Here is a 72,089-nt window from a genome sequence, read left to right on the forward strand (position 1 = left end):
GTACCTCGTCACTTTATCGCCACATAAGCGCTTCTAACTTCCAATGAAACTGTGACTATCGTCCTCCGAGGCTCCATCAATATCCTGAGACACCACCTCTATAGCTACAGTTGTGAAATGACGCACCGATTATACTGTTTATTTTAAATTTAGAGTTTTCTTCAATTAATAGAACTTTACAGAAAATTTGATATGTTTTAACTTGTGCTTAGTGGCAGCCGGTAAATATAGGGGGTTGTTCCTAAATAAATGGAAATGCTTATGATCTGTACAGATAACTTATTTTCACCAGAGAAATTTACTGTTTTATTATCTCATTTAATGTCTTTGGATTACAGTCTTCAAATATATCGGCTTCATCTGAATAATACAGTTACCTACGTAAATGTATTTCTGAAGATGTTACTGCAAAGAAGCAATAGCCTAAGGATGTTTCTAATGAAGGTAGGTGCGGTGATACAAAAGTGCTAATATGAAAAACACAATTCTTTGATTATAATAGCTGTTGATTAGTTACATTTTCTGATATTCTTATACCGAATTCGGCATCGAAGCTAAAAGATAAACAGTTTTTAAAACATTCTCCAATTGGCGAGGTGAAGATTAACGAAGAAACCGTTTCCTATCTGTCGTAATTGTACTCGAGGACTTAGTATCTCTAGTTGTCAGGAAGTGCACTCATCTGCTCCTGTCCACTGAGACAGGCTTCTTCTGCTCGCTGTATATGACTGCAATAAAGGTAAATTCGTGTCCTCATCCCGAGGTGGTGCAGCTCTTTTCAGGCATGTATCGGTTCAACCACATACCAGCCCTCCTGCCTTTCGTAAATTTCTGGCAGTACCGGCAACCGAACCCGGACCCCAGAGGACGGCAGCTAATAACACTAACCGTTACGCTACAGAGGCGGACACTGCGATAAATATTCCTCACAATGAAAATGCACTGTTGATATAATCTCTCTTTCTTAGCTATTCGCATCTCAAGAGCACTACGGTGCATAAATACACTGCGTAGTTTCACAAAAGAAACAAAAGCTCTCGAGAACTACTGATGAATATTGTATTATCCAGGTACGTTAAAGAACAAATATAGGTGAAAACACGTTACCACTAAAATATTAATCCCTGTCGGTGGGGGTGACAGAACACCCACAGTACCCCCGCCTATCGTAAGAGATGACTACAAGGGGCTCTCAACCTGGGAGCATGGTATGGCGACCACGGGGTCCTTATCTGAGTCCTGATATTGCTTCCACTCACTTGTGCCAGGTTCCTCACTTTCATCTATCATATCCGACTTCCCTTCACTTCAACTCTTGTTCTTTCCCGACCTCGAAGATAATATTAGGTTTTTCAAATCCTAGGGAGTCTTTCATTTTCATGCCCTTTGTAGCCCTTGTCTTTCTTTCACCGATACCTTCATTTTTCGTGGTGTTGGTCTCCTTCCATTTCGTTTTTTCTGATTAGTGTTATATGGAGGATGGTTGCCTAGCTATACAGTACTTCCTCTTAAAACAATAATCACCAACACCGTCACTAAAATATAATCCACTTTTCCTAGTAGCTCAAATCTGTGGTGTAGTTGTTATTGCGTTCATCTATTATCCCCGAATGCCCGAGTTCGATTCCCGGCTCTACCACGAAATTTGAAAAGTGGTACGAGGGCTACAACGGGGTCCACTAAGGTTCGGGAGGTCAAGTGACTAGAGGAGGGTTCGATTCCCACCTCAGCCATCCTCGAAATGGTTTTCCACTTCTCCTCCAGGCAAATAACGGCATGGTACCCAATTTAAGGTCACAACCGCTTCCTTCCTTCTTCCTTGCTCATCCTTTCCAATATTGTCATCAGCCCCACAAGGGCGCTGTTCAGCATAGAAGGTGAGGCACTGGTTCTTCTCCCCAGTTGTATCGCCCGATCCTAAGTCTGATGCTCCACGATTCTGTCCTTGAGGTGGTAGAGATGGGATCTCTCGTTGAGTGCTAGAGAATACCCATCCCTGGAGGGTAAACGAATTAAGAAAGAATATGTGTTGTCCATACAATCGATCAATCAATTGATGGAGAAAACCGAATCATCAGTGAAAATTGCCAAGGCGTTAATTCATATTTAAGGTCCACATGGTCTATAGTAAAGCCATTATTAAATCACTGAACTGGTTTCGAGCATTAATTACATTAGTTTAAAACGAGGCTAAACCTCACTTGGCTTCTTTTTCGCTTCACTGCGGCTACCTTTCTTTACCACGAGGACTCCAACAACATTCGGCTTAAGCTGTGCTCTTAGGGAAATTTATTCCACGTTACTTATTATTCTGGTTCAAGGTGCATTTTTTAAGTGGAGAGACTTAAAGAAGGTAATAACTGCTTTCAAGAAAAGTGGACCGTATACTGTAGTTTAACGTTTTCAATCTTTTCTTAGTGACTATTATTTGTACCCTGCTTGAAAGTTAATTTTCTGTTTCTTTGCGAACAACAACACATCAAACTGTAAAGTATCTACAGTAACGCGAAGAAGCAATTTTTGCGGAAGTCCAGCAAACTGTATGATTTAAATATTCGGAGTTCTAATTCCAACATCAACACTTGTAACTTTATAATACTTACTTTAATATTCGATCTAGGAAAATGTGAGTAAAATACTTCATTTTGAACTCCAGAGACGCCTAAACGGATTCCAGTAACAGATAATTATTACCATGCATTCTTCCACAACCACTACAGTAACATTCGTTATTAATACCTCAGCTGGTATAAACACAAGCACACTGTGCTGATGATCAATTAAAACATGATATACAATCAATAATAATAATAATAATAATAATAATAATAATAATAATAATAATAATAATAATAATATAACATGGTAAAACTTTGAGGATGGACCATTACTCAAAATACACTCTACAAAATTGATTGTCTTCATTAATTTATACACTTACAGCACAATAGCTAGGTTGAGTAGCCCAGAACGTATTGTAGAGCTCTGACGTTTTGAGCCCAAGTTGGTGGGTTCGAATTCAGCACAGTCCAGTGCTATCTGAAGATATTCAAATAGGCCAGTCTCGTGTCGGTAGTCACCGGTACTTAAGGGAACCCTCGAAGTTCAAAAATTTGTTACCTGAACGTCAGTAAAAGCCATGTTAATAGTTATGGGAGCGTAAAATCAATGATTCTACTATTACCTGTAATAATGTGTGTGATAAATATATCACAACGGTAATAATTGTTATTTTGTGTGGCTATTGCTAGCAGGCCCTCCGATAGGGGTGGTTGGCAGCTATCGTGTATGGAAAACTGCGTGTTAGTGTTGTGTGTAGTGAATATGTTGTAGAGATGTAAGGAACAGTGCAAATACTCAGTCCCCGAGACAAGGGAATTAACCGTTTAACATTAAAATTAATGCACCCGAGTAGGAATCGAACAAGAGCCCCGAGAACTGAAGGCCAAGATACTCACCACTCAGCCATATAACGTGACATCAGCAGCAGAGACGAGGTAAGGCGACTTATGAGTAACCATGTATATTTACAAATCAAAATCCACAGCCTGTTTAGAGTCATTCGACCGGCTCGGCGATGGAATGAATGAAGCCCCATATAGCGGTGAGGGTAGGAATTGTGCCGGCTGCTGAAGCCTGTCGCACTCCTCTGGGCCAATGATTAATGACTGACAGATGAAATGAAATTATACTGGAGTGTGTTGCCGGAAAGAAAGATGACGGGGAAAACCGGAGTACCCGAAGAGAAACCTGTCCCGCCTCCTTTGTCCAGCACAAATCTCACATGGAGTGACCGGTATTTGAACCATGAAACCCAGTGGTGAGAGGCTGGCGCGCTGCCTGGGCCACACAGGCTTGCATATTTACAAATGAATCAACCATTAAATCTTAAATTTCAAATGTATTCATTAATTATTCTGTTTTATCAGCGTGATGGAAATATAGGTCATTCTTGAATTCAAGACCATCCAATACGCATAAGATCCAAGTAACATTGTCACTTATAATTAAGGTGACCAAAGTTCGAAACTCAGCCGGAGCACTTGAGATTTTTGGAATGAAAATTCAAATCCATGTGATTCAAAATCCACCTAAAACTCGAGGTTCACCGAGCGAGTTTGCCGTGCGGTTAGGAGCGCGCAGCTGTGAGGTCGTATCCGGGAGATAGTGGGTTCGAACCCCACTGTCGGCAGCCCTGATGATGGTTTTCCGTGGTTTCCCATTTTCACACCAGGTAAATGCTGGGGTTATACCTTAATTAAGGCCACGGCCGATTCCTTCCAATTCCTTAGCCTTTCCTATCTCATGGTCGCCATAAGACCTATCTGTGTCGGTGCGACTTTAAGCAAAATAGCGAGCAACTCGAGGTCCTGCTGCTATGATTCCGATATTTAGCGTCTGATGGAACTTCAACTTTGTTTGCTTGCAACTAGCTTGCTTTCGTCACTATTTAGATGGAAACGTTTTCAACTTGTTAAAGGTGTTCGCAATTCCCATATAAAGAATGACAGCGAAGTCACAGATTTTTCTCTTCTAATTCCACCTCTTGCTTATTATAACTAACCTACCATGATGCATGTGCTGCTATAATTGCAAATAATATATAATTATATTTGAAAATAGGGGTTCAAAAAACCTGTAGGCCTAAGGCAATCACAGCATGTTAATAGGACGCTGTCATTACCCTCCACATTAACAACTCTGGCCATAATTTGATTAATGCAAGATTTCTTCCTACCGTACAGAAGGCAATACTTTCTTCAAATAACATTACCAGCCTACTACGTGGGAAATGGATTGAATGTTTTATAATTTAGGTATGTAAAATGACGACTTTCGACCAGTGATCATAACAGGTGTACCGAGCGAGTTGACGGTGCGATTAGGGCGCGCAGTTATGAGCTTGCATTCGGGAGATAGTGAGTTCGAACCTCACTGTTGGCAGCCCTGAAGATTGTTTTCCGTGGTTTCCTATTTTCACATCAGGCAAATGCTGGGGCAGTACCTTATTAAGGCCACGGACTCTTCCTTCCCACTCCTAGCCCTTTGTATCCCATCGTCGCCAGAAGACTTATCTGTGTCGGTGCGAAGTAAAGACAATTGTACAAAAAAGTAATCAAATGATCATAAATACGTCTCCCGGTCATGGCCATCGATCAACGGCCGATAATTTCAGTTGACTAAGACACTGCCTGCACTGTTGCTAGGTAACAACACCTTACATCACTCCCTGCACGGTTTCTAGGTAACAACACCTTACATCACTGCCTGCATGATTGCTAGGTAACAACACTTTACATCACTGCCTGCACGGTTGCTAGGTATATAATATATAATTTCGTGTGGCTATTTCTAGCTGAGTGCAGCCCTTGTAAGGCAGACCCTCCGATGAGGGTGGGCGGCATCTGCCATTCGTAGGTAACTGCGTGTTATTGTGGTGGAGGATAGTGTTATGTGTGGTGTGTGAGTTGCAGGGATGTTGGGGACAGCACAAACACCCAGCCCCCTGGCCACTGGAATTAACCAATTAAGGTTAAAATCCCCAACCCGGCCGGGAATCGAACCCGGGACCCTCTGAACCGAAGGCCAGTACGCTGACCATTCAGCCAACGAGTCGGACGGTTGCTAGGTAACAACACCTTACATCACTGCCTGCACGGTTGCTAGTTAACAATACCTTACAACACTGCCTGCACGGTTGCTAGGTAACAACACCTTACATCACTGCCTGCACGGTTGTTAGGTAACAACACCTTACAACACAGCCCGCATGGTTGCTATGGTTACAATTCGGCCACACATTTTGTCACGTCGCGTTACACGAATTTTCAGACGACCCCCAGCCATAGGACATTTAATTTATATCAATAGAAATAATTAGCTTATAGAGGAATAAACTAGCCTACTGAGCCCAGAGTGTGAATCTATGCACAGATTGTAAGTGGTGCGGTACACCAGCGAATATGGGCTTCTTCCTTTCACTCACTGCTGTAGTATCTTGAGATATTCTTTGAGGTAGGTTGCGAACTTTTGCAAACATACTGAATGTACACACAGGTAATATTATACTCTTCACATACATACGGTACGTGGTACTTGTTTTACTGACCACAAAGTGTCGATTTCCTCCCATGATGTAAGTGCAAATACAGTATCAATAACTTCCTAAATAACATTTAAGATGTTTAGAACTGTGAGTGTTTCTGTGGACTGGTTAGTGAAAATCTATTAAGGAATATAATAATAATAATAATAATAATAATAATAATAATAATAATAATAATAATAGCCAGATTTGTGTTTAGTACAGTAGGAGTCCAAGTGGTGGTGGGGTTCGATCCGCGAGAAAATTCACTGCGTTAAATACTGTATTAATTACGCAAGGCCAAAATGTATCTTACTTGTTAAAAACGACCGCAAATGAAGCAGCTTTCCATTTGACAGACTTTAGTCACTATGCGCTCTATACAATTACTTATATATGTCTTCACTAATTTTTTGACACTTACTTGTACCCTAGTGACATTTAACTGGGTTGAGTAGCGTACTGTAGATCGCTGGCTGTATTTGCTCAAGCGGATGGGTTCGATTCCATCTCAGCCCAGCGGTATTCTAAGATACTCAAATACAAAAATCTCGTGTCGATAGAGTTACCGGCACGTAAAAGAACCATTAAGGAACAAGATTCCAGCTCCTATGCATTTTCGAATGCCGTAAAAGTAATTAACGGGACTTGAAAACAATCACATAATCATAATGAATACGTATATTGTGTAAACGTGACGCACAGATGGTCGTATCCATTATTAATAATAATAGTTGTAATGTCCCATTAATTATTGATGTTAAGAGACATCGGGCAAATATTTTTTTAACAGAACCGAACGCCATGTAGTTACGCATTTACTGTAACCACCCTCAATATTGCTGGCCTCATGAACATTATCACGACAAGTATCACTGTCTTCGGACAACGACTAATGGACTGCATTTTTAATAATTATTATATTTTCGAGGCTAAGATTAGTGTTACACTTGTGGAACGAACGCAGTTTTGCAGCCAGATGCCCTTCCTATATCTCTCTATAGAGAAATGTATTCTACTATTAAAGTAGCCTATTCTGCGGTTGTTGACAGCGTCGTGTACATTTCTGTAAAAGAAGGAATAAACCAAACGTGGCTAAACTCCCTAAATAGCTAGGAACCTGGGACCCTGTGGACCTAAGAGCACGACTCTGATCACTCAGTTAAGAAGGTAAGTATTAATAATAATAATAATAATAATAATAATAATAATAATAATAATAATAATAATAATAATAATAATAATAATAATAAAATGTATTCAACGTCCCTTCAGCTACTGTTGGTGTTTAAGGGACTCTAGGACACTGGATGTTGTACTCCACATTCTCGAAGATCAATAGACACATGTATCGTGCATCTAAGTATCCCTAAACATCAACTGATTGCTCCAGGATTCAAATTCTCTATCCTGAATACAGGAGGCGAGTGACTAATCGCCTACGACACTCAGCCAGGCTTCCTGCATAGAGATAAGTTCCCTCTTCTATACAGTGTCAAGTCTCACTAACCGGAAATCTCGTTTTCAAATTTACCTCAATCGATACGCTTTGAAGTTCCTGAATCTTCTAGTTCGGAATCTTTGACATCGAGAACTCTAATTATCATGCTCGATTATGAATTACATCGACAATGTTTGATTCTATTTTTGTTTTACTTTTCTGGATGATCTATCTGTTTCATTGTTTCAGGTACTACGAGGCATATAATGTAACATCTAATGATTAGATATGCTGATTAGTATGTGTGCCAGTGTTCATTAAATAAGCAGAGGAATGCTATGGAAGGCCATAAGGGCGACAAAATATCAAATGTAGTGGAAATCATCAGAAAGAAATTTAGAATATTTTTATAACATGCATTTTATATTATACTACCTATTTCTATTTTCAGTATAGAGTCTGAGAACACGTTCAAGAGGATAGGGGGAAATTTTTTTTTCACACGATGATTTACGCCGCACCGACACAGATAGGTCTAATGGTGACGATGGGACAGAAAAGGGCTACGAGTGGGAAGGAAGCAGCCGTGGCGTTAATTAAGGTACAGCCCCAGCATTTGCCTGGTGTGAAAATGGGGAACCACGGAAAACCATTTTCAGGGCTGCCGACAGTGGGATTCGAACCGACTATCTCCCGAGTACTGGACACTTCCTGCACTTCAGCGACTGCAGCTATTGAGACCTGTATGGAGAAAATTTTACTCTACAAACACCGATATTCTGTAGATTATTTGTCATTCTGATATTTTTATTTCAAATTAGATGAACCCACATCAGTGAGACTTTTATTAGCAACCTTCCTACCTGATTCCCGGCTGAAAATCTCCCTATGATAAGAAAACCACGATCAGGTAACGCACTTTCACAGATTAATACTTTACTTTCCGACAACGAAGAAGGGCCGCTTGTCACTCATAGGCCGGGGACTGCTGAGATTTGACGATATTAGAATTATTGACACACAAACTAATTCTCAATAGAAGCATGCCGGCATTCTGACTCTTTTGAAGGCAATTACCACTTTAATCGGCACTAGTACGTTGTCATTTTTCTAGATTTACAGAATATCTGTGTTACTGTATGTGCATGATTTTCCAGACTAAAATTGTATTCAATCACAAATAATCACACTGGTATTACACTCCTCATAGTAGCGTGTACTTTTTAACAAAAATTAACTATTTAATTGATGGGGTAGAAACCAATTTGGACATTCTTGTAAACCCCTATGAGTGTTTATATATTAATTGTAAGGATAGGAGGGCTGATTTCCAAATGTATTTTAAGTGTCCTATTGAATAATGTGCAACTACAAGTAGTCCAGTTGTAATTTCCGGAATTTGAAGTTATGTGTTAGTTACCGATGAAATTTCACAAATGGGCTTCTTTTACCAGTAATGTTACTATGCGTATTTTTATTTAACCACTGTCTAAATATAGGTAATTATTACGGCTGAATAAATGGTTCTACATTGGAAGGGAAACTGCCTCAGTAGAACTAGAATAACACAAGTGTTTGAAGAAATAGAAAATGCGTGGTCATTAGTGTAGTAGCATCTAGTGTGTTTGCACATCACAAATTCGCTCGCGTCATGTCATTTCGTACCTTGCCTGAGGCGTCCAGCTGACTTACCTCATGGTTGTGCTGTTATGTTGGTATCCGTGTCGGCAGGTACTCCTGGTAAGCGCTGATGTGCACGCGGACGAGCTTCGGGGTCGAATGACGAGTAGCACACGTAGGGAGAGCCGTTTTATTTTGGGCTTCAGCATACAGTATTCAGTTCCGCCGGAGTGGGGACACTGGCTACGGGGGAGGGGAAACTAGAGCACAGCTTTCTGTAATTACTGAAAGTCAAGGTAAATTGATAACCTCTCCTCATGTTCTGTCTAGTACAGAACTTTCTTAAGGTTGGGTGACTTCAATGCTGGAGTAAGCTACCAGGTCAAAAATAGGCAACCTAAAATTTACGTACTTCGTCTCTATAACCCATAAGCTCTCGTTGCCGGCGTTCAGGTAAGTGGACCGGTGACTTTCTCTGATTGGTGAGGTCACGGATTGATCCCAGATGTTTATAGAAATACAAAATGCAGTTCTTCGATATAACGGAGATAGGAAAGTAACGACGGCACAGCAAATCCGGGTAGACTGTATTTTACCTATGGGCACCACACAACCAAATGATCAGATGAAGATACAGATACTATTGTTATTTAATTTGCACACTGTCGTGGCAATGATATTCAAGCAACTGTACCGATTTTAGGAAATCAAGGCAAAAGTACCTTAATTTACACTTCATTTTTACGCAGAATTTGAACTCATAAATTTCCGAACAATTCCAGTCGTTGCAATGACCACCGCCTTCTGCATGGTCTTGCAGTTGACATCCAACTTCTTCAGTCCTTCCACCAGTGTTTTATTTATAGCAGTTGTACTCGAAAGGATGTTTGGTACAATTATCACCTCTTCACAGCGCCATAGTCTTTGAATATCCTCCACCAGTGGTGTATACTTTATTATTATTATTATTATTATTATTATTATTATTATTATTATTATTATTATTATTATTATTATTATTATTATTATTATCGGCTTAATATTATCAGTTAAGGAGCGCGATTGAACATAAAGGTCTTTTTCCAATTATTCATGACTTATATCGAGGAGGCGTCATAAAATACATTTTTAGTAACTCTTTCACTCTCCATTCTCTGAATATGGCCATAAAATTTCAATCGTCTTTTTCCAGTAATGTCTGATATTTTCTCAGAATGCTGGTAAATTAGGAGAACTTTTCGTCCACACTCCTTCTATACATATTACCAAGCGAGTTTTGCTGTGCACTTCCGGACGCGCACCGGTGAGCTTGCATTCGAGAGATAGTGGCTTCGAACCCCACTGTCTCAGTCAGCTCTGAAGATGGTTTTCCATGATTTCCCATTTTCACAACAAGCAAATGTTGGGGCTCTACCTTAGTTAAGGCCATGGCCACTTTCTTTCCACTCCTAGGCCTTTCCTCTCCCATCGTCGCCATAAGATCTATCTGTGTCGGTGCGACGTGAAGCCACTTGTAAAAAATTATCTAAAATTATCTATGCATACTGGGCCTAAGATTTTGCCTAAGGATTTTCCTTTCTTTTTTTAAGTTTTAGTTAGCGATCTCCCTCCATTGATCGAGGTTTATTATTATTATTATTATTATTATTATTATTATTATTATTATTATTATTATTATTATTATTATTATTATTATTATTATTATTATTATTATTATTAGGCTTTTCCCCAATTTCTAGAGCCGGCACTATGGCCGGATGTCTTTCCTGACGACAATTTTATGTTGAGGGACGTATTCGCTGTGGTGGCTGGTAGTGTGGTTGGTTCCGTGTACACGAAGAGATGTATATTGTGACAAAACATCAAGTCGCTGAGTGAAAGAAATGAAACTGATGCAATTAACACCTACCCGGACGGGATTCGTACCAGGGACCCTTCGAATAAAAGGCCAATACGCTGATCATTCGGTCAAAGGGACAGCGTATTATTATTATTATTATTATTATTATTATTATTATTATTATTATTATTATTATTATTATTATTATTATATTTACAATCAAGAAAATGCACACACACACACACACACACACATACACACATACACACACACACACACGCGCGCGCATACAGTGTATATTATGGAAAGTCATATTTTTGTGGTGTTGAGCTTAGCCGATTTAGTAAGGCACCTTAATAATAATAATAATAATAATAATAATAATAATAATAATAATAGTAATAATAATAATAATAACAATAATAGTGTTACGTTCCAATAACTACTTTTACGGTTTTCGGAGATACTGAGGTGCCAGAATTTTGTCCCATAGGAGTTCCTTAACGGTAAGTTTGCCGGACGAGAATTACATATATTTCAGCAGCTTCAAATAGCACCCCACTTTGCTGGAATCAAATCCACCAAACTGGGATCAGAAAGCCAGCTTCTGATTTACTTGAATACCTCCTAGCAAATATTACGCACCTCATCCTTCTTTATGGCAAGCGTATAGTGTATTCATTTCAGGACACCATTGTTGTAAATGTATTAAGATAAGCACATACATGAACGCTAATTTAAAATCCATGGCGGTATATCCCTGATGAGCCTTGGCCTACCAAGCGACCACTGCTCAGTGCTAAAGCCTGCAGATTATAAGGTGAAGCACGAAAAATCCTCTCGGCTGTTATTCTTGGTTGTTTTAGACCGGGGCCGCTATCTCTCTGTCAGATAGCTCCTCAGATATAATCACGTAGGCTGAGTGGACCGCGAACCAGCCCTCAAATCCAGGTAAAGATCCCTGCCCTGACCGGAAATTGCACCCGAGTCCTCCGAGTTACAGCCAGGCACGCTACCCCTACAGCGTGGTGCCGGCACTTTAATAATAATAATAATAATAATAATAATAATAATAATAATAATAATAATAATAATAATAATAATAATAATAATAATTGTATATGATGCATTCAAGGCTACAATTTCTCTATTAAGAGGACTTACTTGCAGCGCCGTATATCTAGAAATTGAAACTGATTATCGAATGACGCTTCTAATATATCACTCGCAATAGTGCTAAGAATTCCGGACCACTAAGGGATTCGAACCCGATATGTTTATATTTACAGGCGTGAATGTTTACTAACTACTCGAAAGAATTTACGTTTAGAGCCGCAGATGTTAATACGAGCATAGTAGCTTCAAGGTGAGCAGGTGGAGTGGGGCATGTGTGAATCAATGTGCGCCTGGCCACGTCGATATAACAATGAACTTGACCCTAGTGTTCTATCTGAAATCATCAGACATTGGTTATGAGTCAAACATTTACAAAGAGTGAATGAAAGGAATATTAACTCAAGGCTAATCTGACTGTCTTTCGAATGGTCATCCCTTAAGGAATAGCCAGGGGCTGCCTGGCCGAGGCAGTAAAGGCGTGCTCGGTTCGCCCGGAAGGACGAGGTTTCGAATCCCCGTCAGGAAGACGTAAAATTTAAGAAACGAGATTTCCACTTCCGGAGGTGCACATGGCCCTAAGGTTCACTCAGCCTACACCAAAAATGAGTACAAGGTTAATTCCTGGGGGCAAAGGCGCCTGGGCGTAGAGCTAACCACTCTACCCCATCAAGTGCCGAGGTTACGGATAGTGGAAGCCTTTACCTCCCACCCCTCCAAGGGCCTTCATGGCCTGTACGGAGATGACTTTGCTTTTTTAAAGGAATATTCGGTGTTCCTTTTAGTTTTTTAAATAAAAAGTGCTATTTATTCGGGACGTTGACCTATGAAGATCTTTTGTCCCTACTTTGCACCATATGTTGTGAACCTGCGTGTATTTGGAAATGGCGGGAGTGTAAAATGTTGAATGTGAGGAAAGAAACATTAAGGACGACACAAACACGTAGACCCCATGGCAGGGATATTAATCATTTACAATTAAAAACCCCTGACCCGCCGGGAATCCAACCCGCGGCCACCGGGTGACAGGCGGACGCGTTGTCCCCTACACCACGGGGCCGGACTTCGTTTTACTTAGAATGTATTGTATTTTAATACCCTTCCATTATTACCAGTTACTGATATGTAATTTTGTAAACCTTAATTAGAAACACAACTAGACAACCATCCCCTATTAACACTAAGTAAGCTCACAGGACAACATATTTATCAGCCCTTGAGAAATCATTACAAGCATCGTTTAACACCGTGTAACTCCGCCTCTGGACTTGATAACCACCTGGAAGTGAGTCCACAAGGCTGTGCAGGTACGTCGCATCCAAGTTGAGACACTCGCCAATTCCGCCAAATTGCAGAGATGCTGATGTTGGCGTTTTACCCGCTGTTCCAAAATCTCCCGCAGATTTTCAATGGGACTCAAGTCAGGTGAAGACTCAGGCCAGTCGAGATGTAATAGGGTGGACGAGTGTTCATAAAACCAGTCACATATGCCTCCAGCCCGATGATCTTTGCTGTTGTCGCGTTGAAAAGTCAGGGTATATCATCATGCAGATGTTGACTGAAAGGGATCACCTGATCATCCAGAATGTGCAAATAAACATGGTGGTTCATATTACTGGTCACCTCAGTGAGTGTGCCTAATCCACGATGCAAAAACACCCCCACAACATCCAGGATGGAATGCTTCATTTGGCCTTTGGTGTACTCGACGACGTGCGTCATTTTAATACAGGCAAGAACGAGGTTCGTCAGACCACATTACGTTCCGCTGTCCACGTTCGATGATTTCTAGGCCATTGAAGACGCGTGTGCTTGTGTGAGCAATGCCTCTGGCGTGATGAGCGATTACAAATGTTCATTGCATGCAGTTCCTGTCACAATGTTCTCTCGCTAACAGAATGGGATGGACCTTCATTCACTGACTGCAGCAATTCCTGTCGGGCTTGGAAACGATTTTGATTCACAAGCCGTGAAACATGCCTCTGGTCCCTCTCAAGTCAGGATCTTTTTCTGACCACAATTCTGACGTCGTGTTTCATGGCCACGTGTAGTACACCAATGCTTGTAGATACATTGAGCACTCCGCTGAAAAACACCAGCAAATTCACGTTCCGTATGGCCATGGGCATGACCAAACATGATTGCTTGCTCCCTTTTGCCACATTGTCACATGTTGGCGTACAGTGTCTGCTTGAAACATCAATATCTCACTGATCGCTAGTGCCTTATGCAGATGCAGAGGCAGTGCGCGTGAGGTTCAGCACTGGACAAGTTCACTGCACCATGTATACTGGCTTAACGATCCGTCTGTGCGTGCGCACCAGGGTGACACACTTTTATTACAAGTAATGGCTATTGTTTGGTGCTGAGAACTTACATCTTGATTAAAGACTGTTATGATGACTTTCAGCGTTCAGCAACAATACTTTTCGTCGCCATAAGACCTATCTGTGTCGGTGCGTCGTAAATGAATTAGCAAAAGCAACAATGTTTCCATATCGAACGGCTCTGCTCAGCAATATCACAGGAAAATAATAATAATAATAATAATAATAATAATAATAATAATAATAATAATAATAATAATAATAATAATAATAATAATAATAATAATAATAATAATAATAATAATAATAATAATAATAATCGTATGGCCTCAGCTACCGCGTGCAGACATTTCAATTTGACGCCAGCTGGCTGTCTGCTCGTCAATTTCGACGTTCCGTTTTACTGTAGGTCCCCACTAGATGGCAGACCGAGTAAACCGAATCTCTCTTGGGCGTCCATGGCTGAGATTTAATGAATTTTGTCGGGTAAACACCAAATGTGTCACCAGAGATCTTTTACATGCCGACATCGTACGACATGTAGTGTCGAATGGACTTTTTTCCGCCCTTCAAAAATCCGACTACCTCTGCCGGGTTTGAACCCGCTATCTTCGGATCCGGAGGCCGAAACTCTACCGCTGATCAACAGAGCAAGCTAGGAAAATGATGACACGTATATTGATGAAACTAAGTGTTTAATTTCACAAAAAAAAGGGAGAACAAACTTGGCTTTCACAGCAATACAAAATACGTGGCAAAAATGAAATGAGTTTAAGAAATAAGAGCTAAATAACAAAACCAAGCATATTTAAAAATCATAGTGATTTTCTGTTTCAGTAAAAGTCATGCTGTGATGTATCACTGCAGTAGTATAATGGGACACTTCTGCCGCCTCCTCCTCCGCCCGCGGCGCGGGAAATTTCAATTTTGGCGGGAAATTTGAATTCTTACGGGAAATTTGAATTTTTGGCGGGAGATTTGAATTTGTAAACAAAGCCACGTGCTTTTTGACAGCTGTCATCGACAACAACGCATCGCTAACCTCACTGCTGCCATCTTGACGGGCCTAAACCTCAGTGGTACCAACTTAACCTAACTAGCGTGAGGTAAACAAAGCCACGTGTTTTTTGACAGCCACGTGCTTTTTGACAGACAACAACGCATCGCTAACCTCAGTACTGCCATCTTGACGGGCCTAAACCTCAGTAGTGCCAACTTAACCTAACTAGCGCGAGATAAACAAATCCACGTGCTTTTTGACAGCCACGTGCTTTTTGACAGATTTGTAAACAAAGCCACGTGCTTTTTGACAGACAACAACGCATCGCTAACCTCAGTACTGCCATCTTGACGGGCCTAAACCTCAGTAGTGCCAACTTAACCTAACTAGTGCGAGGTAAACAAAGCCACGTGTTTTTTTGACAGCCACGTGCTTTTTCGACAGCTGTCATCCGCCATCTTTAAACCACAAAGCACTGTGCTGCCCTCTTTAGATGCAAAATTCGTCACCTGTCATCGGCAGTGCTGCCATCTTGACGGGTCTAAACCTTAGTGCTACCAACTTAACCTAACTAGCGCGAGGTAAACAAAGCCACGTGTTTTTTGACAGCTGTCATCCGCCATCTTTAATCTATAGAGCAGAGTGCTGCCCTCTTTAGCTACTTACCTTTGAAATGTGGTGGCGGATAATTTGAAAAATGCTTTTTGACAGCAGCCACCTTTGTGCACCATGCTGCCCTCTTTAGCTAGATACCTGTGGTGGCAGGCAATTCCACATGACAGCAGCCATCTTTAATCAAGAGAGCACTGTGCTGCCATCTTTAGCTAGATACCTTTGAAATGTGGTGGCGGCAAATTGAAAAATTTCACGTGCTCTTGTTTGGAAACAAACTCACATGCTTTTTTGACAGCTACCATCCGCCATCTTTAATCAACAGAGCATAGTGCTGCCCTCTTTAGTTTGAAATGTGGTGGCGGCAAATTCCACGTGCTCTTGTTTGGAAACAAAGCCATGTGCTATTTTGACAGCTGTCATCCGCCATCTTTAATCAACAGAACACCGTGCTGCTATCATGCGGGCAATTTCGTCAGCTGTCATCCGCCATCTTTAATCCACAGAACACCGTGCTGCCCTTTTTATGGCTACTACCTTAAGCACGTAGTAGCGGGCAATTTGAAAAGTTCTGTTAGCTATCATCCGCCATCTTTAATCAAGAGAGCACCGTGCTGCCATCTTTAGCTAGATACCTTTGAAATGTGGTGGCGGCAAATTGAAAAATTTCACGTGCTCTTGTTTGGAAACAAACTCACGTGCTTTTTTGACAGCTACCATCCGCCATCTTTAATCAACAGAGCATAGTGCTGCCCTCTTTATTTTGAAATGTGGTGGCGGCAAATTCCACGTGCTCTTGTTTGGAAACAAAGCCACGTGCAGCTGTCATCCGCCATCTTTAATCCAGAGAGCACCGCGCTACCCTCTTTAGATGTAAATTCGTCACCTGTGATCCGCAGTGCTGCCATCTTTAGCTAGATACCTTTGAAATGTGGTGGTGGATAATTTAAAAAGAGAAATTCTACAGCAGCCCTCTCTCAACGCTAATTGCATAAGATGGCGGCTATACATGACTCCTTAAGGGTGCTTACGCAAGATGGCTGCTATACACAGGTTCTTATGAGACTCCCTTGGGATGCTTGCGCAAGATGGTAGTTATACATGGCTCCTTATGAGATGCCCTAGGGATGCTTGCTCAAGATAGCGACTGCTCTTATGGGACGGCTTAAGTGTCCTTGCACAACATGGCTTGAGACGCCCTAAGGATGCTTGCGCAAGATGGCGGACACAAGATGGCGGCTATACACAACTCCTTATGAGACGCTTTAAGGGTGCTTGCGCAAGATGGTTGCTACTCTTATGAAGAAAGCTAGCTTAGAGGCTAACGTGTCGTGCTAGTTCGATTTATTAAATTTAGGGCTTAAATGCAAAATGTTAAATATATCGAAAACGGTCTACCGTAGAGCAAAACGGACAAAATTTTTCTGCCTAATACCTAGGTTCGCAGTATGAGGAACAAGAAAACCATAGTCTAATGATGGGATCAACGGTTCGGTTCCTACTTAGGCCCTTTGACATTTGCTCTGTTTTAGCTTGTATTGAAGCGAGTCTTCGTAACATGATCAGGTCTAACTATGGTAGAGAGTATAACGTACCGTGCTGGTTCGATTCATCAAATTTGGAGGCTTAAATGCAAAATGTTAAATATCTCGAAAACGGTGCATCGTAGAGCAAAACGGACAAAATTTTTCCGCCTAATACGTAGGTTCGTAGTATCAGGAACAAGAAAAAACATAGTCTAATGATGAGATCAACGGTTCGATTCTTACTTAAGCCCTTTGGCATTGGCAGCTATCTATTTCTACAAGATGGTGGCTGCTCTTATGAGACACAAGATGGCTTGAGACGTCCTAGGGATGCTTACGCAAGATGGCGGACACAAAATGGTGACTATACATAGCTCCTTATGAGACAGCCTAGGGGTGCTCGCACAAGATGGCAGCTACTCTTATGAAGAAAGCTAGCTTAGAGGCTACTGCGCAAGATAACAGCTGCTGTTATGCATGTGGTGGAGGGCAATTTGAAATTCTATGTGCTTAATCAACAGAGCACCCTGCTACCCTCTTTAGCTGAAATGTGGTGGTGGATAATTTGAAAAATTCTTTTGACAGCTATCATCTTTAAACAATGGCGACTATACATAGGCTGTTAAGGCCTTATCATTCTCCTCCTCCTCCTTCTCTACCTCCTCCTCCGCCTCTTATGTCAAGGCATAGCTTTATATCGAACAAGTTTAAACCTGCATCGCGAAGGCAAGCGTGTGCAGCGATAACATTATTATGCATGTTTAGACTTTCGAAACATAAGAAGAGTAGAATCAAACGCTGTACTCGATACGACATGTGATCAGAACATTGATTGATGCGTTCAGAAAACAAAATAAGTATCAAGACTAGAATCGAACACTGTACTCAATACATCATGTGTTTAGAATATGTCAGGGGATACCCTTGTTCTAAGAAGATAAGATTGAAACATAACAAGACTAGAATAGAACACTGTAATCGATGTTGCTAACTTCAACATGTGATCAGAACATTGATTGATGTGTTCAGAACACAAAATAAGTGATCATGACTAGAATCGAACACTGTACTCGATACAACATGTGATCAGAACATTGATCGATGTGTTCAGAACACAAAATAAGTGATCAAGACTAGAATCGAACACTGTACTCAATACAACATGTGTTTAGAACATGTTAGGTGGTACCCTTGTTCTAAGAAGATCAGAATGAAACATAACAAGACTAGAATCGAACACTGTAATCGATGTTGTTAACCTCAACATATGATCAGAACATTGTTTGATGTGTTCAGAGCAAAAGTACAATTTTGATGATTTGCTTAGTGTAAAATCAAAAACTATGGAAACACACTGTGCACATATCGCATAGCTAACTCGCTCAGTAAGCAATATTGCAAAACTACAACTTCAATGATTTGCCTAGTGTAAAAATCAAAAAACACACTGTACTCATACTGCGCAGCTAACTCGCTCGGTAAACGATATAGCCAAAGTATAACTTCAAATTATTTACCTTCCTTCATTCGTCTTGTGTGAAAATCAGTCGAACAAGTTATCGCATAAACATGTAACATGAAATATCAGTCAATCTGTTGGCATGGGTTACAAGCATGTAGCTTATGCGGGAAGTAAAATTAAACAGAACGCTAGTGCTGTAAGAAATACTCTGCTTACATTTAAGTCCCTAGCTGTTGAACAAGTTATTACATAAATATGTAACATGAAATATCGGTTCGGAAACATATTGTTTCAAGGATGAAAGGACTCTTCCTCCTCCTTACCGCACATTCCTTGTAGGGCTAAGGGGCTAATGGGCTAAAGGGCTAATGGGCAAAAGGGCTAAAGGGCTAATGGGCTAAAGGGCTAAAGGGCTGAAGGAGCAACAACCTCATCGATCGCTATCAGCAAGAACGCTTGTACTTTGTTAAGTGTAGAAAATTAATCTTTATTTGTAAATGGTTTCATGTTCAGAACAAGGAATGGAACCTAGGGGTTACGTCTTACCTAATAAAATCCCCGAGGTGCGATGAGTTACGTTTTTCGAACTAGTGTTTGGAACACTGAACTTTTCAAGATGATAGCAGAGAGTTTAGCAATGTTCTGTTGTTGGATTATAAATTCCGCGCTACAACATGCATAAGGTGGCAGCCTTGAGGTTTACTGCCGTAAAGATGACAAGAGTGAGGTTAACAATGTTCCGTTGTTGGATTTTAAATTCCGCGCTATAACATGCATAAGGTGGCAGCCTTGAGGTTTACCGCCGTAAAGATGGCAGCAGTGAGGTTAGCGACGCTCTATTGTCCTTCAAAGTGAGGTTAGGGTTCGTCAAGAAGACAGCTGTCAAAAAAGCACGTGGCTATGTTTACCAAACAAGAGCACGTGGTCGTGACGTCACGGTCACGTAGTATGCTGCCTCAGCATGCAAAGTTCAATGTCTACACCTACGTAGTAAACATTCTGCTGTGTTCACAAGATTTTTTACACATAACTGTTCTTTATGCTTTACGTTCATGCACATAGGCTATGCTAAGATAGCAACACAAACACATGCGAACTTTGTACATTCTAATGGAATATGTTTAGTACAGCGTGCATCATAGATTCATGATGTGTACACGCATTTAAACATGGCTATACTTAACGCTGCTGCTTTGTTTACAAGATTTTTATACATTGCTATTCTTTATGCTTTAAGTTCGTGCTCACACAAGCGATAGTCGTACGCTCTGGCAGGAGAAGTTTAGTACGATATTCGATACATTATCGGTGGGTGATGTGTACACGCTTTAGAACATAGCTCTTCTTTGTGCTTTAAGTTCGTGCACATGGGTTAGGGATACACAAAAGCGATTGCTACATGCTCTAGCGGAGGAAGTCTAGTACGATAGTCGATGCATGTAAAATCGATAGGTTTTGCTAAGGTAGCAGCACACTTACACGATTTTAGCACAATCTAGTGCAAAAAGTTTAGTATGATAGTCGTTTCGTGCAAAATCATTAGGTAATGTGTACACGCTTTGAAACAAGGCTATTCTTTGTACTTTAAGTTCATGCGTACAGGTTATGCTAAGATAGCAGCACAACCTAGCGGAAGAAGTTTAGTACGATATTTGATGCATGCAAAATCAATAAGTAATGTGTACACGCTTTAAAACATGGTTATTCCTCGTACTTTAAGTTCATGCATATAGGTTAGGCTAAGATAGCAGCACAGTCTAGCGTAAGAAATTTAGTACGAGAGTCGATGAATGCAAAATCGATAGGTGATGTGTACACGCTTTGAAACATAGCTACTCTTTGTACTTTAAGTTCATGCGTCTTAGTTATGCTAAGATAGCAGCACAATCTACCTGAAGAAGTTTTGTACGAGAGTCGATACATGAAAAATCGATTGTTGATGGTACATGCTTTGAAAGATGACTATTCATTGTACTTTAAGTTCATGGTATAGGTTGTGCTAAGATAGCAGCACAATCTAGCGGAAGAAATTTAGTACGATATTTGATGCATGCAAAATCAATAAGTAATGTGTACACACTTTGAAACATGGCTATTCTTCGTACTTTAAGTTCATGTGTATAAGTTATGCTAAGATAGCAGCACAACCTAGCGGAAGAAGTATAGTACGATATTTATTGCATGCAAAGTCGATAGGTAATGTGTACACGCTTTGAGACATGGCTATTCATTGTAATTTAAGGTCACGCGTATAGGTTATGCTAAGTTAGCAGCACAATCTAGCGGAAGAAGTTTAGTACGAGATTCGATGCATGCAAAATCGATAGGTAATGTGTACACGCTTTGAAACATGGCTATTCATTGTACTTTAATTTCATGTGTATAGGTTATGCTAAGATAGCAGCACGATCTAGCGGAAGAAGTTTAGTTCGATGGTCGATGCATGAAAAATCGATAGGCGATGTGTACACGCTTTGAAACATGGCAATTCATACTGCTGCTCTGTCCCCAAGACTTTTAAGCATAGCTAATCCTCATGCTGCTCTTAACGACGTTGAGCTAAGGATTGATTACGTGACCGTGACGTTACGACCACGTGCTCTTGTTTGGTAAACATAGCCACGTGCTTTTTTGACAGCTGTCTTCTTGACGAACCCTAACCTCACTTTGAAGGACAATAGAGCGTCGCTAACCTCACTGCTGCCATCTTTACGGCGGTAAACCTCAAGGCTGCCACCTTATGCATGTTATAGCGCGGAATTTAAAATCCAACAACGGAACATTGTTAACCTCACTCTTGTCATCTTTACGGCAGTAAACCTCAAGGCTGCCACCTTATGCATGTTGTAGCGCGGAATTTATAATCCAACAACAGAACATTGCTAAACTCTCTGCTATCATCTTGAAAAGTTCAGTGTTCCAAACACTAGTTCGAAAAACGTAACTCATCGCACCTCGGGGATTTTATTAGGTAAGACGTAACCCCTAGGTTCCATTCCTTGTTCTGAACATGAAACCATTTACAAATAAAGATTAATTTTCTACACTTAACAAAGTACAAGCGTTCTTGCTGATAGCGATCGATGAGGTTGTTGCTCCTTCAGCCCTTTAGCCCTTTAGCCCATTAGCCCTTTAGCCCTTTTGCCCATTAGCCCTTTAGCCCATTAGCCCCTTAGCCCTACAAGGAATGTGCGGTAAGGAGGAGGAAGAGTCCTTTCATCCTTGAAACAATATGTTTCCGAACCGATATTTCATGTTACATATTTATGTAATAACTTGTTCAACAGCTAGGGACTTAAATGTAAGCAGAGTATTTCTTATAGCACTAGCGTTCTGTTTAATTTTACTTCCCGCATAAGCTACATGCTTGTAACCCATGCCAACAGATTGACTGATATTTCATGTTACATGTTTATGCGATAACTTGTTCGACTGATTTTCACACAAGACGAATGATGGAAGGTAAATAATTTGAAGTTATACTTTGGCTATATCGTTTACCGAGCGAGTTAGCTGCGCAGTATGGGTACAGTGTGTTTTTTGATTTTTACACTAGGCAAATCATTGAAGTTGTAGTTTTGCAATATTGCTTACTGAGCGAGTTAGCTATGCGATATGTGCACAGTGTGTTTCCATAGTTTTTGATTTTACACTAAGCAAATCATCAAAATTGTACTTTTGCTCTGAACACATCAAACAATGTTCTGATCATATGTTGAGGTTAACAACATCGATTACACTGTTCGATTCTAGTCTTGTTATGTTTCATTCTGATCTTCTTAGAACAAGGGTACCCCCTAACATGTTCTAAACACATGTTGTATTGAGTACAGTGTTCGATTCTAGTCTTGATCACTTATTTTGTGTTCTGAACACATCGATCAATGTTCTGATCACATGTTGTATCGAGTACAGTGTTCGATTCTAGTCATGATCACTTATTTTGTGTTCTGAACACATCAATCAATGTTCTGATCACATGTTGAAGTTAGCAACATCGATTACAGTGTTCTATTCTAGTCTTGTTATGTTTCAATCTTATCTTCTTAGAACAAGGGTATCCCCTGACATATTCTAAACACATGATGTATTGAGTACAGTGTTCGATTCTAGTCTTGATACTTATTTTGTTTTCTGAACGCATCAATCAATGTTCTGATCACATGTCGTATCGAGTACAGCGTTTGATTCTACTCTTCTTATGTTTCGAAAGTCTAAACATGCATAATAATGTTATCGCTGCACACGCTTGCCTTCGCGATGCAGGTTTAAACTTGTTCGATATAAAGCTATGCCTTGACATAAGAGGCGGAGGAGGAGGTAGAGAAGGAGGAGGAGGAGAATGATAAGGCCTTAACAGCCTATGTATAGTCGCCATTGTTTAAAGATGATAGCTGTCAAAAGAATTTTTCAAATTATCCACCACCACATTTCAGCTAAAGAGGGTAGCAGGGTGCTCTGTTGATTAAGCACATAGAATTTCAAATTGCCCTCCACCACATGCATAACAGCAGCTGTTATCTTGCGCAGTAGCCTCTAAGCTAGCTTTCTTCATAAGAGTAGCTGCCATCTTGTGCGAGCACCCCTAGGCTGTCTCATAAGGAGCTATGTATAGTCACCTTTTTGTGTCCGCCATCTTGCGTAAGCATCCCTAGGACGTCTCAAGCCATCTTGTGTCTCATAAGAGCAGCCACCATCTTGTAGAAATAGATAGCTGCCAATGCCAAAGGGCTTAAGTAAGAATCGAACCGTTGATCTCATCATTAGACTATGTTTTTTCTTGTTCCTGATACTACGAACCTACGTATTAGGCGGAAAAATTTTGTCCGTTTTGCTCTACGATGCACCGTTTTCGAGATATTTAACATTTTGCATTTAAGTTTCCAAATTTAATGAATCGAACCAGCACGGTACGTTATACTCTCTACCATAGTTAGACCTGATCATGTTACGAAGACTCGCTTCAATACAAGCTAAAACAGAGCAAATGTCAAAGGGCCTAAGTAGGAACCGAACCGTTGATCCCATCATTAGACTATGGTTTTCTTGTTCCTCATACTGCGAACCTAGGTATTAGGCAGAAAAATTTTGTCCGTTTTGCTCTACGGTGCACCGTTTTCGATATATTTAACATTTTGCATTTAAGCCCTAAATTTAATGAATCGAACTAGCACGACACGTTAGCCTCTAAGCTAGCTTTCTTCATAAGAGTAGCAACCATCTTGCGCAAGCACCCTTAAAGCGTCTCATAAGGAGTTGTGTATAGCCGCCATCTTGTGTCCGCCATCTTGCGCAAGCATCCTTAGGGCGTCTCAAGCCATGTTGTGCAAGGACACTTAAGCCGTCCCATAAGAGCAGTCGCTATCTTGAGCAAGCATCCCTAGGGCATCTCATAAGGAGCCATGTATAACTACCATCTTGCGCAAGCATCCCAAGGGAGTCTCATAAGAACCTGTGTATAGCAGCCATCTTGCGTAAGCACCCTTAAGGAGTCATGTATAGCCGCCATCTTATGCAATTAGCGTTGAGAGAGGGCTGCTGTAGAATTTCTCTTTTTAAATTATCCACCACCACATTTCAAAGGTATCTAGCTAAAGATGGCAGCACTGCGGATCACAGGTGACGAATTTACATCTAAAGAGGGTAGCGCGGTGCTCTCTGGATTAAAGATGGCGGATGACAGCTGCACGTAGCTTTGTTTCCAAACAAGAGCACGTGGAATTTGCCGCCACCACATTTCAAACTAAAGAGGGCAGCACTATGCTCTGTTGATTAAAGATGGCGGATGGTAGCTGTCAAAAAGCACGTGAGTTTGTTTCCAAACAAGAGCACGTGAAATTTTTCAATTTGCCGCCACCACATTTCAAAGGTATCTAGCTAAAGATGGCAGCACGGTGCTCTCTTGATTAAAGATGGCGGATGATAGCTAACAGAACTTTTCAAATTGCCCGCTACTACGTGCTTAAGGTAGTAGCCATAAAGAGGGCAGCACGGTGTTCTGTGGATTAAAGATGGCGGATGACAGCTGACGAAATTGCCCGCATGATAGCAGCACGGTGCTCTGTTGATTAAAGATGGCGGATGACAGCTGTCAAAATAGCACATGGCTTTGTTTCCAAACAAGAGCACGTGGAATTTGCCGCCACCACATTTCAAACTAAAGAGGGCAGCACTATGCTCTGTTGATTAAAGATGGCGGATGGTAGCTGTCAAAAAAGCATGTGAGTTTGTTTCCAAACAAGAGCACGTGAAATTTTTCAATTTGCCGCCACCACATTTCAAAGGTATCTAGCTAAAGATGGCAGCACAGTGCTCTCTTGATTAAAGATGGCTGCTGTCATGTGGAATTGCCTGCCACCACAGGTATCTAGCTAAAGAGGGCAGCATGGTGCACAAAGATGGCTGCTGTCAAAAAGCATTTTTCAAATTATCCGCCACCACATTTCAAAGGTAAGTAGCTAAAGAGGGCAGCACTCTGCTCTATAGATTAAAGATGGCGGATGACAGCTGTCAAAAAACACGTGGCTTTGTTTACCTCGCGCTAGTTAGGTTAAGTTGGTAGCACTAAGGTTTAGACCCGTCAAGATGGCAGCACTGCCGATGACAGGTGACGAATTTTGCATCTAAAGAGGGCAGCACAGTGCTTTGTGGTTTAAAGATGGCGGGTGACAGCTGTCGAAAAAGCACGTGGCTGTCAAAAAAACACGTGGCTTTGTTTACCTCGCACTAGTTAGGTTAAGTTGGCACTACTGAGGTTTAGGCCCGTCAAGATGGCAGTACTGAGGTTAACGATGCGTTGTTGTCTGTCAAAAAGCACGTGGCTTTGTTTACAAATCTGTCAAAAAGCACGTGGCTGTCAAAAAGCACGTGGATTTGTTTATCTCGCGCTAGTTAGGTTAAGTTGGCACTACTGAGGTTTAGGCCCGTCAAGATGGCAGTACTGAGGTTAGCGATGCGTTGTTGTCTGTCAAAAAGCACGTGGCTGTCAAAAAACACGTGGCTTTGTTTACCTCACGCTAGTTAGGTTAAGTTGGTACCACTGAGGTTTAGGCCCGTCAAGATGGCAGTAGTGAGGTTAGCGATGCGTTGTTGTCGATGACAGCTGTCAAAAAGCACGTGGCTTTGTTTACAAATTCAAATCTCTCGCCAAAAATTCAAATTTCCCGTCAGAATTCAAATTTCCCGCCAAAATTGAAATTTCCCGCGCCGCGGGCGGAGGAGGAGGCGGCAGAACTGTCCCATTATACTACTCACTGCACACTACAACATCAAAATATTTAGTAACAACTGATGTAGAGTACGAGAATATTAGAACACACGCACAAATAAATATATGCCTTCTCTTCAACAGTGGTAATCTGCCGGCGGTGGGTAGAGACATGCGCGCCAAACTCTGTAACGTAACTACGTCGCCAACGGGGCAATGTTACGCACCGCGGTTGCGAGGTAAATTTTCTACCCCGCGCCGCAGGCCGTAGCGCGTAATCTACCAGCGTCCCGCCAGTTGAGACAGTGCAGCCTTAAAAGATGGACATAGCTGTAGCAGCATATATTCAAACATTGCAATATAGTACCGTACACACTGTTTAAAGCGGAGAGCTTAAGAATGCGCCGTCGCATTTAAAATCTGACGCCATATTTTATAATTAATATTACATAGTTTTATTTATACACACCTGACCCTGTTCCCATGCTCTTCCTTCTTTTGCCTTTCTCCCTTCGGAGTGAAGAAAGCAAGGACGTCATTTTCTTCCGGCATTCCTAGGTCGATGTGTTCAGTTCCGTCGCCAGCTCCTCCCATGCAACATTCCTTAAAATTTTGTTGAAATGCTTGGAATGGCTAGCTGTTGTATGTTGGGTATTGAGCCCAAAGACTGGTTTGATCCTCTACAGCTCCACCAACAGCTGTTATAGATAGTCTAGATGTCACTGAAGAGGCATACTAGGGAAATGAGGATTGATGTCGTTTCCCGTTGCTTTCCTCACCGAGTCAGAAGTTGCTATTACATATCAGTCTGCCAAGCCCACTGAAATGCATGCAGCAACCGATCCTATGAGCGATATTTTCACACCATTCATAACAGGGACTGGCTGCATAAGGAATGGTATTACTAGTATCGCTCATACCTCGGTCACTTTCATATTGCCAAAGCCAAGGGTGAGACTGAGACAGGTCAATGAAAGTAACAAATTTATTCTAGCCCATGCCACAAGACATAGTGCACTGTAAACACTACATCCTGCCAGCAAAGGCTAGCTAGCCACAAAATTTCCTTAGCTCTGTACATTTCAATAAAATGCAGTGTCCAGCTCCATGGCTAAATGGTTAGCGTGTTGGCCTTTGGTCATATGGGTCCCGCGTTCGATTCTCGACAGGGTGGTGAATTTTAACCATCATTGGTTAATTTCGCTGGCACGGGGGCTGGGCGTATGTGTCGTCTTCATCATCTTTTGAACCTCATCGTGACGCGAAGGTCGCCTATGCGTGTCAAATCAAAAGACCTGCACCTGGCGAGCCGAATTTGTCCTCGGACACTCCCGGCACTAAAAGCCATACGCCATTTCTTTTTTTTTTTTCTCAATAGAATGCAGTGTTTTCTGCTCGATCCACTCCATGTTTACTGATCAAGCAGACAGAGGCGAATGCGTGTTACGCGCCGAGGTCCTGTGTACGTTCAAGCTTGCTGTTAACTTCCGCGCGCGCAGCTCTTTGATGTGACCTGGGAAAACCGTCAAACAGTGGAACGCAGCGAACCTCGTTCCGTATCGTTCATGTTCCGGGCTAAGGTCCCGCGACGAAGTTACGCAGTACCGTCCAGACAGGAGCGCGACGCGGTTGCGTTACGATGTTCTGTTGTAAGTCTGGACGCGCCTAACGGATTACGCGTTACAATTACCAGAGCAGCTTAGAAGGGAAATGAAGGAGGACAACAAAGCGATGGCTGCTTCTGCCATTGTGCTTCCTCCTTACACATGTATTTATGGAATAGATTATATTAAGTAGTAATTTTGATAACACACGAGAAAAGAATGCCTTGTCCATTTTCTTCCTTTGATAATATAGTATAAAGTAAAAGCAGAGCAAACTCATCGGTAAGGGCTCCCACTACTCGCAACCTCGGCACTTGATGAAGTAGAGTGGTTAGCTCTACGCCCGGCCGCCTCTGCCCCCGGTAATTAATCTGGTACTTATTTTTTATTTAGCTGAGTGAACCACAGGACCATATGCACCTCCGGAAGAGGAAATCACATTTCTTAAAATTTTCGACTTCCTGAAGGGGAATCGAATCCACGTCCTTCCGGGTGAATCGAGCACACCTTTACCGCTTCGGGCAGGCAGCCGCTACAATATCAAGTAGATTCTAATATTCCTTAACCGCGAAGAATTCTGAGTGTCTAAGAGACGGGGTGTGTAGCTCCAGAAGAGCAATACTGGTTATCTTATTATTTTACAGTGTCGTGACAGTCTTGACACTGCCTTCGTGATCTCCAGGCCGTACTGTGGCTCTGATGACGTCACGCTTTGGGTGGGACTTGGAGGCGATACGCATCCGCTCCGCTTCAATTACACACTCGTTTAAATTATTTAAGAAACTATTAATAACACCTCATAAAACCAAAAACTATTCTTAAATATTTGTTAGTTCTGACATACAATGCATATCCTTCCCCGTAACGTTCTATTTCTTGCTTATATCCGTTCGTTTCCGTAAGTATTATCCGCACACTTTATCTTGGTGCATTTACACCCTAGTGCTGAATCGGTCGACCTCGGCGATCTTCGAGATTCGTACTGGCAACCTTTGAAACACAAACTATGAATCGCTTAAGCATCGTTGTGCGACATCTGGCGTACACTTTACGTACTAGTACTGTTGTTGTTTACACAACAAAGCCAAAGTGTAGAATTCATGCTAGGAACAAGATTCGTATCGAGAAATGTTTTATAATGTTATATAATGTGTATGTGACATAGTTGTTGGCTTAAGATGATAACGGTTTAGAAATTTCATAACGATCGATCATATTCTCGATTCAATTCAGATTTAATTTTCATTCAGTTGGCAGCACCAGGCAGCACTATCGATACCGGGACAGCTCCCTCCTTACTCCTCACCCCCGTACACAAATACACCAAGATAAAGTGTGCGGATAATACAGGCTAACACACTGGGACATATTCTTGCGTTTCTACCCATTTTCTAGTCAACTGGAACATTTACATCATACAGACTGATAGAAAACAAGCAACCAATTGCCAATATAATATGCTACAAATGTAAATTATTTCTGTACCACAAATTCAGTGCCTACAAGAAAGATTACGAATAAGCTAACCTCCAACAATAACAAAACGTTTACTGCCACTGTCATGAAATTCAGTTACTGTTTCAAAAAAGTAGTATTTTAAACAGCAAATAATGCCTATGCAATTATTTTCATATTCAATTTTTATGCAATAACCCTGTTCCATTGCCTATGATATGAAATTTGATAGGAAAAATCTCAGCAGAGTTATTTCACAATACATTTCTACTAAAAATGGTAAAGTGCATAAATTGTACTTAAATATACAGATACGCCGATTTCAAATAAGCCGTAAGTCTGATTACATAAAAATATATCTAACGTTACCCATGTTCTGGATATAATGAGAAATTTTAACTCACCATCTGGATGAGACACTATAATTTCCCTCAGGATTTAGTCTTCAGAAAATTGGTTGATGCACACAACTGTTTGGTGATTCACTATTAAGTTTTCCCTAAGAATAGCCTTCTTCCCTAACCTAACTCTTTCTTCATCAGAAGAAAACACAAATACTGGAGTGTACTCTCCTCGTTTATAATTTGGTTTGCAGCCAGGCACACATTAACTTTAAGCATGGTGATTTCTCTCACTGATAACCTTAATTCAATTACAGTATATACACATCGAGGTTGATAATAAAACCCTGAATGCACTAACTCAATTCATTTTACACTAGCGTTATAACATTACACAAATAAAGTACAAAATTAAAGCACGGCAGAGCGATATTCTTAACCTATAGCCTCACATGATTACACGCTCACACTAAGTTTTCTTCACTAATAGAGGACTTCTCACTTAATAATGCAGTCAACAACGCCTCAGTCTGATTTATATTGGAGTAAACATGCGGCCAACGTTAAAAATTTCAATAAAACAGCGAAGAATTCACATGTAATTCAACTAACTCACGTGCTAAACTTCCCCCCTAACGATCAGCTGATTGCTTTCCCGCGCTTGCTACAGTATGGCCTGTACTTCACGAAGGCAGTGGTCTTGATGTCAAAACAAAATGGCGGATGCTCCCACCTCTCATCATGACTTCATCGATTACTGAAACTAATTTCAAAGAATATTGTTCATCCTTCACCTTCCTAACCGTATATTAAACATTTAGATATCCCATAGTTGCAAACTTTTCAAGCTGAACTATGCATTCCTTAGTGACGCACAAAATTCTGCGCAGGATACGGTGTAGGACATTCGAATATTGCTTGAAATTCTTTCCTTAAACACGCACATCCCGCTCCATGCTCCTTAGTTCAAGTCAAGTAGGCCATGCAATCGTACAGGCGAGAAATTGAACAGTATGGCCCCGTTTTCCCTGTCATACCTGGTCACTGGACAGTGCAAAGGCGGGACAGGTTTTTCTCCGAGTACTCCGGTTTTTCATGTCATCTTTTATTTCAGCAACATTCTCCAATATTATTTCATTTGTCAGCCATTAGTCGTTGCCCCAGAGGAGTGCGACAGGCTTCGGCAGCCGCCATAATTCCTATCTTCGCCGCTAGATGGGGACTTCATTCATTCCATTCCTGACCCTGTTCACGGACTGGAAGCACGCTGTGGATTTTTCCCATGTCATCACAATCAGACATACTGTACATATACACATCTTCATTATACACTGTTATGCCTTTCAGCGTTCAGTCTGCAAGCTGCAATCGTGTATTTGTAGCTAACTTTGTGGCCTCGTTTAATTCTATACCTCTGAACTCTAAATCATTAGAAACTGAGTCTAACAACTATCGTCGTCTTACTTCTCTTACCATCCATTATCGAGGACATTATTTTCCAAGGTAACCTATCCTCCTCCACTCGATTCATATGACCCCTTCAACGCAGCCGGTCTATACGTTCAAAGTCATCATTCGAGTTCATTCTTAACCTACCATTTATCTCATCCTTCCGAATACCCTCCTGCCATTGTTGCCACCTGTTAGTACCAGCGATCATTCTCGCTGCTTTCATGTATATTACTTTTAACTTATGAAGAAGATATCCTGAATCCACCCAGCTTTCACTCCCGTAAATCAGAATTCGTCTGAAAACAGAACTATGTAAGGGTGATTGACTTCCTTCTTACAGAATACTGTTGATCACAACTTTAGTGCAATTTCCAATTTCTTTGAAATCATTTAGGAAAACGCTAGTAAAACAACAGATAGTCCCACCTGCGCGAATGCCCTAAATGCAGATAAGTATTGATTGATTGATTGATTGATTGATTGATTGATTGATTGATTGATTGATTGATTGATTGATTGATTGATTGATTGATTGATTGTACTTACACTCAACCACTGATCACATCCTACCTTCCAAGATGCCAGTGAACAGTGCCAGATGTACACAATTTCCTTAGTGCCGGTTATCCTGAATGTATAATTATTGCTATTTATTTCCAATATTCTTGCTTTACTTTAATTGTTTTAGCTTAAGGAATGCAATAACAGGAGCAGTTTCAACACCATCAAGTGAGATGTCACGAACTAAAATCAAACACCAGTTCCATTTCCCAGGCGCTGGCTGCTCTTATGGAGCGTTACTTTTCATTTCATGACGCGTTATGAATGATAAGTAAACAATACGTGTTTCCTTAGCGCTTCACTACGCATCACGCAGTTCGTATTCAGCTGTGGCTCCACGGCCTGGGCTTTGACCCACGCCCTTTCAGCTCGTTTCTACTTTACAGCGGTCGTAGGCGTCTTCCTGCAATCCCAACGACCTGCTCTATTCTCCCTTCGTCATTTTTGAAAGTTTCTGAAGCATTTCAGTGTTGAAAATAATTATTAACAGACAAGGTAGTGGTCCCCGTACTTCGAAAAACATAAAGAAAGCAATTTCTTCAATTGTGCCGAAAGTCGAAGGGCTGAAGTGGCCGGACAGTTGAGTCTTGGCTAGCTCTATCAAACTAAAAAAACAATTTTCGAAAATAACGTCTGGCCTATACGCAGTCCAGGATAAATAGCCTAAAATCGCTTGTTTCTTTACTGATTTTCTTTTTTTGTTCAAATCTTAGCCAAATTAACTTTCTTTTTGTAATGTTATCCTTGGTTCAATAACCTCAGACTTTTTTGATTTTTTGATAAATGTCCACTCCGAATGTTGTTATAAGGACTTAAGTGAAACTGTAGATTGATTTACATTAGGACTCTTAGTAGTAGAAAAAGACAAACTGCTAACATATTCGACACGATAACGATGAATAAGTAAGGTATTGTACTGTTTAGGAATAAATAAAGAATATATTCTCATACTTCATTATATTTTGTTTACCTAAAATTCCTAACTCATATTCCTAGGGTGTTTTTAACATTGTGTTGCTTTCCTGTGGATTTTAAAAATGTAGTTTGAGGTTGATATTAAATGTTTTGCATTTTATTTTGGCGAACTCTGATTTAGCAGTTGCGATATTTCGTGAATCTGGCTTTCTGTGATATTGGTATAAGTTTTAGTCGACGAGAAAAAGCAGTTTCCTATCGAAATGAGAGCCGAAGCTGTACTAATTTAGCATGCGCGGCGCACGGCAATTTTGATATGCTTATCTATTCTGATAAAAGCAACGATGCGCGTGGTGTTTTCGTTGCATAATGACGAATTCACTCGGTTTTTAAGATTTTTCACGAAATCGTAACACTGTTTGAGGGACCACCGAGAGAGGCGTATTCTACGCCAAAAAGTAATTTCAGGACTCGGAAACAGAGAAAGAAGGTCTTCTGGAATTGGTGAGAGGAAGAACTGGCGAAAAGTGGTCTGAAGAGCGAAAAACATCATTCTCTGCCAAGATGGAGTACTGGAAATACAGGAAGGCTGACAAGTGTTTAAAGTGCTAACCGTAGCCGTAAGTGGTCAAAACGATATGTAAAATACTACTACTATTACCCTGCTGCACAACAACATTCATTATGAATAGGTTAAATAAAATTTCTTGATAAGAAATTGCTTCATGCGTTGCCAGGGAACTTTTTAAATGTTTACTCCTAGAACTTGTATTACCTATTAATTATATGTCAAGCGAATTTTTGTATATTGTGACGGTGATTAATATTTTACGAACTTTTTTTTAGTTTTGGAGTTATTTGTAACTGTTTAATTTAAATGTTTAATTTTTTGTTTCGTGTGGAAGTTTGTGCTTGTTGCAGCTCATATTATCCGGGAAGTATTTGATCTCCTCATATACATACTAACAATAAGTCATAATTGTACTGTATGTATGATGTACACAAGTTAGCTGTCACTGCAAATGTCATCAGTCAGCCTAGAGAGCCCGAAAACTGTGGATTCAGTACTAATCTCGGTCATTTTGGACATTTCAACCCTTCTGAACACCGTACCGATGGAGGCTAAATTTGAACTTAAACGGTGACCCTGAAAAGTATGGATTCGACACTAATATTGCTCACTTTCGATGATTTTCACACGTCACTTCTTCACAATCCCGAACCGTAGCGGTTTCTAACCCCCTCAGTATTTTTCTCTAGATAGTAAGTTATATGTTTACCATATTTGGTTGAAAGGTATGCTGGAACATGCACATGTATATCTGTAATCTCCCTCATCTTGGACACTTTCATTTTTCACTCCATTTCACCCCCATGCCGGTGGAGACTTAAACGGCATCCGTGGTGTCACTATTCATCTCAGCCACCCCGAGAAGTATGGATTTGACACTAATATTGGTCGTTCTCGATTATGTATTCATATAACTCCCTCCAAAGCCCCTACCGCATGGTGCTAGGGGTGTCTTATCCCTACAATATTCTCTTGTGTACAAAGTTTGATTGAGAGCTATGCTGGAACGTACACACATACCTACATACAAACATAATCTCGGTATTTTGGACATTTTCTTTTTCACCCTTTCTCAACCCCTCCTTCCCCGCATGGTGATGGTGGCTGAACTTGGATTTAAATGGAAAATTCTAAATTCCCATCGAGGAAATCAGATATTTTTCACCAATAGAGTATGTCAAAAACATATCAGATGTAAAGCTTTTCAGGCGTTTGCTCTATTAACCAGCGTTTCGTCTTAGGTCTGATACTAGACTTGTCAAATTGGGATGTGTCAGACCCTACCCACTGACGTTGGGTGTATGCAGACCTAAGACGAAACGCTGGTTAATAGAGCAAACGCCTGAAAAGCTTTACATTTGATATGTTTTTGACATGCTCTATTGGTGAAAAATATCTGATTCCCTCCATGGGAATTTAGAATTTTCCATTCGGAATTGCTAGGCGGGCAATAATTCCATTGTGGAGATTTATCTCCCGTATGCAGTTATCAGACTGTGCCTTATATATAGGCTTCTGATGAGCTCACCTGCATACACCCAGCGTCAGTGGGTAGGGTCTGACACATCCCACTCTGACGAGTCTAGTGTCAGACCTAAGACGAAACGCTGGTTAATAGAGCAAACGCCTGAAAAGCTTTACATTTGATATTGGATTTAAATGTCATCCGGAGTGTCACTATTGATCCCAGCGACCACAGAAACTATTTTCATTTACATTTACATGCCACTCCCTCCCCACTCCGGCTGTAGGAGTGTCTTACTCCCACGGTATTTTTCCTCAGATAGTATTAATTCATATATGTGCCAAGTTTGCTTGAAATTATAGGTTTGCCAATAGTCCCTGTCATTTTGAATCGCTTAGCTTCCGTGAATATATTACTCCTTAATTGTGTGCAACCTGCTGAGTACAGCATGTGTTGTGGGCTAGGATAAGCCCTCACCTGTTAATACTGGAGTGATCATTTGGTGGTTTGATTTTAGGATTACTCAAAGCTGTCTGATGATTCACCTGCAGGCAATTCCGGAGAGAACAAGACAAAAATGAAGCAAGTCGGTCCAGTTGAACGCACGAGCGGACAGGACAAACCTTGTTTTAGTAAACTTTTTCAGCATGTAGATTAAGATAAAGTACAAAGTAGGAGAGCAATAATGTAAAATGCCCTCTGGTCATTTCTATGAGAATACATTTTCATACGAAATACCATTTGATACTAACAGCCTATAATTAATAGTTCGAATTAAAATATATTACACATAATGGTAATTCATAAGCAGTGTTTAAAGGCGCGCGGCTTTGAGCTTGCATTTGGCAGATAGTGGGTTCAAACCCCACTGTCGGCAGCCCTGAAGATGTTTTCTCGTGGTTTCCTATTTTCACACCAGACAAATGCTGGGGCTGTACCTTAATTAAGGCTACGTTCACTTCTTGCCTACTCCTAGTACTTTCCTCTCCCATTGTCGCCATAAGAATTATCTCTGTCGGTGTGACGTAAAGGCAATTGATAAAAAAATGAAAATGGAAAATTGAAATAATACGCTCCTGGATATGAAGGAGGGAAACTACAAAGACAAACTTGCCTCAACGGTATTTATATGCTGGAAAAATCTTGGTTACTAAGAATGTTTGATCTGGACTAAATCGCACACAGTGATTTATAAAATACTTTATTTTAGAAGCCAGCGGCCGTAGCGGTGTTGAAACACAGGATCCCGTGAGATGTACGAAGTTAAGCAACATTGGGCGCGGTCAAGATTTGGATGGGCTGCCACGCGCTGTTGGTGGGGGTAAGGGAATGGAAGAGCGGAAAGGAACTGGCCACTCTACCGCACGTAAACTCCGGCTCAGGCACACCTCTGCGGAAGTTCAGATCTGTCTTCGGGAAGAATACACCCTTACCTTACCTTATTTTAGAAGAACATGATAAGTGACACTTTTCTGGATATGATGTATATGTCTAATTTCTTGTATTACACAAAAGTAGTGTACATAATTACAATTGACATATGTGAGCTATGGACTTGTAATTACAAACGGGCTGTACCAAAAGTGGACATTTTCTCCAGGGATGAAACATCATGGAACATGCTCCCTGTTCCCTTTGCTCCTTAAATCAAACAAGAACAAAAAAAACCGCAACAACTAAAACAACATATTGTTAGAAGAAGCGCATTGGTAGGACAGCAATTAACCGATCGAGTTCTTATGCGGTTAGGGTCGCGCAGCTGTGAGCTTGCATTCGGGAGATACTGGGTTTGAATCGCACCGTCGGCATCCCTGAAGATGGTCTTCCGTCGTTTCTCATTTTCACACCAGATAAATTCTGAGGCTGTTTCTAATTAAGGCCATAGCCGCTTCCTTCCCACTCCTAGCCTGTTCTTATCCCATCATCGCCATAAGACCTAGCTGTGTCGGTGCGACGTAAAGCAGATTGTAAGAAAAGAAGAAAAGGCAGAGGAATTAATTACATTTTGTTTGTATCAAAGTTCAGAAAGGTCAGGTGAGAACCTGGAGATCTTACTGATGCAGCGAACCCTGTCAGGACAGCAGAGTACTTCAGATGAGATTTTCCGCTGACATTTGATATTCCAGTATCTACAGGTCATCGGGAGTAGCATGCCCAAGACGTTTCATGGTTTATGTGGGTCACCATGAGATTGTCTTCAAATGTACCACAATGTAGTATTTTGCATTATTTGAATGATGATACGTAATACACATAAAACTTGACTTGTCTGTTATACAGGAAATAAGACATATTTCATATCCAGGATAATACTTATCATCTTCTGCGAAGATAAACCGTATTAAAAATCACTGTATACGGTTTAGTCTGGATAAAACATTATCGGTAATCAAGATTCTCCTTCATATAAATACCGTTGGGGCAAGTTTTTCTTCATAGTTTCCCTCCTTCATATCCAGGAGCGTAGTTGTGAGATCATCTACCGTTAGGCAGCTTAATAATTAGCTACAACGAAGAGTTTTGTCTTGTGGTAATGACTAACTATCCAAACCTGCTCCTGGAATCTTCGCATGGCTCGCACAATAATTAACATGTGGTGTGTCTTTAGAATATGAGAATATAGTGGATAGTAGATAAACATCAATTTATTGAAATAAAAACTGGGATTTTCCAAACATATCCCTAGAGGTACTGGTTAGAACGAAAGAGAACGACTGGGAGTTCAATATTAAATACACTATCCACCAAAAATTTATTGTGCACCCATAATGTTTGGTGATTTAGCACGTTAGTTGACTTGTGTGGCTGACAGAACCTGTTGACAAGGAGATGGCACGAAGTACAGACTATTGGACTTCGATAAGGGCATGATTGTGGGCTGCCACCTCAGTAGGCTGTCTAGCAGGGTGATCGCAGTGAAGTTAAACAGACCCAAATCAATAGTGGCATTCGTCCTGCGTAAGTGGAATCATTTTCTGCAGGGATCAAACATCATGGAACATGATCTGTGTGTCCTATGCTTCTTACATTAACCAACAACAACAACAACAATAACACGATGTTAGAAGAAGTACATTGGTAGCAGAGCAATTAACCAAGTGAGCTGGCCGTGCGATAAGGGGCGCGCAGCTGTGAGCTTGTATTCGGGAGATAGTGGGTTCGAACACCACCGTCGCTAGCACTAGTGCACGTTCTGGACGACGTAAAAATTTGACCGACAGAAATCGCAGAACCCTGAAACGTGAAACTGGAACAAGTAGAGCACAGCCGACGGCTACAATCGGACAGGAGTTTCTTGGAGCAGCAGGCGTATCTGTTTCCACCGGAACGGAGGCAAAACAACTCGGATAATCCGGAAGAGACCCCATATTACGAAAGTTGGGTGAATCAGGTGGTGTTTGAACGGTCGCAACTGGACACTGGAGCACTGGATATCCATTTTATGGAGTGATAAGTCGAGATTCACATAATGTCAGTCCGATGGACGTGTATAGATGTAGCGTCTACTGGTGTAGAGTGTAGAGTGGTGGTGTAGGACTGTTTCTCGCACTTCGGCGTGGGACCGCTGGTGTTTGTCCGTGGCAGCATGAATGTGGAGGATTTTTCTTACAATTTCCTTTAGATCACACCGGCACAGATAGGTCTTACGGCGACGATGGGATAGAAGAGGACTAGGAGTGGGAAGGAAGCAGCCATGGCCTTAATTAAGTTACAGCCCCAGCATTTGCCTGCTGTGAAAATGGAAAACCACGGAAAACATCTTCTGGGCTGCCGACAGTGGGATTTGAACCCACTATATCTATATCTCAGATGCAAGCTGACACCTACGAAGGCATTGTCTAACATTCTGGATTATGAAATGCTCAGAACATTGCAGCGTGTTCACAGAAAGGTCCCTTGTTACTTCCAGGATGGCAACGCTAGATGCCAGGTCTCGGGGACTACTGTGCAGTGATGTTCGCCGATTGGTCTGGTCCGTCCAGAAATCAGAACTAAATCCAACAGAGCATCTTTGGCACTAATCGGATCGCCGGGTAAGATCTCGGGAGGAGCGGCCAGATCCATTGTCCAACTCTCCGAATGGTTGCAAAAGGAAAGGCTTCTATTCCCAGTAGATGAACTGAACAGACTCGTCGAGAGCAGGCAACGGTGGCTGCTGTTATATCCGCAAGAGGTGGCACAGGGTTCTAACTGGGTGACAATCACCGAAAAATTACTGTGGAGAGGCGCGCAATTACTTTCTGACTGATAGTACATTTGTTTTTAAATAAAAATAAACCGGAAATAGAAGTATCTTAACTACTTTAGGACGCAGTTCATGTCTGGAAAGTGTGCCCGAAGAAAGTTACTTTTCTTCAGGTAGTGTACCGGGAAAGATTGATCAGGAATGTTCGCAAAGTGCCAGATATGTACTGGTTCAACATTGAATAAGACTGTCCGATGATACTACCACCGACTAATGTGTGTAGTGTGTATACTGCGGAGCTTTTGCCATCTTATGAGCTCTGCAGTTTGACGAAAGAGACAATTTTCTCGTATGTACTGACTCGTGAAGTTCTCTGCAGTCTATTGACATGTGTCGCCGGGCCGAGTGGCTCAGACGGTTGAGGCGCTGGCCTTCTGGCCCCAACTTGGCAGGCTCGATCGTGGCTCTGTCCGGTGGTTTCTGAAGGTGCTCAATCGTGTCGATAGACCTACTGGTACGTAAAACAACACCTGCGGGACAAAATTCCGACACCTCGGCGTCTCCGAAAACCGTAGAAGTGTTTAGTGAGACGTAGAGCAAAAATCTGACATCTGTCAACTACCGCCACTGTTGTGGAAGTTTCATGACTTTGTATCCAGGTTGTGTGATTCTGGTACCAGAATCATTCCCGTTGCTCCCAGGCCACTTTGGATTTCGGGAAATGAACTTGCGGATGAAGTTGCAGAAGAGGTGACACTTGAAGCACCTACACCCATGATCGTAACTGCCAGAGATACTTGTTCTCAGCTACGTCGAGCCATCTTAATGTCCTGGGAATTGGAATGGTCCAAACACACAACAAGTTGAGAACAATTAAGACGGCAACTGCCGTGTGGCGGTCCTCTTTCCGGCCTTCACTGAGAGAGACCGTAGTATAGGTCATGGAAGATCTACGCACTCTTACCACCTGAAGAGGGAAGCCTCTCGGTGTGTTCTTGTGGTGCCGTCTTCACCCTGGCCCGCTCCTCACAGAGTGTGCTGATCTCTCCGGTCTAAAAACGGAACCTCAGCCTGCAGGAGGCACTCGACCTCACACTAGCCGATGACGCGACAGCTGCTGATATCTCCATTCGCTTTACGTGTGAGAGTAGATTAATAAAGGGGCTCTAAATTTCAAGTTCGCAGTGGCGTTTTCGGCTTAATACAATTACATTTACTATTACTTTTAATTTTCCTTTCGGCCGTCTATGGACCACGTTTGACAATATTTTTTGCAGTATTGTTTAGCCTTCTCTGCCTTCACTCTGTGCCAGTATCTTTTCATTCTTTCTCCCAGTTCCTTCTTCTGTTCTTCCGTACAGGACCCCCCTTTTCTCACTAGCGTTTCCCCAGTCTCCTGGAAAACACGGAACTTTTTGACGTGTTGACTTACTTGATTTCTGCTCATGATACAAACTTCCGGTGACCCATCTTCGTCAAGCCGAACCACACCATTTCAGTTCTGTCTTCCTCTTTCTGTAGAATTCAAAGATTGCTTCCTCAACAAGTGTATATAGAACTGTAACCTTCTCTTTCTCATCAGTTCAGACACTCCTTCAGTTCTATGATACAGATCCTTGTTAGATTTCAGTCTCCTCTCCCCATTTTTTGCATTTGGCCCTAGAATTTTTCTTAGCATTTTTCTTTCTCTCTTCCGGATATTCTTACGTCCACCTTTTTCAGCCATGTCCAATGTTTCCGCTCGGGTTTAAGAACGGTGTCAGGATGCCTGAATTTAGCCCCATATTATAATTATTTAAACATTTTCAAGTTCCTCCGTTTAATAAATAATTTTACATTTCTTTTCTTTTTTGTTTCCACTTAATTTGTTCAGAGACGATGGCTATCTGGTTGTACTTCCTCTTAAGACAGCAATCACCACCATCAGCTGTAAATAATGAGAATATCAACAAAAGAAAGGAAAGAGCCGTGAAGGACTCCTTAGGCCTCGAAAACTTAATGCATTGGGGTCACAAAAGAACAAAGGTTTACCAAGAAAGGTCGGATAGGCAAAATAAAAGTGAGGTGGCCTGCATAGGTAACTATGCCAGACTCAGCTATTGGCCTAATGGTTGCCTACCCTCACTTGTAAGCTGGTCCCCTCTTTGGTGGCCTCTTACGACACGCAGAGGATGCTAAGACCACGACCCACAGGTAGGCTATTTTTTATGACGATGATGATGATGTTTGTTGTTTAAAGGGGCCTAACAGCAAGGTCATCGGCCCCTAAACGTACGAGGAGGAAAGAAATGTAAATTAAAACTTCAAAATGTATCCACTGACCAGAATGTAAAACGAATCATGATGAAAAACTGATCGTGAAACCACCCCTTCACATTCCGAAATCCCACCTCTCTCTTGTTCAAAGAACTTCATTTATCCGCATTCCAACCCTCCTTAACTCTTTATTTTCTGACACGAACTTGGACGTTTTTTCTTCGTATGCCTCCTTTAATCGATTGTTCCTTAGTTTTACCCACCTCATTTTCTCCCCCCATTGCTTTCCACTCTATTGTAGATAATATAAGATTTGTTTTTGTCTGTACTATACCGTTACTTATGTGCCATATCTGTATTTATCTTACTGTAAGTTCTTCTCTTCGTTTTACTTCCAATCTTTAACTTTACTCGTTCTTTACTTTTGCCTTCATATTTTCTTCTTAATTGTTGTGTCTCTACAGTTATTTTGTTGGTTTGTAATTTTCTTCCGCTATTTCTATCATTAGAGGAATTTTCCTCATTGTTCTTCCACTTATTTTTTTTTATGCTTTCATTGTGCTACTTCATTGTAAATATATGTAAGTCGGCTTCTCGCTGTTTTAGTTTCCCAAATAAATAAATAAATAAATAAATAAATAAACAAATAAATAAATAAATAAATAAATAAATAAATAAATAAATAAATAAATAAATAAATAAATAAATAAATAAATAAATAAATAAATAAATAAATAAATACAATCACTGGATCCAGTTCACAATGCCTTATTTCCTGAGATGATGCTTATCGTCAAGAGGGGTCGAAAATCCAGGTCACCGGCCGCTCGTAATGGTACTTATCACTAGTAAAGCAGAACCGTACTGTTCCTCCTACAGTGATACTAATCACAGATAATGTCGACCCATGGTATGTCATATAGAATGGCGCCACTCACAATCAACGCAGACACATGGTTTCCCTTACATTGTGGACTAACCACGGGTGCCGTCTATATCCGTGGTGTTCCTCACAAGGTGCTACTATGTCCAGGCCACGTATACTCATTTTGTTGCTCACATGGTGGTTCTAATCATAGGCAATGTAGACGCACGGTGTGCCACACATTATGATACCACCTACTGGCAATACACACCCACGGTGTCCCGCATAGAAGAGTACTACTCTCAGACAACGTAGACCCACGGTGTCCTCATACAGTGGTACTACTCATAGATAACGCAGATCCATTCTTAGCACAGTGGAACCAATGCATTGGAGCGCAGCGCTCGGCGCCTACTCTCTGTAGACGCTAGTCTAGGCAACTGAGCGCCCGCTCTCCCGACACGGTGGTACTAATCACAGGCAACGCCCAACTCCATGATGTGCACATGTAATGGTACTCCTTCTAGGTAACGTCGACCCATGGTCTTCCTCACGTAATGGTAATAATCACAAGTAGTCTCATGGTTTTAATTTCATCATACCTTGGTCGCCCCTTTTAGTCAATCAATCAATCAATCAATCAATCAATCAATCAATCAATCAATCAATCAATCAATCAATCAATCAATCAATCAATCAATCAATCAATCAATCAATCAATCAATCAATCAATCAATCAATCAATCAATCAATCAATCAATCAATCAATCAATCAATCAATCCTGATCTGCATTTAGGGCAGTCGCCCACTTGGCAGATTCCCTATCTTTTTCCTAGCCTTTTCTTAAATTATTTCTTACAAGAGGCAGGGATATCGTGGGTGTATTATTAATTAGTGTCCCCGACCCACAGGGGGTACAGGTATTTTACGCTGCCCATAGTGGGAATTATGCATGTTGATTTACACAATGATATCTTGTAAGCAAAAGTATTGTATAGAGACCTTAAACGCACTGTATGAAAGATTCATTTGTGCAATTCAAAATTGATCAACTCGAATTTTCAGTCTTCTGGATAATGTTGTTGGGCGTGCTTGAGACATAGCATTCGAGTGGAAATGGAGCTTTCTTTAAGGAGTGGATGTTATTGTACACTGCAGCGTTGAACTTATTATGGATATGCCATAAAGATTAATGAGAGCATTACAGATTTGGCTGTCTATATCAGTGTTGTGGAGCAAAAAAATAAAAGCCTCACACGGAAGCATTTGGTGATATCCTTTCATACAAAAAGTATAGTCTACATCTAAAGGTTGAACTATGTTTTTGCTAGTAACTAACCCCTAAACCCGTTCTAAGAACCGTCGCATCAGACTCTCGTAACTGTTTGGAATTGCATACAGAATTTGTTGATGGTGTGAAATTGGTTCAAGTATCACACAATGTAATGCCTTGCCAATGCTGCGGTAGTACCGTGGTTTGCAAAAATCTACACACTCTTGTCTTACACACATGAACATAATCGCTTACAATTGCATTAAAAGAGTCTGAAGGATAATGATGTGACCGTGAGGCCACAGAGGAGTGAACAGGTGTTGGTGCGGCTTGTGTTCGCTTGTCGGCGAGATGGGGTGCGCGCGACCTTGGACAAGGGCGAGAACGAGTTTTTTTTGTGCGGAGAGCGGCCGGCTGGCTAACGGAATAAAAAAAATGAAGGTTGGCGAGTGAAAGAAGGAGGCCAGCGCGTGTCACCTGTAATTGCGAGGAATGATATGAATGAAATATTTGTAATATCTTTGGTGGCGACGTGCATAATTACGGAAGGCTCAAGGGTTAAAGTAAAATAAACTGGATAAAAAATAGCACATTTGGAGGATATAAATTAAAAACTGAAATTTTGAAATAATTTGCACGACCTTGTGGCTAAAATGGTGATGAAGTTGTAGATTCGTACAGTAGAAGAATTTAGTGTCTAAATTGACTTTACTTCCGTGCATGTGCACCAGACATGATATTTAAGTCATGTGATACGAATACTCATTCTCACACACTGGCGTGTTTCTGGACTATCACCTTCAGTCGCTCAGCGTGGAACGTCGTGAATACTGGCTTCACTCCTGTGCTCTACACCTCTGATAATTGGATACAATTTAGAACAGTGCTGTGATCAGACGTCGAATGTACGTGTCACTTCCAAAATACAGTTACGTGTGTGTTTGGAGTTTATGCTAAAACATTTTGTGTAAGTTTCAGCTTTCTTACGAGTGGACGCGGAAGACGTGGACGTGAATACTTCCAGAAGAGGACGGAATCTCACATCATGGATTACCAGTGCTTCACCATGAAGTTCTAAACCTTTGACCATCGTTGGCGGCGTCGGGATGCAGATTCTTCCTTCCTGGCATGGCTGATTGAGAACCCAGACTTCCAGACATGAAGATTTCTCTATAAGTTAAGTCGATTACGTCTCATTTATATCTGTTCTATGTAGTTTTGTTCTATTCTTTCTTTCTTCTTAGTAAGCTATTTTGACACATTTTATGGTTGTTATTTGCTCCAATACGTCGTAAAACTGACACATGTGATTACTTAATGACCATGTGGCCATGAATTTGACAGTGAGGGTTCTGATAGAGTTATCCATGTGTTATCGACACCATCTTTGCTTATTGAGTAAATTTCGTCACGAATATGAATTAATTTATGTCCGATGGATTTAATGGTAGGATATTTCGTCCACATTTTCTATATTTTCCTTGTATTGGAACTTCTACTTGTACCTCGTGTCTGAGACAACGTGTCATCGGGATATTGAGTCCGAATTCTATGTACGAATTTAATGTGAACATGTGCATTGGGAGCATGTGATAATTAGTTGGAGTAATTAATCATCGAGACACTTTTAAGTGGATATTATGTATTTGTAGGACGTTGGTAGGTCCTGATATTTCATGACTACACATATTTGAGATTAGGATGCGACAAGTTAGGGTCGTCATTGTGGTACACTGTACGTGTAGAGTATATGGAATAATTGTGCATGGCACAAATCTTCGTGAAACTGAGCTTTTCACATGTTAATGGATTATTCGCGATAAATGCAGTGTAGTCTAATGTTAGTGTCTTCAGATGAAGAAAATGAAAGTCCATGTTAATCGATGTACTTTTTAATTCGTGGGAATATCCCAAATTTCTCAAGTAATCCAGTAATTTCAAGCTCAAGGTACAGATGAATGTTCGAGAAGGCCTTAGGTCTAAAGAACAGGTCTTCGACGAAATATCTAAATAATATCTGATTCGTGACTATATCAGCTCATTCGTTGATGCAATTTTTCGCTCTCATGTGATAACTCAATCTTGCTGTAACTCAATAAATTCGTTAACAGGAGAGTAATACGGTTGATCGACACTCGTCGACATGTACATAGTGTAGATATTTTCTTCTTGGTACTTACAGTCTTCTTGACAATTTCCGTAGTTAGCTGTAGAAGTAGTAATTTGTTAGTATTTAGAGGATTATTTTTTATGTGTTCTGTTCTGAAATATGTGACACTGATATTATCGGTTGATAGTGGACAGGATTTCCACATGGATGGTATTCTCCCCATTTACTTACGTTTGCAAGCCCAGGAGGCGTTTTATTTTGTTTAATTATTGGTCAAATACTTAACGTTCAGTATAATTCTCACGGAAAGAGATGTGAGACGACGTGAACAGGTATATCCGACGTCTCGGATTAACTTAGAGAAAACCAAGGCAAATTCAACTTTTCATTTTATTGTTAAGACAACGACTGTAAATTTTATTTTTTGCTATAAGTGTTAACTTTTTGAATCTTGGATATTTCTTTATTATACTCGTTCTTACAATTACTGCATTTTTTCCAGATTGTCGATGAAGGCTTGGCCCAGACCTCATTTTTTTGAATGAAAATTTTTAATCCAACTTTAAACAAATAACTTCATAACTTTAAAGACGAGAAAAATTTTTTTACAATGTACATACTCTGTTAGAATGTTAGGGAAATAACTGCCGTGTACCATCCCATTTGTTTGTGCCTAGGTTTGTTACGTCAAGAGCCATATTAAATTCCATAACGTAACGATCATAATCATAATCACAGGTTTCAGGATGGCCAATATTGCATTTAATTAAATAAAAGTGTCATATATGTTCTATACTTGGAACGTGCTTATTTGATGAACCCTATGATAATCCTGCCACATTCATTTATTTTATAAGCCTACAGCCACCGAACTGAGCACCCCTGGGGTGTCTCGTGTTCGCAGACTGACTATGACGGGCACAATATATAGGAACCATAAGCAAATGTTGTACTGATAAGCTTCTATCTGAGGGAAACTCCATGTACATGTCAATGTATCTTATTAATAAATCTTACTCATGGTCCACAGTTGTAATTACAACTGTAGATGATGTTAATATTGCTACTTGCAACAAGATGACAGTGCCACTTCACTGAATGAGAGACATTTTTTTGAGAAAGAACCAAGCAAGAGCGATTCCACCTAGCCTTAATCATATCTCTATAGTGGAAACACCTATAACAAAACGTTGACGATCAAAGCTCAAACTCTGTGACCAGAGTACTATCTCGTGGTTACAGACGGAGGTAATGTAATTGCATACGCCAAAATGGTGCAGATTCATTCACTTCTCTGATATAAGGTACTTTCACTAAACTTGTATTGCTTTTGTAACATTTATCTGGTGCCAGTTTTAGCCTTCAAATGGTCTAGATTTCTAGTATCATTGTGCAGAACGACACAACTGAGCTCGGCTGACTTATTGCATCACTCTAGTTAGCTCAGTCTAGATCTAGTTGGATGTGTCCAGAGATTAGTATTGCGAACTCATGCCGATAGATGGAGCTGTGGAAAGCTGCGTGCGTCAACATGACGCAGATGATACAATTACTTCGCGGAAAGAAACGCATTTTTCTTCAAAAGGCTCAACACTCGTGGTTGTGAGAGGTTCATTGTATTTTAATGTGAAGGGGAGGTAATAAGTTATATCTAGTGGCAATATTCTCAATATCACTGTGAAGGACAAACAGAAATAGGTATTATATATACAGAGTGTCCTTGAAAAAGGTTCCAGTATCAACAGAGGAGGCAGCACACAATAAATGAAGAAAATAAAAGAAATCCGTTTTCCCCTTGCGGAAATCAAATGATCATTAGTATGTCTCCCGGTCATGGACATCCATTAACGGCTGCTAATTTCACATGGCAACCAGCCATAAGACATAGCCTGCACGGTTGCTAGGTAACGATGTCTGACCATCCGTACCTTACAATACTGCCTGCACGGTTGCTAGGTAACGATGTCTGACCATCCGTACCTTACAATACTGCCTGCACGGTTGCTAGGTAACGATGTCTAACCATCCGTACCTCACAATACTGCCTGCACGGTTGCTAGGTAACGATGTCTGACCACCCGTACCTTACAATACTTCCTGCATACACTTCCGTCACATTTCTTTTGCGTCACGTTGCACAAATTTGCGGATGACCTCCAGCCATCCATAAAAATAAGAGTTTTGTCAGTACATTGCTCAGAATTTAAAAAATGGTATTTCTGTATCGGTCGTGTGTAGAGTAATAAGGATGCGCACTTGTTACGAAGGGAGTTCTTCTTCTTCGCGAATGGGTCGCTTAGGACCACGCGAAATCAACACTTTCTAGCCTTCCTCTTTGCCCAGTATTCCTTCATGGGAACGATTGGATCTGTTTTCGTTGCTCTGACCATGTATGTTGTGTAGTCTTCTCGTCTTCCTTGAAACCCCGTGTGTGAGTGATTTTCTTGATTTCATTCTGGTCAAGTAGGTTTGGTGATCCTAATGCCTTCCGGTATTTTTCTGTAAGCTTCTACCAATTCGGTCTAGTAGCCTTGTTCTCTATGAATGTATTTTGTGCGTTAGCCTGTTCGGATCCATTCTTTCTAAGTGTCTTATGAATTTAATTCTTCACATTCGCATTGTGTCTGTTTTTGGGGAATTTTTAATACATATTTCTGTGTTACGCTTTGGATAATGTACATCGTCTTTGGTTCCTGACCCAAGGATTTTTCTCATTATTTTACGTTCTTTCACTTCTATTTCGTGTTTTATTGTGTTTTGTTGGAGATTGAGTGTTTTGAAGCATAGAGTGCTTCAGGATTGATTACAGTTGTATAATGTCGGATTTTGCAGTACCTGGATAGGTTCTTTTCGTTGTATATATATTTTGTTAACTGAAAAGGAATCTCCATTTTCTGGAGTCTCGACTGAATAGATTTCTTTTCGCTACTGTTTGCTGTAATCCTTCACCTAAATATATAAATTCGTTTACTCTAAAGATATTGTTAGTGCCAATTAGAAGTTCATTGATACGATTTTGATGCCGATCATAAATTTTCTTTTTCCAAACGAGATTTGTAATCCGATTTCCGCTGCTTGTCCTTGTAGTAGTTCAAGTAGCTTTTGTTCATCAGAGATATCTCGGGCAATTAGTGCCATGTCATCAGCAAATGCTAAGCAGTCTAATTTTATGCTTTTCAGCTTTGTCTCCAGTCGGTGGGTTGGTGCACCAGCTTTTCTGCATCCCCGTGCAACTTTCTCAAGTGCACAATTGAAGAGCACCGGATACAGTCCATCGCCTTGTCGTACTCCTGTGTCTATTTGAAATTCTGTGCTCAATTTTCCCATAAACTTCACCTTGGATTTGGTTCTCGTGAGTTTTTCTTTGATAATGCTTGTTGTTTCCGGTCAAGTCCGAATTCTGCTAATAATTGAAAACGTTATTCTCTATCTATATTATCGTATACTTTTCTCAAGTCGACGAATGTGATGATATAATTCTTGTTTGATGAAGTGTGGAAATATTTCATAGAGTTTCTAGATTTATAATTTTCTCTACGCATGGTCGTGCTTTTCTGAATCCACCTAGATATTCGCCAATTTCTGTATCCAGTTGAGATTCTGAACGGTTCAAGAGAGCTTTGGATAGAATTTTATAGGCTATTGACAGCAGTGAAATTCGACGATAATTGTTGGGGTCTGTCTTGCTTCCGTTTTTCTATAGTGGATGTATGATCGCCATCTTCCATTCTGCAGGGATTTTCTTAGTTCACCAGATTTCATCCATAATTTCTTTGAGTATTGTGATGAGATTTTTTCCTACATTTTATCTGTAGTTCTGCAGTAATTTTATCGTCTCCTGATGCTTTGTCATTTTTCAGTGAGTGAATTATCTCTTTAATTTCCTGTACGTTGGGTGGTTCTGAGTCTGGGTTCCATTGTGCTGGGTAGAATTTGAATTTTTCTTGGAGCTTTTCACAATTTAATTATTTGAAAACTTATTTCCCAAGAATTTCACATTTTTTGGACGTCCCCATGGCACCACCGAGAGGGAGGACCGCCGTATTCGGCGTATGGCTGTGGCGCAGCGGACTGCAGCAGCAATTCGAGCGGCAGTTGACACCACAGTAACGTAATGAAGTGTTTGAAATCGGTTACTTGAAGGACAGGTCCGAGTCAGACGCCCTGCGGCGTGCATTCCACTTATCTTAAACCACCGTCCTCTGTAGCGTCAGTGGTCTCAAGCGAGAGCTTATTGGAGTATGGAGTGGAGGTCCTTGTGTTTTCCGATGAAAGCCGGTTCTGCCTTGGTGCCAGTGATGGCCGTGTGTTGGTTAGAAGGAGGCCAGGTGAGCGCCTGCATTCCTCCTGTCTGCGGCGTCGACACACTGGACCTACACCGGGAGTTCTGGTCTGGGGAACAATTTCCTATGACAGCAAGAGCACTCTTGTGGTTATCCGACGCACCCTGACTGCAGTTGTTTACGTGCGTCTGGTGATACGGGCTGTTGTGCTGCCATTCATAAACAGCATTCCAGGGGGTGTTTTCCAACAGGATAATGTGCGCCCCCACGGCACTGTTGTAACCCAACGTGCTCTACAGAGTGTCGGCATGTTGCCTTGGCCTGCTCGATCCCCGATCTGTCCACAATCGAGCACGTATGGGACATCACCGGACGGCAACTCGTGCCTCATCCACAACCGGCATTAAACTTCCCTGTACTGACCGACCAAGTCGAATAGGCATGGAACTCCACCCCACAAGCTGACATCCTGCGCCTGCAAGACAGAATGCATGCCCGCATTCAACAGTCAGGTGATTACACCGGTTATTAATGAACCAGAATGGCACATTTGTGATGGCTTTTCTTACGCGGATATTAATCTGTAGTGTTACACCTTCAATAAATTAAATGTGTTACCTCAACAGATATATCGCCAAAATTTCCGTATTCTACATTCCTTATTTCATGGTGTATGGCTATTTATGTCCAAAAGGCTCTAATAAACATTGGTCGCCAAACCCAATATCCTCAGAGTTATGGTCCACTACCACTACTATCAATGATCATGATGTCTTTGAACTATTTTCAATTACGTGCTCTAAGGCCAGAGAAGAAATACAAGCAAACACATTACAGTACTGCAGTGTCACAACAAAATATGAGCCATTTGAGCACTACCATACACCTGGCGAAACTGACCTACCTGACTGCGAGAGCAATACAATCCGGTGTTCTCAGTGGTTCGTTGACTAGAGTGAACAAAATCACATGCACGATGTACGTACAAAGGTTTCACATCTGTTTCGTGACAAAGTTCTCGGAGTGCAAGATATGCCACTCCTACATAATAAGACCATAACACAACACGAACAATTCTTAGGTACGAATGCATTTCCGTCTTTTGTAGCATGTTTATAGGACCTTTTTCTCTTTGTCGCGTGCTGTGCCCCCTGTAAATATTGGAACCTTTTTGAAGGACATCCTGTATTCTATATATATTTCAGACTTGAACTAAAATACGGAAATGAATGTTGGAACATTGTATGTGCAAAAGGATGTTTAAATTGTTCGGGTGTCAGGAAAACAAAAGTACTCTACCTTTTCAATGCTCACCATCTCTTTCAGTTTGTAACGCAATTCGAATTCTGACCAAGTTGTTTCGTTGGTGGTCGTCGTCTTCTTGTGGCACCCGAATGGGTCGTCATGGAGCTACCGTAATTATGATACGCATGTATGAGTTACGCACTTTAGGTGGTCTAAGAATAGCTGCCAAGAATGTGTGAGGTAATGACTTTAATAACAGTGATTCCGGTCAGATTACATTGCATCATAAACGCTATACTTACTGAGATTGTCGGGAGAGCTAAATAAATAAGAAACATTTTCAAACTTTTCATGTCTGATTTATATCATATTATCCAATGAGATGTTTTCGCTTTGTTCCGTTCTGATAAGTTCTTCCGTCTGGCCTTAAGGCTCAAAGACAAGAATTGTGTACCACAGCTGATCCAAAGTGTCGCCAGCCTCTCATCTCAATATGTTGGGTTCAAATCTCGGTGTAGCCACATGGAATTCGCGAGGGACACGTTATGCACTGAATTTCCAGTTTCTCTACCAATTACATTCCAGTAACAACCCTTGATCGCACACTTGTCATCAGTCACCTAGGGGGTGTGTGACAGTCTTCGCCTGTCAGAATATTCCTATATCAAAGAACTAGTTGCACTTCAACACCTAACACGGCACTTGGCTAAAGTTAAGTACAAAATAGAGTGTCAGCGGAGTAATCATACTGAAACACTGGATCCTAGTTAAACATCACTGGACTTGGTCACCACTTGGTTGTGTAGGCCACTGTGCCATTGGCTAGAGGAGGAGTAGAAAGGAGCTGATCACCCTGCTCTGAGAAACTCTTGCTCAGGATGACAGACGCCTGGTTTAACATGGTAAATGACTAGATCGGCTATGTCCATATTTAGTGATTGTTAAAAGTTTGCTTTTACATTTGCTTTTTTAATTAAGGCATAGCCCCAAAATTTACCTGGTGTAAAAATGGGAAATCACGGAAAACCATCTTCTGGGCTGCCGGCAGTGGGGTTCAAACCCACTTCCTCCCGAATGCAAGCTCACAGCCGAGCACCCCTAACCACGCGGCCAACTCGCTTGGTACGTTAAAGAAGTGATAACAATATAAATGTTAAAAACATTTACGCTCTTTAAGTCATTAGGCTTTTCCAGTCGTGAAATTACCAGCGCTTCGCCCCAGTGTAGCAGTGGGCTCATCAGTTGGGATGCTGCGCCTTACCAAGACGCTGGCGACGAGACTCCACTGGAAACCTCCTATGTAGGACAATGCAGTGACGGTGCACTAGGGGAAACATGTGTCTCCACTTGTATAAATGCCTGCCTTTCACCTTTATATAAAATATAATAAGGTTCCTTCTATAATGTTAGTTTTTAACATTTGCAATCGACGAAATTAAATTATGGTTTCCTTCTAATGACCTTACTTTTTTGCGATCTCGAGGTGTCGGATGATTGAGTATGGCTAGTCGTTGACACCGCTTCATTTATAAGTAAAATATATTCAGAGAAGAAAATATCTTTATCAGAAAATAAAATGTCAACAATTAATTGTATAGTAGTTGCGTCTGTAATATTGGAATTCGTGCCCTGGGTGTTTAAATGTAATACTTCATTTTTTGTAATATCTGAAGCCATCTCTTTTCATTTTCACTTCAGTTAATTTATCTCTGTTAAGTGCTTCGGCCTGCCGAAACTAATTTTGAGTAATACATTTATAAACTATTTGAAAAACGAAACAACTTAATTAAAACAGAATGGCATGTTTCGTTCTTAAGAGAGCATCATCAGATTCTATCAAATCATACCCATATATTTAGCAAAGTACAACCATTTATGTTTATTTCCAGCATTTTACTGTAGTGGAGAGAAAATGGGACTTCATTCAGATAAGTTCCAGATTGCAAGTTTATAAGTACGTAAACAGAAAAAAGATAAATGATTATACTTATCTAACTATTTGAGTGTGATTTGATAGAATCTGATGATGTTCTTTTAAGAACGAAACGTGTCATTATATTTTAATTAAGTTGTTTCTTTTTCAAGTATAATACTGTTTCCTTTTTAGCCACCTTATACATGTATTGCTCAAAATTAGTTTCGGCGGACTGAAAGCCTAAGAGTTTAAAAAAGTAATAAAAACACTATAGGTCTACAAAAGGAATAGAAAAAATTATGATCTCTACAAATACACCGAAAAATTCACTGTCACCATGCAAAAGCGAAGGCTAAAATTCTATGGACATCTAGAAATAATGGATGAGGAACGGCTAACTAAGAAAATATTCAAGTACATCACTGGACTGAAAGCTTCGACGAAGTGGGTCGAAGAGGTAAAGAGAGATGCAATAGAAAGTGGACTTACAGTGAATATGATTCACAACTGAAAAGGATTTAGAAGCCGAGTGGACAGCATCAAAACATTCCAGTAGAAACCACCAAAATGTAGACCCAAATTGGTCATATCTGAGAAAGGAAGATTAGAAGTGAAAGGATGAAGAGATTCTGGGAGAAGAAGGAGAAGAAGAAGAATAAGAAGAAGAGAAAGCCTTAAGTGTAATACGGTCCATAGGCTGAAAAAGTCGGAAACAAGAAGAAGGTATACAAGAATTTTCATGAAATGTTGATTGAACTCTGCTGCTGAATATCGAATACAGACTCGTCGTTCCATATTATTCTAATGATTATTACATCAGTTCACTCAGTAAATTCTCCATTCCTAATCGACGATGGAAGATTTTCCTGACGCAGTTCCTAATGGACCTGCCACTCAAGGTCTATTTGCACATTTATTTACAAGAACATTGACGATAATCAGTACCAAGATACCAACAATTGTTCTTCAGGTTCACTTATTGGGACCGGTTGCTCCGCTTGTTCTGTACTTCCTTGAGAATACACAGGTAAATTGATACGAAGAACGCATACTTCTTGACCCATATGATCAGTCATAGATGCCACAAACTCATAAAATGCATGGCCACGTCGCATGAACAGTTGTGGGCAGTAAAACACGCTCGTAAATGTGCTTAATGACGCTGACTATAAGAAGGAACGCTTCTCCTCATAAAGGTTCAAAAATCACCCCGTGAATTAAGCTCTACTGTACATTACGTTATTATATCGATTATAAAAACGAGATAGAATCGGTCTACTTGACCTGCTCTAGAACACGAGTAAGGACCTTCATGCGTTAGTATTTCGTTTCACCTTTCCCCTTAATGAAATATTCCATGAAATTTGTTGATAATTTCGGAGAAGACATAGAACCTCTATCATTCTCCGTATAAAAATCTACAGTTCAGCCCTTCAGGCAAGCAACTCAATGCTGCAAACATCCTAGGGATATGAGCTACAATTTTTAGGTAAATAAAATATAATAAATTGTGAGAATATATTCTTTATTTATCCCTAAAAATTACAATCCCTTTCTTAATCATCGTTATCCGGTCGATTGGATTAGCAGTTTGCCGTTTTCTACCACTCCGAGCGCTAATGTCAGTCAATGCATTGTTTCACTTAAGCATTAATACGAGCGTGAATGTGAGTCAGTGCAGAGTTTCACTTAAGCACCACTACGAGCGCTAATGTGAGTCAATGCAGAGTTTCACTTAGGCACCACTACGAGCGCTAATGTGAGTCAATGCATTGTTTCACTTAAGCACCACTACGAGCGCTAATGCGAGTCAATGCAGAGTTTCACTTAAGCACCACTACGAGCGCTAATGTGAGTCAATGCAGAGTTTCACTTAAGCACCACTACGAGCGCTAATATGAGTCAATGCAGAGTTTCACTTAAGCACCACTACGAGCGCTAATGTGAGTCAATACAGAGTTTCAATTAAGCACCACTACGAGCGCTAATGTGAGTCAATGCAGAGCTTCACTTAAGCCCTTATAATCACATTCGGTGTTTTCTGGAAGAGTATTTAGGCCTGAAGTGATTTCCGAAATCTGTTTTCTTAATTTGATAGAGCTATCGAAGACTCGCAATTTGAAACCTGTCCGGGTCCTTGAGCCCTTCAAATTTCGGCACAATTGAGGTAATTGCTTAATTTTACTTTTTTCGTGGAATGAGGACCCCTACTTTCTCTGCTAAGAAAATGGTTTCAACATTAAAATTCTTATTTCAAGTAAACACCCACAGGTATGACACGTAATCAATCAATCAATCAATCAATCAATCAATCAATCAATCAATCAATCAATCAATCAATCAATCAATCAATCAATCAATCAATCAATCAATCAATCAATCAATCAATCAATCAATCAATCAATCAATCAATCAATCAAAGATTCTTTTTTTTACTGTCCAAAAATTTTTCGGTTTGCCTTTCCAGATTATGACTAGAGCTAGGAATTTTAGTTACTGCACCTATTCTTTTTCGCTATTAAAATGCCCAAATTAGCTTGTCTTGTAAAGAGAACATAAAATGAACACCCCTAACTGTGCTTTAGTAGCACCTTTTTGCACCTATTCTTAATGTCAGCACGTTTTCCTACTTTTTCAAATATTTATTTCGCCCATTTGTCACATTTTATTCTTAAATAAGTTAAACAAGAAAAACCGATCGTTTCGGCTGTAAGCTTAATTCCAAGTAGTTTCTCAATTCACACTAGAATCGTAAGCTCCCTATACTGCACTAATCACGAGCTAAGTACGAACCTGGTGATTGTTGAACTATTAGCTTGGCGTCCTCCCTCGGCTGCCTATCCAATCATGAGCTAAGTACGAACCTTGTGATTGTTGAACTATTGGCTTGGCGTCCTCCCTCGGCTGCCTATCTAATCATGAGCTAAGTACGAACCTGGTGATTGTTGAACTATTAGCTTGGCGTCCTCCCTCGGCTGCCTATCCAATCATGAGCTAAGTACGAACCTTGTGATTGTTAAACTATTGGCTTGGCGTCCTCCCTCGGCTGCCTATCTAATCATGAGCTAAGTACGAACCTGGTGATTGTTGAGCTATTAGCTTAGCGTCCTCCGTCAGCTGCTTATCTAATCATGAGCTAAGTACGAACCTGGTGATTGTTGAACTATTAGCTTGGCGTCCTCCCTCAGCTGCTTATCTAATCATGTGCTAAGTACGAACCTGGTGATTGTTGAACTATTAGCTTGGCGTCCTCCGTCAGCTGCTTATCTAATCATGAGCTAAGTACGAACCTGGTGATTGTTGAACTATTGGCTTGGCGTCCTCCGTCAGCTGCTTATCTAATCATGAGCTAAGTACGAACCTGGTGATTGTTGAACTATTAGCTTGGCGTCCTCCGTCAGCTGCTTATCTGCCGGCCTTCTCACGTACGTGACGGTTCAGAATACGCTTTGACTGAGTGTGGTGTATGCCACTGTCCTAGCAAATAGTATGCTATTTGCTATTATTGTAGTATACTGAAACAGAAGTGAACGCCGAGAAAATACGTGATAGTGCTAAACAGCTTAGTGCAGATGGTATTCAGAGTGACGGGTATGTTCTGAGGTGCAATGTTTCTTATATATCAATAACAATTGATAAAAAAAGCACCAAAGTAATCATGTTATGCAGCATACAGCGAGCGCAAAACATGTGAAGAATAAGGAACTACAACGTACTCTACAAAGGGTGTAGTGAGACAATTCATTGGCAAGCCAATGGCTTCTTCAAATTGAAGATTTTTTTTTTTTATACTGAAATATCAAAAGACACTTGAGCGGCATGAATATTCCTCTTTTCAAGCTTAACACCCTATTACGAAAACGTATTTGCAGAAATTACCGGGAAGTATATTCCAACTGAAAACATTTTATGAAAATCATATCCTCAGCCTCTGCACGAAGGAAAATGAAAACAGATTAGGCAAGTAATAGATGAAAATCCAGTATATTTTCTATTCGATGAAAAGGGTGACAGGCAAAACAGATATATTTTAGACATGTAATAGCACCCGTAAATAGACCGCACGTGAAACCCATGCTATTGAAAACGTACTTTCAGAATTAAAATCGGTAGATGCAGAGTGGGTCTCGGCCCATAAGTGGCCACTGATCTACCGTGGTTGTACCCTCTGCATTCGGGAGACGGGGCAGGGTTGGACCTCACGGTTAGCCCCAACCGTCGGTTGTCCTGAGAATGGTTTTCCGTGGTTTTCCATTCTCCTGCACTAAGGCCTATGCCGGGACAGTTCCTAGTATAGGCCACGGCAGCCAACCCCCTCACCTTCTCCGAGCATCTTCTTCACCGTAACAAATCTCCCGGCCTGAGGAGACGGCGTTACCGTCTAAGGGGCCCGCCTCCCCCTTCAGGGGAGGAATAAAACATTTTAGTAGTTGTAGTCAGAACTGAACCAACAATTCCAGTGTGATCTAAAGTTTTAATGTTGCATATTGAACCCTTTAGGTCCATATCGAGGGATACCTACCTTCCTTACCTATCAGCAAAGTTCATGAGATCTGTCTCTTGGGTCGTTTCGGGTTCTTCGTCACTTGCTGAGGTAAAGGTAGAGTTCATTAATTCTAATCTATCTACTGGAATGAAAGGTCTGTTTAAAAGATTCCTATTTATTCAGGAAAATTCTGAAGCATGTCAATGGTATCATAGAAGTCAATTGTGTCCACTGGACACCACAATCATTTTTACATAAACGTCAGAACACTGGTGTGAGACTTTAACGTAACTGCCTGATGGGCATTCTTACTAGAAACCATTATCTCAATTATTAATCATTTAAGAAAGGAAAGTCTGGAAATCCTTAAATTCGGCTTCCATGTGAGACCACCTGTACCATCATAGTGATTCGTTATGGTCCAGCCCTCGTAACACGAACTCTGGACTCTGGGAATAATTAAGGCCGTCCAATCGGTGTGTGCCACACAGTGGTTCTACGGCATGGACCCTTAATTGAATCGATGTGACCTGCGTCTATGTCATGGACCGACATCTACTCTTCTAAGTTACTTTAAAGTCATTGTGGATGATGACCGCAAGGAAATGATGCTACAATGGCATATGGCCCTAATCTAAGTCACTGAGGTTGATGACCCCCTGACCATCCAAGTTTCTAGGCTGAAGGCTAAACACAATTAAGTTACATCGGTTTATGACCAAAGTTCCACTTTACTATCCCCAGCACATTCACTGCTCAATCAATCAAAGTTCAATAATTACAACAATAGCAATGCTCACAAACTTTGTGGCAGTAAAATCCATTTCCTTCGGATATGTCCCCTTAATCGTTACTTTATTTTTTATATTCCCCAGAAACAAACTAAAATTTCCAGAATGCATCTCCAAGTTATTCGCTTGATTAAAATTATTTCAAAATGCGGTTTCACTGAATTTAATAATTAAATAAATTTAAATGATTTAACGAAATATTAACTAACAACAAATTTTATCTCCGCGGACTCTGGTTTCTTCACAAATTTCTACGCAGCTGTGATGTGAGTTCAATATTGCGATGTTTATCTGGCTGGAAAAGAATTTTACATAATTCATGTCCAGCTATATATATCCTGTCTCGTGATATCACGCTTAAAAATCTAATCTAGTCCTAACCGTTATTAACACTTGGATATCCTAATAATCTACGTACAAACCAAACAACTCGCCATATAATTACGATGTCATATCTCGTCATACCATTATGAATTTTGCACACCCCTCACAGACAAACCGATCATCACGACCATCGCTCTATATTTTGGACAACCCTGAATTAGGTTACTCTGTTCCTTATACTCAAAGTTCGTGATTTCAAAAGTTCATTACGTCCCCATTTACAGTATTTCACAATACTTAGATCATTACCGGCTATGAATTTCAACTAAATCCAGCATTTTAACGTTTCCCCTGGCCGAGAATTACAATCTCAATACCAAGCCTGTCCCGTTATCATAGCTGAGGCCTCTCATCCCCCCGAGCTCGCTTGGCAGTTACAGGAAACACCTGGTTTATTCACAGTTGACTGACTTCTCAAAATGCTCCCTTTAAACTCTGCCGACATAATTAAACAAATACGATATTCTAACCAACAAAATGCACAGGTTATGCTTCAAGATGCCCACACTAATTATACGCGTCGCCAATTGATACCGCTATGGATTTCTATGAATTTCTTTCCATTCTCAACATTATGAAATATTCCTCGGGCTATCATGTCCCGGCTTCAAATGACAGGACTCTAACCTGATTCGCGCATCTCATCTCAACTCATCTAAAACATTCCTCGGGCTTCCGTGTCCCGGCTTCAATGACAGGTCCAACCTGATTCACAAACTAACCTCTGTTTCCCAGCTCCACAATTATCATCGACAAAGAACTGGAATAAAATCCTCACTAGAAATCCCGACGTCTAATATCGCACAATGCATTAATCATGAATAACTTCGCATAAATGATATCGTATTTAATAACTTGATTTTTACGAGAAATGACTGAAACATTCTACTAGATCTTCTATTGTCAGTCAGACACAGTTTAAAATGGGCATTAAAAAAACTTTTCTCTCCGTGACCAAATTCATCACCCTAGGTTCTCACCCGACAGCGCGCTTCCACTCGATTGAAAATGAGTAACCATGGATTATTATTATTAACGTCAAATTGCAGACAGAAGAATTTTACGTCGAATGAACATCTTACTTTGACATCACAAAATACAGGCAGTACACTCACACGGATGACGATCTACATTGGACGTGATATCACTTCGGAACCCTATTCAATAACTTTTACAACATTATACGGCACTCGCAAGACTTCAAAATTTTATCCAAGTGGAAAATAAAACAAATGACTCTTTTAGTCGTACTCTCACATTTACAAAACTTAGTAGGGGTGACCACTGCGTCGTATATCCCCATTCAAATACAAGAAATCACGAGACAAGATATAAGAGGTAGTAAGATGGAAAGTCACCTACCTCATGTCGTCACGGCAGTGTTCGTCATAGGGCTCACCTGTGACCCTGGCATTTTATTTAGCCATTTTTACATTCATGGCTTCACAGTTCATTATTCATTTTCTTCAGGTTTCCTGGAATAAAGCATAAAAAAAAGAAAATACCCTTCACTTGTTTGTTGAGTGCACACGATGGACTATAGTTATTTACGCACACGAATTACTTAATCACATTAGAATTTATTCAGTACTTTGACCGTCCTATCTGGTACAATTATTTCACTCAAGAAAACTATCTCCTCATGGAGTCAAGACTTAGCCGCAATGGCTAAAATCTGCAGTTGAACTCAGTCTACTTTCGTTGGTTTGATTTCGCAGAGCAGCTCAACAATTCTTCGTCCGCTTTGTATCACAAATGCCGGAGAAGGAGACTTCGTCATGGCGTCCCTTCATATTTATAGCAGTTACCCCCCTCTCTTCGGATCTCTCCCTTTGCCGCCAAGAAAATTTCTATAAATTTTCTGACTTACCTAAACTGCAATTTCAAGAGTTTTGAAAGTGACTACATGCTTGCTACATTTCTGGCGGTAGTGTTCACGTACATTTAAAAATTTTACGGGTTCGATTTGTGAGATGATTGACCTCCTTTGATAGGCACTATATTTTTTTGACTTGGCGTGGTCACGCCATGTACACGCGCTTTGAAATAGTTCATAAAAATGACTTGAGATTCTTCCGCCGTCGACACGTGTGGTTGACGTCACGTACCCCAGAGCGTGGGACCGAAGGTAATCACCCCCTCGTCACGTGTCAAATCCATGCTATCAAGAATCCAACTTTTAGTTTAATTGTTACATTATGCATAATGTTCTTAGGGCACAAAGGTCATGGGTTCAATATATTGTATTGTACAATGATCGAGTGTGGCTAGTACCTAAGGACTAAGCATTTTACAAGTTATGGCCATTTGACAACCTGAAACCTATGTACTGTAATCCAAAGTGCGTGACATTGAATATGCATTGCATCGAGTTTGTGAAGCACTAAAAGATGAATATTCATATGCAAATACATGTCTGTGTTGCATTAAGATGTTACTATAAAAGGCTCCTGCCGGGAAACAAACGTACTGTATGTTGAAAATACAGGACACCCTATTCCAACTTCCCCAATTCTCACTAGATGGGGTATTTGGGTAAAGGCTGCAGTGTTTATTTGTAACCGGCTGTATTGAAAAGTAAAAATGAGTACCTACAACCTTTTTTGCAGTCAATGACCGGGCCAGGGATCGAATGAATAAAGCCCCCATCTTGCGGCGAGGGTAGGGAATGTGCCGGCTGCCGAAGCCTGTTGTACTCCTCTGCGGCAGTGATATGACTGACAGATGAAATCAAATGAAAGTAGAGAGTGTTACTGGAATGAAAGATGGCAGGGAAAACCGGAGTTCCCGGAGAAAATCCTGTCCCGCCTCCGCTTTGTCCAGCACAAATCTCACATGGAGTGACCGGGATTTGAACCATGGAACCCAGCGGTGAGAGGGAAACGCGCTGCCGTCTGAGCCATGGAGGCTACTATTTTAAGGCTAAATTAAATTTCGTAAATGGGCTGTTGTGGTGGATGTAAAGAAAGCACTGGAGAATATTGCAAAACAGATTCTAGAACAGAACCCGGTCTAAAGCCCTGAAGGTAAGGATGTTGCAGCAAACAGGCATTGACTTTACGTCGCACCGACACAGATACGTTTTACTGCGATGATGGGACAGGAAAAGGCGAGGAGTGGGGAAGAAGCAGCCGTGGCCTTGATTAAGGTACAACCCCAGCATTTGCCTGGTGTGAAATGGGAAACGACAGAAAACAATCTTCAGGGCTCCCGACAGTGGGGCTCGAACGTACTATCTGTCGAATGCAAACTTACAGCTGCGCGCCCCTAACCGCGCGGCCAACTTGCTGGGTAAACAGCCATTTAATATAGAATGCAAACAAGATATGCACTACTTGTGTTTGTTGACGTTGAACGTTCCTTTTTTATATACCCTATTCTATTTGCTTAGTGACCGGAGATGCAACCTCATTGAAATAACATTTACATATTAAATGCTATGTGATTTGATAGTATTCTGGACGTGTCTTTTATTAACTTAGTTTTCTGAGACTTGTTTTAGGCAGATTTTAATACATGATAACATGAATGAATTTTGTGTCCTTATATATGAAGTAAAATTGGTTTTGGATATTTACATTTGCCGGGCTGAGTGGCTCAGACGGTTAAGGTGTTGGCCTTCTAACCCCAACTTGGCAGGTTCGATCCTGGCTCAGTCCGGTGGTATTTGAAGGTGCTCAAATACGAGAGCCTCGTGTCGGTAGATTTACTGGCACGTAAAATAACTTCTGTGGGACTAAATTCCGGCACCTCGGCGTCTCCAAAGACCGTAAAAGTAGTTAGTGGGACGTAAAGCAAATAACATTATTGATATTTACATTTAAAATTTGCATTTTTTTTGCACCGTTTTCGACTAAACTGAAGCACTTTTTTTTGCACTTTTTTAACAAAAATTTTGCACCTAAATCCCCAGCTCTTGTTATGACCAAAAACTTCCTACGACTTCTTTCTGGATTCAAGAATTACCTGTTCCGCTCTGTTTCTGTCACCTACGTGCATCAGTCCTTGTTTAGAATCATGTCAGATACCAATTCATTTTACGTTTGCAAACTGCTCTCATTTCATCGTTCCACCAAGATATTCGCTTTTTTCCATATTTACACAAAGTTGTTGTTCCCAGACATTCCCTTGCTGTTCTTACTACAGCATAACTCAGTGAAACCCATTTTCTCTGTATATACGCACTGTCTATTGTGTCCGGATCAGTGGCTAAATGGTTGGTGTGCTGGCCTCTGGTCGCAGGGGTCCTGGGTTCGATTCCCGGCAAGGTCAACCATCATTGGTTATTCCGCTGGCAAGGGGGCTGGGCGTATATGTCGTCTTCATCGTTATTTCATTCTCATCACGACGCGCAGGTCACCTACGGTCGTCAAATAAAAGATCTGCACCTGGCGAGCCGAACATGTCCTTGGACACTCCCGGCCCTAAGAGCCATACAGATCAGATAGTGGTCTGTATCGTCAAAAATGCCCGTAATACCCTCACATTCCTAATAGTTTCAAAGTCGGTTATAATAATTACCTGTACAGAAGTCGAGTAAACGCGTCTATTAGGTTCCCTTTACTTATATTTGCGTATCCTTCAGTACTAGACCTATAGGGTATCCAAATCTAGCATTGAAATAACTCATTAGTACTATCTTATCGCTGGCTCTGTGGATCAGCGGTAGAGTGTCGGCCTCCGGATCCCAAGATAGCGGGTTCAAACCCGGCAGAGGTAGTCGGATTTTTGAAGGGCGGAAAAAAGTCCATTCGACACTCCATGTCGTACGATGTCGGCATGTAAACGATCTCTGGTGACACATTTGGTGTGTATCAGACAAAATTCATTAAATCTCAGCCATAGACGCTCAAGAGAGTTTCGGTTTACTCGGTCTGCCATCTAGTGGGGGCCTAGAGTGAAACGGAACGTCGAAATTGACAAGCAAACAGCCAGATGGCGTCAAATTGAAATGTCTGCACACGGTAGCTGAGGCCATACGATTATTATTATTATTATTATTATTATTATTATTATTATTATTATTATTATTATTATTATTATTATCATCGCTTTTGACCCCGACTACGATGTCACTCATAAAACTTGTCTACTTCATCTTCATTTGCACCCTCACATGGTGAGTAGACAGAGACAATTTCGTCCCAATTCCTCCAACAGCTCTATCACACACTCTGTCCTCCCCTTTTTAACACCTATTAAGAACACTTTATAATCTCCTATCTCCCCTCATCCGAATATCATTAACTCATAACACATGCAGACGTATCATCTTTGCTGACTCAGCCAGTTCTACTTTCTTCTTCCTTCCGTAAGCTCCATTAATATTAATATCACCCCACCGAATTCCATTTCGTTCCTAATTCAAGAGGACAGATTGAAGCAAATATTCGTTTATAAGAACGGGAGTTAGAGATTGGAATATTTACCCAGGGAGATGTAAAAAAAAAAAAAATCCAAATTCTTTGCTGTTATTTAAGAAAAGACTAGGTAAACAACAGATAGGAAATCTGCAACCTGGCGACTGCCCTAAATGCAGACCTGTAGTGATTGATTGATTGATTGATTGATTGATTGATTGATTGATTGATTGATTGATTGACTGATTGATTGATTGATCGGTTTTGTGTTTATGTGCGATTATGAATATTTTTTATTGTTGAGTATATTATTAACTATCGCCATTCAGTTTTCTAAATATTGCATTGCAATTCGTAAGTTATCTTCCAAGTAGGCTACTCTCTGGATTCTTTGCTGTTTTTACAAATATTCTTAATTTACGTGTAGTTCTTTTACTTCTTAATACGCGGGACTTTTAATTGCCCTGTTTCTTCAGTGATATATTTATATTTACTTACTGCCTGGCCAAGCATTTGGGTTCCGTAAGTAGAAGTGTTGTTCGGCTGAAAGACACAAGTCATTCTGAACTATAAATTACCTCTGGATCTTTTAAATTTAATTACCCATAGTCAGGCTCATTGTGCAAAGTCACCTGTAAAAATTAACCGTAGTAATGAAATGAAATGCAATTCAGTACTGGCTTCATCATCCTCGTCATTATTATCATCATCAATTTCCGTTTTCAAGCTGCGGCAAATGTGGTTTGTTTCCATTTCTCTCCAAACCAGGTTCCACAGCTTTATGTTCCATCCATCTCAGTCTTCGCCGCCCTTGATTTACCTCTCCAGGGTCTCTTTCAGCATTCCTTCATCACTCATACTGTTAAAAATGTCGAGAATCTGTGATAGAAATACTCTTCACCTCGAATCGTTTTTGCTAATCTCAGCATCCAGTCATGCAGGCTGCTTTAGTTCGCTTCCGAGGTACAGTAAGCGGCAAAACAAACATGCTCTGAGCATCAAAGTACTTCGTAAGTGACGGCGGAAGCACGTATCTAACTGTGCCGGTACAGCACGTGTTAAAAATGTGCACCCTCACGTCTCTGAATATATTACCGCGACGTTAAATATAATTATTTATAAATAATTATAATAATTCTTTAGAAGAATTATCTACAATTTGTACAAAAGTCAGTCTCCAGTGGTAAGAATCGGAGGCTATGAGAAATAAGCAGTGATCCAGGAAGGAGTAAGGCAGGGATGCAGTTATCCCCTCCCTCTCCTTTTCAATTTTTATACAGGGTGTATCAGTGATTATGTTACAAACTTTCAGGGATGATGGAGGACGGTACATAGATCAAATTGTGATAGTCTAAGGAGCCGTAGTCCGGAAACATTCGGGTCAAAACTTACTAATAGTCCAAGTTGTTGAAAGTCCGTCCCTTCTTAACAGACGCCTGCATATCGGAACTTCATCCTACAGTAGTTCTTTAACGTGCCGGAAGCCTACGACATGGACTTGTCATTTTTAAATACCCTTAAAAGCCACCGACTCTCAGTCGGGTTTGAACCCGTTAACTTGGGATTAGTGGACCAACGCCGTACCTACTACGCCACTGATACCTCCGACAGTATTGTACCGTACATGTGCATGGGACACTTGTCGAGACTGAAGAGGCTCTCTTGGCAAGAATAATTCTCGCTGCCAGGGACGCTGTTCAGACGACACCGAGGATATGCCTGCATTGACGCAAGGGGACACCATTTCGAACATTTGTTGCAAATGGAGCCACTTGTGAAACTTGTGCAGGTAAAAGGACTTAAATGAGTAGAATTTAGCTTAACTTTTGACTCGATCGTTTCCGAAATATGGTTCCTTATCTCAAATTGATCCTTTTGCCGTCTTCCATAATCCCTGAAAGTTTGTAACATCATCAAGGATATACCCTGTATAGAACAGGCGGTAAAAGAAATCAAAGGGGAATTTCGACAGCGCATCACAATCCAAGAATAAGAATTAAAAACCTTATGTTTTACCGATGATATTGTAATTTTATGTGCGTCCGCAATAGATCTGGAGACTGGGCTGAGTGGCTCAGACGGTTGAGGCGCTGGCCTTCTGACCCCAACTTGGAGGTTCCATCCTAGCTCAGTCCGGTGGTATTTGAAGGTGCTGAAATAGGTCAGTCTCGTGTCAGTGGATTTATTAGCACGTAAAAGAACTCCTGTCCGACTAAATTCCGGCACCTCGGCTTACCTAGAAACCGTAAAAGTAGTTAGTGGGACGTAAAAATTATAACATTATTGGAAGATGTGGAGAAATTATTGAATGCTATAGATAGTCTTAGGAGGAATTATAAAATGAAAACAAGTAAGTCCAAAACAAAAGTAATGGAGTGCGTTCGAACAAAGTCTGATGATGCAGAGAATATTAGATTACGAAATTAAGTCTTAAAGGAAGCAGAGAAGGTACTTGGGTAGTGGAATAACTAATGATGGCAGAAGTGAGGAGGACATAAGAAGCAGTTTTTCATGTTGCCTTACGTCGCACGAAACACAGAGAGGTCTTATGGGGACGATGGACAGGAAGGGGCTAGGTGCGGGAAGGAAGCGGCCATGGGCTTGATTAAGGTACAACCCCAGCATTTGCTTGGTGTGAAAATAGTAAAGCACGGAAAACCATCTTCAAGACTGCCGACAGTGGGGTTCGAACCCACTCTCTGACGATTACTAGATACTGGCCGCACATAAATGACTGCAGCTATCAAGGTCGGAGACATAAAATGCAGACTAGCAAAAGCAAGGAAGGTCTCTCTTATGAAAACAAATTTGCTCACTTCGTACATTGATATAGAAATTAGAGTGATGTCTTTCATGACTTTCGTCTGGAGCGTGGCAATGTATGGAAGTAAAACATGTACAATAACTAGCCCAGAAAGAAAGAGAATGGGAGTGTTTGAAATGTGGTGTTACAGAAGAATCCTGAAGGTGATGTGGATAGATCGAATGAAGAATGAAGGAATACTGAAATGAATTGGAGAGAAAGAAGATCGATTTGACTAAATTTGACGAGAAGAAGTGATACAATGATAAAAGAAATCTTAAGACACCCTGAAGTTGTGCAGTTGGTTTTTGAGGGAAGCGTAGGTGGTAAAAACGTTAGGGGTAGACCAAAGTAGGAATATGACAAGCAGGTGTAGGATGTACTAGTCACGTAGAATTGAAAAGGTTGGTACAGGGCAAGGTGGCATGCAGGGCTGCATCATATCACTCTATGGGCTGATGTCCCAAACAAAAACCACATCAACAACAACATGATTATTTATTATGATTCATTTCATTAGTTTGTTTCGCCTTATACCGTGCAATAAAATCTTCGTCAATTCGAGATCTTTGTCCCGAAGTTTAATCGGACCTTTCCTTTCCTTTGTAATCACCAATGTCTTGATTTTTCAACACTGATATTCATTTTACATTTTTTAAAAATATTTGTATTCACTATATCTAGCTTGTTCTTGAAACTTCTAGCTGGTTATCACGTTATAGTCCAAGTGATGTGTCTGTTAGCTATAATCCATAGTTTTAGCCCTTCAGGTAAGCAAGTCTTTGTGAAAACATCCTAACAATATGAGCTACGAATTTTAGGTAAATGTGAATATATTATTTATTCATTACTAAAAAATTAAATCCTTTTCTTAATTATTGTTATCCGGTTGATTAGATTATCACTTTATGGTTTTCTACCACTACGAGCACTAATGTGAGTTAGTGCAGAGTTTCACTTAAGCCCTTATAGCTACATTCGGTGTGGACATTATGCAAAAACTCAAAAGGCGCCTGAGGATATTGAACAAAGAAACACATTACAGAAAGAATTATGTAAATAAGTTAACTTGGCTTGGATTTGAATCGAAAAGAATACGCGTAAACAAACAAGCGATTTTAGGCTGTTTTTCCTGGAACTGAAAAGTGATTTTCGAAATTCGTTTTTGTAGTTTAATAGAGCTATCAAAGACTCACAATTTGAAATCTTTCTGTGCCCTATATATCCCTTCAAATTTCGGCGCAATTGAATAAATTGCGTACTTTTACGTTTTTTGTCCTATCGGGACCACTACTTTATCTGCTAAGGAATGTTTTCAACATTAGAACAAAACTCGTGTTCTCGTTCTGAGGTGGCGCAGCCCCAATGAAGGTGAGCTGCATATATCAGACACCAGCTCTCCTGCCATTGTTGAACCTCGGACAGTAGGTAAGAGCTGCTAACCTTTACGCCACGGAAGCTGACTCTCTATTAGCTGCAGCACCATACTTCAGGGTAGAGGCGGAAAACTATCGATAGCGCTATCGATAGTTATCGATAGCGACCACTATCGTAATACATCGATAGTCAGTTGCGTATTATCGATAGTCAACGATAGTTTTTTGTCCCTCATTGGCTTATTTTTCGCCCAGAAATAAATTGTACAGCTGTTTGCAGTTAACTGTTCAGGAGTTTGTTCCAATTCATAGGTGTGCATTTAAGTATCTCTGCGTACTTGCGACTTCAGTGCCGGCAGAAAGACTATTTAACATTTTGGAAGGTGGGATTCTCCATTCAACCTAACCTTAGTTGAGTTGATGCCAATACGGAGCAAAAAATGAGATTTATATGTTGTCAGAGACTGTATGTAGGCGAGAGAAGATAAGGCACATTTTAGCTGAAAGACTTCATGAAAACAACTGAAAACTCTCCTGCCGTCTGTTGAGAATGCTGTAAAACATTCTTCCAAAGATATTACAATACCCGAGAAAATGTCTGGCGATCGCAAAATTAACAGTGCAGCTGAACGAGAATGTCTCGCACGTGCCACTGAAAAGATTTATGAGTGATTCCGATCTGAATTTCAAAAATTGCATAGCATGACATAATTGTGCTTTCTACTGATTTTTTTGTGGATTGTGTTCAATAAATGTTCTATTTTCTGGCATAATGATATGATTCGTTCCACTTTTTGAAAACTATCGATTACTATCGATAGTAGAGCTCATAATATCGGAAAATATCGATGGTGATTACTATCGATAGTTTGCCGCCTCTACTTCAGAGTCTCTCTTATAAACCCAGACCGAGCGCACAGTGTTTGTACTCTGCGCTACAGCAGCTGCCTCAGCCGAATTCACGCCCGCCGCCCTGCTTTTAGCGTGTATGTAATCTTATAACTTAATAAATCTTACTTTATAAAATATGCCGAAAGTGTCATCCTTCATAATGAGGGACTTTCAGTGATGCAAGATACCACTCACAATATTTCATTCCTGTGGCTGGATCAGTTGGTTTTAAACATTGGACCAGGGTAAACCTGTATGATTTGATGCGTAACAGCTCTTTAGCTCTGTGTGCAGAAGAAAACGAAACCCCTACGTCTTGTGCTAATTTTACGAGTGATTTATTTGGTAACCGTTCAAGATTCGCACCAGTGTCATCTAGCTTTTCCTCCGCTAAAACTGTTCGTGTGCGCGCATGTTTTTTATTTTTTATTTTTTTATCGAGCACTGAGCCAGTAGTTTCAAATTTATTTACAAGTACATGAATCTGTGCTCATGAACGCGGTACTTCACCAGCAAATTGCTGAACAAATGCATCGCGTACCCGTCAAGCCGACTCGTACTTCATTAAAATAAGTTTTACGTACGAAAATACGGTGTTGCAATTTTAACTGTCTCACCATGTTAACAGCTGAGATTCAGACTGGCGACTGATGCCAGGTTGAATACGTACACGCTCCTTGCAAGGTCAAGAACTATGCACGCGCCTCCCGTACAGCTGCTTAGATCTCGGAGAGTAGAAACGCTGCTGAGCGGTCTGGGTTTATAAGCGAGGCCCTATATAAAGGTATTGTAGCCGGAACAGAATGGACCGTTGAGTGCAACCGTGCCATTGGAGGGCATGTTGTTGGCCTACGGCACGGGGAAAGGGCTGAGGGCACATTATTAACACTGACGTGAGCAATAGAGTTTTATGATGCTACGCAGGTTGAGCTGAAGTACTGATCGTGTCCGGAGAGGCCTGGCGATGGTCCTTCGAGCTGGATGTGGTTCTAATAATGATGAATTATAATGCAGAAAGCGGGCACTCCACACGGTTAAAATCGCCGACACGGACGGGAATCAAATCCAGGGCTCCTTGGACGAAAGGCTAGCACGCTAATCATTTAGGCCCGGTATTATAAAAGAGCTTTAAACTGCTGGTTCATTTTAAACTTCGGTTTATCTGTTAGTCGCATATTATAAAACTTAATCTTAAGTTTAACTAGAGATTAATTTTACTGCCTGCAGTCGCTTAAGTGCGGCCAGTATCCAGTATTCGGGAGATAGTAGGTTCGAACCCCACTGTCGGCAGCCCTGAAAATGGTTTTCCGTGGTTTTCAATTTTCACACCAGGCAAATGCTGGGGCTGTACCTTAATTAAGGCCACGGCCGCTTCCTTCCCACTCCTAGCCCTTCCCTGTCCCATCGTCGCCATAAGAGCTATCTGTGTCGGTGCGACGTAAAGCAAATAGCAAAAAAAAAAAAAAATTACTGCCACTCATCTACCGTTTAAACTGAAGTTTAAGAATACATAACCTTACAATATAGCAGAACGAATATATTTAGAAGATATTTTTGAGCTGTTTGAAGAAATACTAAGCGATGATGAAGAAGTGGTTCAAATCATTGAACGACCACGGGCACAACGAGTTTTTCAAGCAAGGGCACATCACTTTCATATATGGAATGACACAGAGTTTTTAAATAGGTCTAGGCTTACAAAACAGACTGTCATAACCCTATTTCAGTAAACTGGTGCTAGAATAAAACATTAAATGAAATGGTAAGAATGTAAAAATGCCTTTTTGAACTGTTTGAATATCAAAAGTGTAAATTTTAGAAAATAAAGTAACTTCCTTCTATTTCAGAAATCATGCTGTAGAACCCCTCAGTCAGCTACTAATAACATTGCGGGTTTATGGCTCCAATAGTATGTTTATTGCAATGGGAGATTTCGGAGGAATTCATAACGTCACTGTTTCACGGACTATATAAATATGTGTGTACTTATTGCACAAGCAATTCTATTTCTTTACAAGCAAAATTAGGACAACGTTTATTGTTTTTATCCGCCATTTTACCTGCAAGAAGTAAACAAAACATTACAGATAGTCATCGTTTCTTGCAAGTCACTGCAAAACATTATCGACAGTCTTTTCTCGCAAGTCAGTGCTACCAACATCGTATATTTCCTTTTTCACCTCAGTTTAACTTAGGCCGGCCATTATAAGACTCAACATCGGTTTAAACTCAAGTTACAGTTTAACTCGATCTTCAGTTTAAACCTTCATTATAATACCGACCCTTAGCCATGCAGCCGGGATGTAAAAGTAAATAACGGTTTTAAGTTCCTTTAATCATGTAATATGGTCGCAGATGCAGCCGACAGGTGCGAAAGAGAGGTTCAGGTGAAAAACAAGTTCTGCCAATGTTCGGGCCGGCATTGCTGTTGACTGTTTGTTAGGGACTAAAGTTCTTCCAAACGGACAAACTTAACCATGCTTTGGAGGACACTGATTCTCGTTTGACGGCCCTGCCGTTTAGGTCTAAGAATTCTTATAAGAGAGCGCTGGTGGTATTTATCCACATATGGTGTCTTCAGTAACTGCCCGACGTCTCTCACATTCATAAATAAGCATCAATATTTCAAAAGAGGAGTACATGTTAAAATAATCTGCATTACTGATGACCTGAGCACCTCCAGAATGAAACAAATATAGCTTTTTTCATACCACAAAAGAGAGAGAGAAATATATTAATAAAATCTAGAAAGAACGGAGAGGGCCCAATAATTTTAGCAAAACGCTACATTACTCTTCTTGCAATATGATAAGGGCTTGGATGTAAAATATTTTATCTAGCTTCTCCTGTTTATCTCTCGTATATTTAATATAGTACATGTGTCTCTCACCCTACTCGTTGGGTTTTAGTCAACGCTGAAGCTTTGGAATGACAAATGAATTCAGCTCCCACCCAAGTGGTGTATTCCTGCAAACATGAGTATAGAGAAAAATCTGAGACTAAACAATTATCCTGTAACCATGGAGGACAAAGCGGCAAGTTCTGAACCCGAACAATGAGCTCAAACCTCACCGCAGGCGGTTAACATAGAACCAGCTGACTATGAAAGTCACTCGATGTACGTGAAAAATAATGGCAATACGAACACATTGTTAGGTGCAAATGACTTGTTTGATTCGCTTAATTCTGACACGAGCACTCAGGCGCCAGTAGTAGGCTGTAACAAAGGGAACATGAAGACGTTTACGACGCTATTCAGTTCTCATC

This window comes from Anabrus simplex, chromosome 6 (genome assembly GCF_040414725.1).
Source record: "Anabrus simplex isolate iqAnaSimp1 chromosome 6, ASM4041472v1, whole genome shotgun sequence".
NCBI lineage: Eukaryota > Metazoa > Arthropoda > Insecta > Orthoptera > Tettigoniidae > Anabrus > Anabrus simplex.